At 35.2% G+C, this 72,089-nt stretch overlaps 1 long non-coding RNA gene across 1 annotated transcript; it reads right to left on the bottom strand.

Annotated features, from left to right (window-relative positions):
* Nucleotides 1–23,272: 23,272 nt before the first annotated feature.
* On the bottom strand, nt 23,273–44,939 carry LOC131557304 (uncharacterized). The gene is made up of 3 exons (XR_009274727.1): nt 44,876–44,939; nt 24,015–24,046; nt 23,273–23,434 (listed from the first exon to the last, which is right to left on the bottom strand). It is a non-coding gene; the product is annotated as an uncharacterized LOC131557304 (long non-coding RNA).
* Between the last annotated feature and the right edge of the window lie 27,150 nt (nt 44,940–72,089).

The raw sequence follows: 72,089 nt of genomic DNA, 5'->3' as shown, positions 1-72,089 counted from the left end.
AAAACACATCCATGTAAGTAATAAAAAAAGAAAAAAGAAAAAAAAGGAGTCTCCTACTGAGTAGGTTAAAAATTTTTAAAGGATGTTAAAATTCTTGATGTGACTTAAGCCAAAAGAAGGTGGTATCATAAACATGAAATTACGTGAAAATATAAAATGAATTGAACATGCCTAAGCTACAGAAAAATAGGCAGTGGTATATTTGAGAAGTTACTTTCGTAACTACCCCTAATTTTTGAATGAATAATTCCACATATTTCACCAGGTAATTAACACATAAAACTTCTAATGAAAATTTCTAAATTACACCTAATGGATTTACTAGCCTGACTGATCGGAAAATTTAAATCCTTGCTTCCAAGTATTTTTATTTTAAATAATGTGTTTTTACTGCATTATTCACTTATAAAACAAGGGAAGATTTTAGTAGATGACAGTATCATGTTGTAGCTAAATGTTAGCTAAAGAGAAATCATTCACAGATATTAACATCATGTTCTTTTTACACCTATTTCTTGAAATAGCTAGTACTTCCCTTTCCAAATAGCTAATATTGCCCTTTCCATGTGCTCTGTAAGAAACTGGTAAACGTATGAACCACAGGAAGAAAAATATCTTCCTGGAACTCAGCTAAAATTCTGCTCCAAAATCTACAAGGAAGAAAAAGATACAAAACAATGAAAAAAATCTTTATTTTAATCTTTTGCATAAAGTTTTTTCCTGTTTTCAGGCCATTTTTTGGACATCCTCACAGATAGAAGGATCACACAACAAACACAATTTCTTATGCTTTTTTACAGATTTTGTCTATATTTTTCCTTTTTACTACCTATAAAATCCCAATCATAAGACTTTTCTGAAAAGCCTGGACAGTGTGGTCACATGATGGGATGACAGTTGCAGATTCTGAGGGGTTTCTTTAACTACACATATCTAAGGATTTCGTTTATTTGCTGAAAACAAAAGCAAAGAACAAACAAACCAAAAAGCTGCATGCTGGTATGTTTAATTATTGGTATTATTTGTCTCTAACATCTAACTCTTCCAAATAATTTGAATTTTTTCTTCTATTACTAGCATTTAATTTTAAAAATAATTTTATTGTATAAGTGACAAAAAAAAACCCCAACCCCAAAAAAACCCCTTTTGATTATATTCCAGACTTTTATAAGTTACATGACATAAATAAAATGGTTTTGGGGACATAGACCTGGTCAGAAAATTTTGCTCACAAAATTTTCAAAGGCCTTTTCAAGACAACCTAGTTACAAAATGATAGCAAAAAAAATTTAAACCTTAGCATCAAAAATTTCTGAATTCCAATTCCTGAAAAAGTAAAAATAAAAATGTTTGACAATATTTCTTTGAGACTCCAGGTTACCAAGGTAAAAAACCAAAAAGACATGTTTCAGAGACATCAAAAATTTTAGAAAAATAATCCTTGTCAGTGAAGTTAGGTGCATATTACAAATTCAGGAACAGTAACAGTAAGGTATCATCACATACCACTGGCTTTATTGGAGCTTTAAAACCTGTGACTGTTTAAATGCAAAGGCTATCAGAAGCTACCAGACTGGTACTAATGAGCAAAAGGGTAATAAGGTAAGGTTAAATAAATGAGCTGGAGGATATAAAACATATTTGCACTTTTTTTCCCTTTTTCTCACTTTTCCTTTCAGAAAATTTTATTGGTTATCTTCCTGTTCATAACTTCAGCACTGCTCATGCAAAGGTTTGCACAGGTGGAGAGCTGGGTCTTTATTCTAACAGGACTAATAATTTGCAAAAATATTCTTTTTTCTATCTGTCATTATATCACTGCACTATTTCAAAAACATAGCACTTGAAGGACTTGAAAAAAAGTCATTTCTCTTCAAATTCTGAAAATCTCACTCTTTCTGCTGCTGGATGAAATACTAATGCATGCTCATTACTTAAGGATCTTTTAGAAATTTTAGCTCATTGTGCAAAATTTATTACTTTTAATATTATTAAGAAGTATTCCAGCTAAATTGCAATAACAAACAACATCTAGTTGCAAATTACTATAAGTGATCAGGCATATCTTTATCCAATTAAAAATGCATGTAGATATACAAAACTACTTGTTTGTTTTCCAGATGGACTTGCAGTCCAGGTATCTGGACTTAAATGAGGTTCAAGAGATTAGCTGAATAATTTTAAGCATATCTTCATGTCAATCTTTGAATTTTTCCATTCAGAAAATATTTACCTCCTTAAAAACAAACAAAAAAAAAAGTTAGAAAATTTTCTTCTAACCTGCTAAGTAAAACCTGCAGTATTATTTACAGAATTGAGTGTTTTCACCCAGATGAAATAAACTATTACAGATATCCAGTAGAAGCTGGAATACAAAATTGGACAAATGGATGACAATTTAAAACTATATAAACTGTAGAAACTTTTATCCTGAATGAAAGGCATCCAAACAGAGATTAAAAAAAATGTACATGGTAGTCTGTAAAGATAAAATTGACTAATCAAAGACTTCCTGAGATTTTACAGTATTTTCATAGATGTCCTAAGGAACCTACTGTTTGATGATATCTTAGGAATAGAGAAGATATATAGAACATTGCCATCCACCAACTGACTTGCAGTCTGCCTACAAAAAGAGTCAAAAATCAAACTGCATTCAGTGAGACAATGTATTGGGGATGAAAGTAAAAATTACTGTTACAGCAGATAAGTGAAAAGCTGATTTTCTTTTGTTTCCTTATAAAGTCTCATTCTGTAAGAGAATGTGGGTTTGTCACCATAATTACCATAATGCCAATAAGGAGAGGGGGGCAAAAAATATCAAACCCCCCTCTTCCCCCACTCCAAACCAAGATTATCAGGTCCTCTCAGATTGGTATTTGTTATCTTTGTGAATAATATTGATCCTAACCACAAAATTTAAAGTTTATTCCAATTTCACAATGACTGACTAAAACCTTAAAGTACATATTAAATAACACTTCCAGTTTTTACAGATCTAGAAAAAATGCACTAAGGCTCAAGTCATGTTTCTCCAACATCTGTTCCATCATTTCAATAAAGCAATATACATTGCTTATGACACTTCAATTCTGTCTTAATTAATCTAGTTTCAGTTTCTAGCTTTATTATTTCACAATATTTACTAATTCCAATTATTTATTTCACTTAGTGTCTTGTTTAAAAAGGAAGGCATTTTTATTCATATTTGGGACATAGACACTTTGCTTCACAAGATCTCTGTGTCTTGTGTTCCCAAACATCTGTTAGTGTTCTTTGCAAGAACAATCTACTTCTAGTCCCATTTCATGGTAGAAAACTGGTGTCCATTATTGTCTTAACTACAACTGTCTAGAATTTCACTTACAGCAGTGACAAATAAAAGCTGTATATTTTAAAGAACTTGCAAACTGACAAAAACAAAAAAAGATACCATGTACTGGGACACATAAGATATTCAATTCATGATTTCATGCATTTTGGAAAAAATGAAAAAAGCAAACTTTTAAAATGAGAACTATCATAGGAATGGACCAAAACAGAATTGTGTATACCAGAAAATATTTTTTTCTAAAAATTAATAAATAAACCAAAACAGTCACAAACAGAATTTGAGGCACCCAAACTGGTATTACTAGGATGTGAAGGCAGAAGACAAGTATACAGGCTGATGACTAGATGAAGCTAAACGGTATTTCATTTTGAATGCATTTGCTGCACAATCAAATGAGACACATTAAAAAAGAGTGTTGGGTAGAGAAGTCTGAAGAATGATGAAAAATTAATTATTTACTGTGAAGAAAAATATAGCAGCCTGTTTCTACACAGTAGAAAGGACAAAATTCGTCTGAAATCATGACTGTTAATGAAACTGTTAAAACAATAAAACAAAACATGAAATTTTTTCAAAGTTTTGGACAGGAGTAGAGATGGGAGAAAAAAATATTAAGTGTAGAAGAATTTAGAAAGGTATCTCTGCAGGACAGAGATACCTGGTTCTTTAGCTTCATTAAGGTTGTTCCATATTGCTCTCCACACTACTTAAACAAGACTCCTACACTTAAAAAGAAACTTTGATTCACATGGCATCTATTACTGGGAAAAACAGCTCTCTCAAAACTTCACCTGAACAAGACATTAACATCCTATGAAATGCTGCAGCAACTTATTATTCAGCCAAGCAGATTTTTTTCCAAAAAGGTTTAAAAAACCTTCGTTGTTCCTTTACTAATGCACATTAATCTGAGCAATTAAAATCTGGTCATGCAAAGAACTTCATTGCCTCTAAGTTACTTCAAATCAATTCTCTTTCTTTCTCTGAATAAGAATTCTAGGCTTCAGATGCCAGGTAATCATATATGCATTACAAGACTAGAAGAAGGTAATTTTCAGTGAGGAAAAATGAAAATGAGTGCATAAAAAAATATAAAACATTACACACAAGTTGCTGTCAAGACAAGTTGGAAAAGAGAACAGTTCTAATGACTTCTCAACTTTTAGTCATAGGTGTCTCAGATAACATTTGCACTCAAACCATAACTCTTTTTTGATAGAAATGGCTTCTAAGTATATAGCAAAGACTGAAAGTGCTTTCACAGTTCATTCATTTGTGCAAGTGTGATAATTTAAGAATTACAAGAATTTTGAAAATATGTTCCATTTCGGTTGCCTCCTGAATGATGGGATTTTTTATCCATGTCCACTTAGAGCTGAGGTTGGCTGATACCTGCAAGCCATTTCAAGTTTACAAGTGTATTTATAAAATCTAATGCTTTTAGTTTCCAGTAAGCTGCATGCTACATTCAAAGCAGCAGCATGAACAAATAAAAAGCAATGTAATGTCAATATATTATTTGAGTCAGATCTTTTGAAATCCAATATTAATTAATCATATCTCATGGCCATCCTAATTTAGATTTCCAATGTTCTTTCTCTGATCTTCTATGACAAGTTTCTGATGAATACATAAGTTACTAATTAAAATTAAAATAAGTAAGAAAATTCATATCTCTCAAAGACAATGAGTATATTTATGTTCTCACTCTGAATTTCATACGTTAGAGTGGCCATTTTATTAAAATTGTGCTCATACTTTGAGAGCGCCACTTGGTTTATAAATTTCCTTGAATTGGTCTAATCTATGCATTACCTCTTAGAATTTTCCTAATCCTCCAATGCCTTAATTAAGATTAATATTAAACTATAGTGATTTCCAATAGTGATTTTTCTACAAAAAAGACACTTATGAATTTTTAAAGATTAATGATATTGGGATGAATGCCAAAACAGGATATGCTGAAATGACAAGACACAGATTGTGTAAATCCACTTTACTGCTCTTCAGGAAGACACAAAGAAAGAGTAGCTAAAACAGCCATAAGAGTAGATACAATGCAATACTTCAAAAGCTGTATCAGCAATTACTTTTTATTAAAGAAAAAAAAACACATTAAAAAATATTGGAAGATAACTGATAAAGGCATTGAGACAAGTCACATTACACAGGGCAATGCATCAGAAGTTATTAGATAAAATTTTTGAAATGTGTGTTTTTTCTGAAGCTTATCTGACTAGTCTAATTTCCCTTCTCTAGAAATTCTTTAGTCTATCCTAAGCAGGGGTGATCTTAACTTAGACTGACAAGTACATCTTTACTTCCCCTCTAGCACTTATGGTCTAAGATGAAGCTCATATTTCAATTAGTTTTAAGAACTCACTTTTCATCACAGTAGCACTCAACTATCATTGCCTAGTCATGCTGGAATGCTCCCTCTACCCACAGGAAAATATGAAGGGAAAAAATAAAAATATTTAGAAAGATATAAATCTGCAAGAGGTCACAAATTTAAGACAGCACTACAAGCGTAGGTGTGCATGAACATATTCACGCAGAAAACAAATGCATACAAGAACTGCAGTAGTATTCCCTTTTTCCTGTAACCAATCCCTTTGTAAACTTTCTGGTCATTTTTGAATCCCCTCCTTTCTTTACCCTTCCAATTTATAATTCCATTAATCTTTTCAAAAGATGCTACATTTATTGCTGATTTTCCCTGAAGAAGGACTGGCTAATGACTGACACAATTTTTAGTGCAAAATTTCTCTGAATATTTGTGTAACTCAATTATATTATCATAAAGTAATGCCTTTACTTGATTTATTTAAAACCTCAAATATAAATATATATATAGAAAAAAGAATAGGATTTAGTTTCTTCATTCTTAGGAAAAAAAAATGTTGAGAATTTTGATTCACAGATTTTAGACACCGAAACCACAATACATGATTTTCAAGAGTTTGACTGAAACTACACACAGTATATTTTTCATTTTTTGAATTAAGTCAATAATTAAACTCAAAATTTCAACTGGAGACTCTGAAACAAAACAGTCAAAAGAAGAAATGGTTCAGCTCTTCTGTAAGAAAAACAATTAATTTAGACTATAAGGCTAATTTCTAATTAGAAGCAGGGTATTCCAAAATTCCTAGTTTTCCTGGACAGTATAAATTGCTAGTTGGCATATTTTTCATTACTTAGGCTATACTTCTATGACACTTTTTAAACGATGTTTCCACTCCTTAACTAAGATTTTATGCAGATTTCAAATCAGTATTTCTCCAAATAGCCTGCATATTGCAAGCTATTGGAGAATGTTCACTCACTTCACCAGTTATTAAGCCTAATAAATATGATAGTGAAGTTGACTGTACAAGTGTAGAATTCCCTGCTATTGTAAAACAATGAAAACTAAAATGTAAATTATAAAAAACAGGCTTTGTAATTTACTAAAAAGAGTATTACTTTAATCTTTACCTGTCGTGCAGCAGCATGTTGGATCAATGCTAATCAAAGGTGGAGACAGACCAATTTTAGAAGATAATTTAGAAAACAATCAATGAAAAAAAAGTTATTTGATAATGTCGCTACTAATTAATACTTTCAGAGACCATAGTTTTACAGAAATCAGTCCCAAATGAGCCACTATTTCCATTTCACTGCAGCCAGAATCTCCCATAGGAAATATTTCCCCAAGGAGCCATGCTCAAAAGCTTTCTGTGCTATCATTTCACAAAGTATGGTATTTCACAGTCTACTGGTAACTACCTTAATCTACAGGTAAGTCACAGTACCAAACATCATTAAAATGTATTTTTCCTTCTATCTTATTTGGAGAAAAGGAAAGACCTTAGACCTGGACTACCTCAAATTTGGTTCCTTAGCTCTTTTTCAGCAGTCATGAGCAGACATACTATAGACCTCTGTTGCAACAACCACACTCAGCTCTCCCCTTATGATACACCTAAACATAATTCCCTTCACGTTCCACTGTCTCCTCCAAGATTACAGCTCAATTTTCTTTGCCATCTCCAAACACCAATTGCTGCATAAATCCTATTTAAAATTGGCTTACAATAATTTTATTGTCAATTTACAATTTCAGACTGAAGGAAAAGTAAACACACAGATGACTAAACAACCACAATTTTCACTAGAATACACATAAAAGCAGACTGAAAAACCAAAGATATAATTTTGAAAGAAGACAGAAAAATGAAAAAGAGCATGTAAAAGCCTTTCCTTTTACTTATGCTGCCTTTTTTTAACCCAATCCCAGCACAGAGATACAAAATCTTCACAGAAGAGATTTTGTCTTTTGATAAGTTAAAGCTGATACCATCAGTTTTGGATAGCCATTTCTTCACTTGTACCATGTTAATAGGTTTTAATCTCAAAAAACATGTGTCTCATCATCACACTGTGACTAGGCCAGATATAGATAAATCTAAAATAGCTCTAAGCATTCTCTCTGTGATACCAAATAGCACAAATCAAAACAAACTCTGCATATAATCTAGTTCTGCTTCTTGAGTAAGTCTGTATTTTGAAATACCATAATTAGGCTTCTTTTTGCACAAGCTGCCTAAAGGAAGCCTTATGCACACATTGTAGCAGTGTGCTGTAATACAATCAGCTTTTCTCCTTACTTCCATCTCCAAACACGAACCATAAACTAAGCTCACCTCATGGATCTCTCCTATTTCTGTTTTTTCCACACAGAGATGGGCTGCATGTCTTCAAAATGGGTTATTTTGTAGAGAAAACAGATTTATTTTTTTTTTTGGTGTATCAACATAAAAAGGAAAAATTCCTCCAACTTAAATTCTAATTGAACGAAATCTGCCTTTTATTCAAGTATTATTACATCCATTCACAGTAATGTAAGATAAAGAAAATGCTGTCAGGTGAAAGTGTTTTTAAGCCATCTACCAGTGTATCAGTTAGGAAAAAGATGCCATTATAAAACACTAGATCTGTTAAATTTTATAGGCCACCTCTTCAGACATCAGCCATCAATGTGGTATCACTGAAGTCACAACTGAAGATTCATTTTACTCATTTTAGTGCAGGTAAGGAGCCCTAACCAATTCCATCCACAAGTGAAAGCATGATTATAACTTGATCTTATGTCACAGTCAAGTCTTTTATATTTCAAGAGTTTTCAATATGTATTTTTAGATTACTGCAGAGTCTCAGCCAGGACACAGGTAACCTATTTACTCTCCATTAATAAACAAAATCTATTTTGCATATATTAACAACATTAACTTTTTAGATTCTTTCCTGCCTTATTTATTAGTCTTTTGGGCTCATCAAGATGTGCAACATCATAATAGTATCTGGCAAAACCTGACACCTACCTCCTTAGTGTTCTCAAATAATGAATGCCCCTGATGTGTACACAGGTGTAGATCAGCTTCTCAACACAGACAACAAGAAAGTACTGTGGAGTTTTTACTCCACAGTATAAAAAAAAGTTGAACAAACTAGTGAAAGGATCCAATATTGTATTTAATTCCTTTTTTGTGTCAAATGTACTAGGAAGTACTAGCATTTAATTAATATAGAAAATACTAATCTCACTAGCAATGCAGCTGCAACATTCTCTAAGATAAAGGATAAATTTGATATATGTCTTTGCCTGGCTTGTGGCAACCAGAAAGAGGCACCAAAAAAACCCAAACAAAACAGACAAACAAAACCCCCCAAAACATTTCTTCTGAAAATGTGTTTATATACATTGTGATTAAAAATAAGGCTGTATTCTCCAGTGACAGTCCATCAGAATTGTATAGAACCTGGGTTTGCTAATTTTCCTATTCCTGAAGCAATCTCAAAGGTAAGCCTAAAAATATTGATTGCCTTCCAAGTTTGATGCATATTTGGGCGGTCATTACTGAAGTTCTGCTACATTTCAGAGCCCTTCCTTTTGATTTGTGACTTTCAAAAAAAAAGGTTAAATGCTACTCACATCTGACAGACTTTTTATATCTACAACATACACTTTTTACTAACTGTCTCTGAGTAATCAAATAAACTCTTTTAATGGGTATTTTAATTAGAAGATAATTAAATAGCAAAGCTGGGTACTTCCAAGACACACAAAAAGATTGCTTTATCAATAATAAAAGGATTTTCAGCTCATTGAAGGAACTGGGAATACCAATTTAGGGCAAAAAGAATACTGCTTAATAACAGACTGCATAGCACTGCTCTCAACCCAAGAAATGTGAATTTATGTTATTCACACCTTAAATAATGAGGATGCAAAAAAAAGCCTGCTTTGGATTTACAGGGTAAAATGCACATATCACTAGTGTGCCTCTTTGGAAATGTGATTTATTTTTCATCACTGCTTTTATTTGCTTGTACTCGATAATCAGTTTCTAATTTTTGCATTTAAAGATAATTCATTCCCTATATCCCCAGACATACGTACATGTGTATATATATATATATATATACACATATGTACACACACACATATATTTATATAAAATTACTACTTGTAAATTCAGAGCTTATATGCTAAATACCAGAAATATGCTTCTACAATAACCTGGACCTACAATTAAAATGAAGAAGCAAGAACCTGTATTCCATAGCCCATATTCATTCTGCAAATTTTAACAGGGCATTTTAAAAGGACACATATATAAAGTCTAATGACCACTTAACTTCCATTTATATATTAAAAGAAAAGAAATCTGAATTTCTTTGCGTTAACTGCATCTATTTTTTCCTTGTAGTGTGTATTAAACAGGACCCATAAAAATTTCTATGCAAATGACACACAAAATATTCACTATACAACAGCAATGTCTTCTGAAGTCAAATGTACACTGAAAATGCAGGCACTTGTATGGATAAACCAATATTGTTTAGATGTTTTAGATCATTGTAAATAAGAAATTATCCATTTACAATGTTTAAAGTAATAAATGTAAATCTGGAGAAGCCTAGAAACAACATCTGACAGAAAAGGTAAGGAGTTCTAGAAACATTTATTTTGACCTCACTAAATAATTGAGACACCTGACTTACATCTGGAGCTTGATACCCCATGACTGAATCAGCAGCAATGATGTCTGCTCTTGTGTTAGACTTTGCTGCCCCTGACCATTATAACTGTGTGAGCTCTCATTAATCTATGAACAACTACATAGTCCCAAGACTGAGCACCATTTGGCATTTTTTATGGATCCCTACTCAGTTTAAATTTTATCCTTTGCTTCTTTGCCTTTCAACTTAACATTAGGGAAAATAATGTGGCTTATCAAAATATTTCGGCACAACTTTGGCCTGGGAAAACTGAAATTTGTTTTAAGAATTCCAAGAATTACTTGAACACTGTTATCTCTTCTACCGTCACAGCACTCGGAAAGTTTAGTCCAAAGACAAGGGTAGGCTGAAGTAAATGCAAGACAAACAGGCTGAAATAGTTTCTCTGTTCAAGCATTCAGCACGACTTAAAAGAGAATCTTGGGCAAATGTGCTCCCATATAAGCATTTCTATGTTTTTATTCAGATAGCATATCCACAGTCAATAAACTCACCTTTTGAAAAAACAGGTTCTCTGCTTTTCATTTACCACTTTACTTGACAGTTATTTTGTGGCTATTCTTTTCATTTGGCTTTCTTGCTGCTCTGAATTGATATAGAGTGAAATACATTGCAGTAGGCTTTGATAAAAACCAAATCTATGTTTTTTATATTTTAATCAGAAAAGGTTGAGTCTCAGCTGTTGGTTATATGACATTCAAAATTATCTTCCATCATACTTTGGGCTAAATTTCATCTAAAGGAGGAAACACTCCAGATCTCAACTGTACTTGTAACCGATCACAACAGAGGATGAAATTTGACCTTTAGAGTTTCCTTCCAAGCACATTAATGGCCCACAGTTTCATTACAAACACTAAAAAAAAGGCAATTTGCCATGAAAGCCACTGCAGAAAGAAGTGCTGACAGCTTTCTTAGCATATTCCATTCTCTTTTTGCAGGTGCAGGAAATCTGTTTCATAAATAGAATTCTCTCCAACATATAATAAAAACCCTCAACAAAACCCCAAACAAATGAACCTAAACCAAAGACCTATAAATAAAATCTTCCAATGTCTCTTATAACCATTATGATATCTGATAAATGTTGTGAATGGTTATATATGAACACTACATGCCTCTATTTCACAGATGGGCACTTTACATAGATCAAGGCAGCAAGACAATTGCCTTCATTTTTTTTACATACATCCTATTTTTAGTTGCATATACTCTTCTAAAGGAAATAAGAATTTTTACTACCTTATCTGCCACCCCAGTAGTTTTATGCCATGCCTGTATCCTACTAACAGAATTCACTCTTATAGATAAGAAAGTGGGCTAAACAAGCAGCTGCCCTTCCACCTGCACTGCCAGCAAACTGCAGCAAATCAGTGCTCCTGATGTCTGGATTGTGCTCCTTATGCCTGGAGTAGAGTTAATTTTCTTCATACTCACTGATGTAGGGGCTGCATCTCAGATTTGTGCTGTTGATAACACAGAGATTTTCCATTATTACTGAGCAGCTCTTAGAGTCAAGGCCTTTTCTGCTTGCCTAATGTCAAGTCTGAATTTCCCCTGATACTAATCAGAAAGTTAAGATTCTCTCAGATTATGTCAAAATCCCACTTATTTAATTAAACAAAAATCTCAATTGAGAGACTTTGAAACTGACTATGAGGAAACAAATGTCACAATCTACTTTACAATATAGATCCTAAATAATGAATTTGCTGCTGAAGTCACAGAATCATGGAATGATTTGTTTTAGAAGGGATCTTAAAAATCATCTAGTTCCAATTCCTCTCAAGAGACAAGGCCTCCTTCCATTGAGCAGAATGCCCACAGACCAGGATGCCCAACCCACCTGGTATTGAACACTTCCAGGGATGTGGCATCCCCAGGCTTCTCTGGGCAGCCTGTTCCAGTGACTCACCATCCTCGCAGTAGAACCTTTTCCTACTATCTAATCTGAAAAAACAAGCCTCTTTCAGGTGAAAACCATTCCTCACTGTTCTATTACAACATATCCTTACAAAAAGTTCTTCAAGACTACAAAGCCTTGTCACCTCTAAGCACTGGAAGGCTGCTTCAAGGTCTCCCTGGAACCTTCTCCAGGCTGAACAACCCCAAGTCTTGCATTTTAAACAATGAAGCACTAAAGAAGTCAGAATGGCCATACACATAATAGGTTACTGGAAATTTGCTAACTGGTCAAATTAAAAACATGATGAAACCCAACTGAAAAAAAACCCTCAAAACAAACACCATCAACATAGCTATCTTTTCTTTGTCTACATCACAGATGGAAATCTATGCTGCTGACTTATTTGATCTGAAATTTGAAGTAAATGGCATTACAAATCCTAGATGACTAGAACTTAAAATCATCTTTTCCTTGTATCATATCAGCCCCAAAATGCACTGGGTCCTGGAGAGGCAATCTGGCAGAAAATATCCCGATTTTATGCCTTTATCACCATAAGTCCCCATTTCTAGCTCTCTGAACTCCACCTATTTGCTGTAGAATTGTGAGGACTACCTAAATTCCATTAAGGTATAGAATTAAATTCTGCAAACTATCTTTCTGGTCACTGTAACTTTAGTTTAACAGATAGAAAAAGTTTGTTCTAAAAGTGATCTCAGTCATACTACAGTTCAGGTTAATTATGTCTAAAACAGAGTAATGCTTGGTTCATAATCTTTCACAAAGACTCATGTGACAGACCAATTGTATACCAAGATCAACACATTTTCCATAAAGGATGACATTGCAACTATGTGAAAATGCTGACTGTGTGGGAAAGGAAGTCCTTCAAGGGTTAGCTGCTCCATGGTAATCACTAATACATCCCTAAGAAGCTGTAGATTAGCTAGACTCACTCATTATTGGATACAAGCATTCATGTTACTGCAGGTGTTTTAACTAGTCACTTAGCCATAGTTGAGCTCACACTAGAGAATTGTTTTGAACAAAAAAAAGTAATTTGACAGAGCAACAATCATAGTTGTATTTAGCAGTTCACATTATGGAATAGCATCAATGAAGAACATGGTTTCACCTATTGATATTTTCTTCAACAGAAAAAAGAAAAAGAAAATGCCTCTGATGTTAAAAACTGGCATTGATGATGCTGGGAGCTTTCAGACACATGCCAACACAGACAAAAATCAATCTAAGCTGTAGGAAAGTGCTCTTACTTCAAAATGATGCTCTGTTTCTCTGCAACTGAAAACAACACAAAGAGGAATGACAGTAGAAGCAGAAAATATGAAGAGTATGTCTGTCACCCCAAAAGAACATCTACAACTAGTCAAAAATACAAAAAGTTGGAAAAGCACAAAAGTGTCAATTGCTTTACTCTTAGATCTCATATCAGTGAAAACAGACCACAGAGAAAACAACATTACAAGTGATAAAACATGACACCCGAACTAGTGGAAGTGCTAACATCTGACAAAGAAAAAAACAACAAACCAACCAACTAACACCAACTCTACACCACCCAAAGAGGAGATGCTCTTAGGACTTCTACTCATACAGGGCATTTATTACATCCAAGAGAAGAGTTGATCTTTTACTACCCTTTCTTTTCTCCCAGAATCCCTGCAATGACACCTGAAATTTCTTCATGCTATCTGCCTCTCTTTGCCTGGTACAGCCCTACAGAACAGACATAGTGGGCCAATAAACTTACCTGCTCTCTTAGGCACAGAGATGTTACTATGGAATGTGCACAGAAATGTGCCATTAGAAGACACATTCAGAGTATTACAAGGTACCACAGATCAGTCCTCCCTATCACTCTTACAGTATGCACCAGAGCACAGCGCAATGGACACAAAAGCCTTTATTTATTAGCAGAACTATTTAAAGAGCACATAGGATGGCTACATCTTATGCTGGTAGGTCTCCAAACACCTGTATTATGGGCAAATGCATGACACTGAAATGCTTTTATTCAGTTTTTAACGACAAAATATACTTTGCTCCTCATAAGAAACATATTATTAACTGATAAAAAAATATTAAAGTGTTGCCCCACCTACCTTAAATATGGTACCTTGATAGCCTGCTGGAAGAGCCCATGTTCTGTCCTGGAACTGTTTTTAAAATCACTCCTCAAGAGTTAAGAACCTTGTCCTGTGATATGCAAAATCAAAACAAGACTGAAATTTTTATTCTAGGAGATCTATGGCTAAAGCCTTCATCCAAGATAGGTGTGGTTCCTTCAATTCTAAAGCAGGATCCAAAACTTCCAAAAAATTTTCCTGTGATCAAACCACAGCTGGCTTTTCTTCTCATTAGGAATTCAGAAATCACACACATGTACAATAATACAGACAAACTCAACAGCTTTAGCAGCAGGAAACACATACACCATTATCAGCTGAATAAAGTGGAGAAGGAAAGGGAATTGCAGAAATCCTGAAAGCGTGTTATCTATTTCTTTTGTTTATGGTTAAGTGTCATCTATAAAATTAGAATGAAGAGCACATTCTTTGACCTGAAAAGTTTGAAGCACATTTTTAAAGATGACAAGACACCTCTTGGCTCTGTGGCTACTCATTTCTAGCAGCACAAGACCCTCAGTAATTTATACAAATGAATGCATGGCAACACATGATTACCAAAAAAATGAGAAGCTTAAAACTAAAAGGAATTCATTTTTATTATTAAACTCAAAAAATTTAAGAATATAGTTTTAACCTTTTTGTTTTGGGGAAAACTACTATCAAACGTGCCAAGGAAACATCTATTTTTCTGCAATGAAAGAGTACTAAAACTAGGTAACTCATTGTTAACATTGTTGTAACTCCTAGCTTTCTTACCTTCAGGTAGTATGAAGCAAAGAAATTGTAGAAAGACAAGTCAGTCTGATAACTGCTGAATATTGCAGCCATTTTTAAAGTACCTGGCTCCTGCTATATTTGACATGTAAAAAAAAATCATTTTGTTCTATTGCTATCCTGATAAAGGACAATTTCCATATTTCTTTTAAAAGCAGTGTAAAGTGAACTTAATTAACTAACACACTTTCCTATTTCATTAGCTGAAAATGCCATTGTCTGTTCAGAGAAAGACTGGCAGACTTCTATAGAATCTGACCATAGCTTTTTAGATGCAATTCCCGTCTTCCTTTTCTCACCTGCACAACTGTACTATAGTTAATAAAATAAGTCTTAAATTTGAATGCACAGCATGAATTACAGTCGTAGTTCTCACCATCGATTCAATCTTTGCTGAAAAGGAGCCCTATTGTAATTTTAGCTGCATTATCAGGCAGTTTAACTCCAAATTTGCCAGTTTGAATTTCCCATGTCTGCAAACAATTTCCTTTAAATAATAGGTGCCAACTTTCCATATCCTAAGTAAATAAAGCATACTCCTGAGTGTGAAACATGGAGCACCCTTCATCGCTTTTCTTTTTTGTTTCTTATAAAGCTTGGTCATATTTTCATCTTTCTTTGGAATATTTTTGAGGAGTTTTTAATCTTTATTTTTATAACAAGAAAGTAGAAACAGAGCTGTGCTCTTAGGAATACTGGCCAGAGACTTCACAAAAAAAAAAATATTTGTTGTTAGAATTGCAGGTCATTGGAACAAAAGGAAACACAAAGATGGTCCTCATAGAATTAATATTTTGTAGGCAGATCCTCTTGCTTTTGGCTAAGTGCAGCTGAGAAAGTCTTGCTACACCTAAAATTCTGAACAGATTTGTACTGTTTTTGAACTTAGTTGCAAGGAGAACTCAAGGAAGAGCCGTGCAGTAAACTACAGATACTTTATAATTCTATTTTTCTTGCAAAGCATTTCTTAGACTCACTCATGTGGCAAGTATATAGAATTAGTAAGAACAATAATTCTAGTAATTTCTTAAAAAAAATTAAAGCAAAAAAGCCCCACACAACTTAAATGCAGTTTTCTTCAACACAGTTGCAACTAAAGACCACATGAAAATAGCTCTCCTTTTAAGTGTGGAAAGTTTGTAAGGCCTTTTAAGTAGTACATTCAAAACTCTCAAGAAAGATATCTTCCACTGCATGAAAAGTCACTACAACTGCTTTCTTTTTTTGGTGGGGGTGTGGGAGAGTGTGGTGAGCAGAAGGTATTAGACAAATATGACTCAAATCCTCCATGTGACAGAAAACTGTTAGACCAATAGGCCTACTAACCTTTCTCTAGCAAAATAATGTTGTGGGGAAAAGTGTTCTCTCAATTTTTACCAGAAAAGTCATATTGATGGGTGTGACTGTTGCAGCAGTAGTAAGTATAACTTTTGTATGTTCCAAGTTCAACATCTTCATTGACAATGAATAAAACTTTGTAGAGTCTCTTCCCGGAAATACCACCAGCATGGCTTTGCTAAACACAGACAGCTTGGACTGGTATATCAGCTCGTTTCCTGAGGGGAAATAGCACACATACAGCTCTAAAACACACTAAAACAACAAACTCATAAGTGGAAAAGTCAAGATTTCAACTAATGATTTTAGAAAGTCTCAGTCACTGATATCTGTTTGGTATTCTTTACAGGCCCTCAGTTGCTTATTACTACTAAAAAGTAATTAAGTAAGTACAACAGAATGCATTCAGCCTATTAAGTTATTTTCATGGGAATTTAGACAAATTAGTTATAATTAGATCTAATGAAATCTCTAAGAGTCCTGGGTTTAAGTTCAGAAATTATTCTATTGTCTGTGACTACTACAGTATCAGAGTACATTCAAAACGTACTTCACATGTGAGCTCTCAAATTAACATAAAGATCTAAAAGAAACTTCAATATTTACTTTCTGTTACCATCCATTGTTTTTATATATTATTAAAATGTGTAAAAAAAGATGAAAACAAAGAAAAAATATTGAGACAAAAGGACTAATTGTTGCAGAAAAAAGAAAGGATTATAGGCTCAAGAAAGTATCATTTAAGTTGAATTCATAGAGAGACTAGAAAATTAAGTCAACAGCTCTTTTTGCAGTAGTTCTAAGTGATTCAGTATAATATTATATACAAGAAATATGGAAATAAATTAAAAGCCTTGCTTGCAATAAGAAAACAATCAGAAGACAACCAGCATTTTTGACAAAGCGTACACGTCCAAAAAGACAGAAGAACAAGGCAAAGAAATGAAGTTTAAGTTTAGAATAAAACTCCATCTGATATCAAAAGCACAAGCCACCAAGAGTCACTTAAAAGAGCCTGGAGCTCCTAGAACAGTAACAGATCTCTTAATGACTGCAGTCACTATTTATTGCAGGAGTAACAAAACAGAAGCACATAAAGTCTTCTTGCACAGTAGAATAAAGGGGAGACAAATATATAAAATTTTATCCTTTTTTATCTTCCTGTTCATTTTCTAGTTTCACAGTTCTTACTCTCCTTACCCTCAAGTCCTTAAAATCCATAATTCTTTTGCCTCTCAGATGTTCCAAAAACAGCACATGTAGTGCTGCCTGAGAGTCTATAGTCTCTTCCTTATGGACAACAGTCCATAAAGTCCAACAGCCATTATTGATGGCTTACTAATCATTCACCCAGAGAGAATTTAAAAGCAGATTTCAGTTTGTGAGAAATTTCACTGTTATTATATCTCTTTTCTGAGGAAGTATCACTCATTTCTCAATCCAACCACTTTCTTACCACTAATCATTATCCCTACTGCTACTCAGGACCATTTGTGTTATACCTCAGCTGAGAATGTCCACTGAGTGATTAGCACAGTCAACACTTGGTAAATTGTTATAAGCCTAAATTCACTTTTTTCCTCCTTGGAAAGACTAGTAGCTTTCTGGTACTCTTTCACACATTACTAAACCTACCTTCCTATTAGCATCCTCGTCAGAAGTCTCTCCCCTAAGAGAGAGCCTCTTGCACTGTAAAGGCTATTTAAATATATCCAACATGTCACTGCTTTGTTACATTAAAAATAGGCAAGTTCCTCAACTTTGTGACAGAAGATTTTATACCACTGAACACATTGAGGAAGATCAACACACCCGTGCTGAGTATCTTGAAAAATATTTTGCTTAGCAGAAATTTCACTTCATTATTTTTTGCAGTCAGAGATTGTCAACAGATTTTATCCACCCCATCATGTTCCTCATATATATGATATTTTAGCCCAAAAAGGACCATTTTAATTTTCCAGAAATATTACATAATTTTTTAGGTGTAAAATATAACACTTAAATATTTCTGGAAAATTGAAGAGGTTTGAAGAGGGTTTTGTTGCTGTGGGGTGCAGTGGCTGCTTATCCCCATGTTTACCACCCACTGGTGGATCACAAATAACAGGCAATTGCAAAGAGATGGGTACCTTTAACACTATAAAGGACCTGGTTTTCATGGACTAGAGGAAAAGCCCAAGCAGACTACATTTAAAAAAGATTGACAGAGACTATAACATTGATAAAGAAGAATTATCTTTTTGTCGTTTCAAGAAAAAGAAAGATATTAATTAAAGGATAGGAGATCAAAGTCAGCAGATGCAAGAAATTTTATTATTGGTTTTTTAATATGCAGTGAAAAAAATTCTACACCGCAGCTGTGTAAGTTTTCTGTAGAATCACCACTGTTTCCTTATCAGAGTCCCTCTTGTATTTACAAAGATTATTTCAGAATTGGTTCAGCAGTCAACATATGATTAAGAAAAGTAGCAGGAGGAAAAAACAATCAAGAAGTGATCACAAGCAAAACAAAACCCACAAAATTCCAAGAGTTCAGAAATATTACGATTATCTTTTCTCTTCACTTATCTTGTTTTATTTTCTTATTTAGTGGTTCCATCTGCCTAAGTGATGCTTGCTCAAAATCCCCACTGGTCCTTTTTTAATGCAGCGTTTTTAAAGAGTATACAAAGTCTAATCCGTAATTATCAACCCTCTCGGGATACCAGTCACTACTAAAAAAATTGCCTAATTAAATTATCCTAAGATGAATTGTGATTTTGATGTAAGTATAGCAGTCAAACAAACATGAAAAAAGCATGCAATGGAAAAGGAGAAATAAACAGCATTTCCCAAACCTCCAGAAGCACTGAGATTTCTTCAGCTGAAGTCTATATTTTGGTTCCTTAATGATTTAATCAGAAAATTAGATTGCTAAATTGTAACACAGTCTTTTCAAAGCAATAGAACAGACTTTAAGTTTGCCTGTGGAAGCCTAAAAGAGCAAATAAAGCCCTTGGGCAAACTGACAAAAAAAGAACGGTAACATGCAAACCTCAGCAATTTGGTCACCCACTATTTATGTTCAGAGATTCCTAAAACCAGCTGATATTTTAACTAACCTGACAGCCCAACAAAATTCCACAATCATCCTTTGACCACCATTTAAAAAACCCTCAAAAAAAAAAAAAAAAAAGGCAAAAAAATGGACAATTAAACCCAAACAGAATCTAAGGGTACTTAGTCTCTGTTAATCAATTACCAATGTACCAATGGATCATCTAATCAATGTAGTTTCAAAGTCTCTCTCAAAAGGAAAGAGAGACAGTCTAAAGGAAAGCTTATCCTCACAGCATTTGCTAGCATCCTTCCTTTAGAAGAAGAAAATTTACAGAAGGAAAAAATCTTCACATTTGTGACCTTACATTGCTCCCCTTTTCCTTGATATTTTTTGCCTCTATAAATTTAAAGGCAGACATTTTATTTTACAATGCCTATGAAAAGGAGTTCCTGCATAACTGCCATTCATCAGCGACAGAAAAGACTATAATATGTCAAACCAGAGAGGCAGCTACTCTAGAGAGCATGGACTAGATACACATTTTTTATTCTGTCTAATGATGCAACACATCTTCAGAGTAACACTATAGTTTAACAGTCTGTAGAAAGCGCTAAGGATTTCATAGTCCCAAAAGGAAATATTTCAAAGCAGCAGTTAAATCATTGCTTTCATACACAGAGATGTGACATTACAGCTGGTAGTTAAAGGAAACATGGTAATTCTTAAGTGCTGAAGTTCCAAGAAGAAAATAATTTCTTTTGTTAATTTTGCAGTTGCGTATTTGGTTTCAACTACAAGAATGAAAAAAGGCACCAACAACTCCCTCTCTGAATATTATGGCAGTTCACACAGAAAGTATGCTGAACATTTTGAACCCAAAATCAGTCTAACCATGTTAGAAAGACTAGTTTAGTTTCAAGCCCTCAAATATAATTAAACTCCTCTTTTTTATTTGCAAAACACCAGTAAAAGCTCTGTGATAATGAAGTTTCCCCAGCTATCAATAAGTTTACATGACCATTAATAAACCCACAACCTTTAAAATGTTCCAGGTAGTTAAAATGAAAAATTGAAAAAATTAACTTAAAAACGGTGCTTGTATCATCCCTGCACAATGAAAACCATCACTGTCCAGTGAAAAAACACTAAGATTGATGCCAAATCTTCCACCTTACACTACGAGGAGTAGCTGAGCTTTGTTTATCAGCTGGGGTTGCTTGGTCTGGAGAAAAGCAGAATCAGGAGGGATTGATCTCTCTCTACAGCTACCTAATAGGAGGTTGGAGTGAGAGGGTTTCAGTCTCTTCTCCCAGGTAACAAGCAGCAGGATGAAAGTAAACAAACTCAAGTTCTTCCAGGGGACATTTAGGTTAGATATTAGGAAAAAGAAAATTGGAAAGGATTTAAAAGCATTGGGCCAGACTGCCCTGAAAAGTGGTCACCATTCCTGGTAGTGCTAAAAGAACGTGGATACAGCACTTGAGGATGAGTTTTAGTGACAAATACGGTGGTGGTGCTAGGGTGGCAGCTGGACTTGATCTTACAGGTCTTTTCAAACCTTAATGCTTCTATAACTATAATACACTAAACATTCCTGTAAAGGAAATACTGTCTAGATAATTATTGTTTGCATGAAAATAATGACCATAGTGTCTCTGAATTATAATATTAATTAAAGCCATTAAATGGTCAGGTTTGAAATTGTATTTGTTGAAATAATTCTAATTCCCTCAGTCATTTGTAGACTAAAAATAGTTTATCTTTGTAGCGTACCCACAAAATTAGGTACTGCAGTCTTGCACAACTGCACTTTGGATAATAGTATCTACAAAGGTGTTCCTAAATGTTTTGAACTTATTATTTTGCACAAATTAAAGGTATAATCCATCTAACAAACAGTACAAAAATATTCTTTGATGTTAGCAGAAAAAAATGTTTAAATGCTTTCAAAACCACCAAATATGAAAATATTTGCTAGGAGTAAGCTTTTCTTAAAACAGAAGACCTAATATATGGCTTGTGTAATGAGTATCTTTATTTAAAACTGAGATTATTTGCAGATATATTTATTAGGATATGAATTTAAAGTGAAAACTGTATTAAAAAAAAAAAAAAAGTTAAAATCTACCAGTTCATGTAAACATTTACACAGCTTCCACAACTAACAGAACGCTTTGCTTTCCAAAATGTTAAAGCTACATATGACTAGTTGGCATTTCAGAAGCATACCTAAGACAAAACTATTCCCTCAGGAACAACACTATGTTTTATTAATTAAAATAACTGCAACATTTCTAAAATTCTTTGTCTTGAAACTGAGGCTTGTGAAAGACATTAAGGAATTCAGACCAGAGTATTAAAATAGGGTAGTTCATCTCATTAACTTCCATAAATTTTACTTAAAAGGTGTTTATTCATATTGGCACTTTTCCAAGCAATCCACTGGGCCTCAGAGCAATGCAATTGGCCTCAGTAATTCTGTAATTAGTGCTAAACAAATACGTTAATCCAAATAATTTCTAAATAAAACACAAAGTTATTTGTGTAATTACAAGAATAAGCAAATACAGACAGAAACAATCTAGAAATACAACAAAATGTTGTATGGTAAATGGAAACCGATTACTGTAGAGAATTATTTTCATTACATGTTTCCTATTATTTACAGAACTGTACCTGTATGAAAATGAATCAAGGAAACTTAAAAATAGTATATTCACAGACTGATAAAAAAGATCCTTAAAATTAATATTCAGAAATAATCCATTATTGCTTAAAAGTTGCAGCTTCAAAGATTTATGTGCACAAAATTAGATATAATTTTACTTAAAATATAATTTCAAAAAAATCATTTGACAGTGTCACACGGCTACAGTTAGTTACTAGACTTCAATGGTTTTGACATGTAGAATATTAGTTGAAAAGTAACAGTCTTGCCTTTGGAGACAGGTAGTGCTTTAAGCTAAACAGACGTCTTGTCAGGCTCCCTCTCCACTAATGTAGGACATCTTTTCCCTGAAGGCATTTTTGCAATTCATTAATCATTCTAACTGGAAAATTTCAAAGTTAAAGCTTTATATTTATGCAAAGCGTATGTAGATCTAGGTACAGATATTGCTTTCAACTACTTAGAAATATATCTGGAGTAGTTCCTAGTGATTTCCAAGACCTAGGGAGCCTGAGCCAAACACAAATGAAACCACTGCAGTTTCTCATTGACCTCATACCCTACAAATAATGGATTAGAAACATTTCTTATTCTGAAAACAACACCTGACTTGAAATGTCACAATCTATAGTACTGACTCTATTTTACATACGTTAAAGTAGACTTAAAGTTTCTTGTCTCTTTTAAACACTGACACAGAACACTGGTGTTTCTTCAGCTTCCAAAGAGTCTCTGGGATAACAATAATAAAAATAATAATTCATCATGGTTAAAATATACTTCAGTACCTGTAATTCCATAAATGAAAGAAAAATGCTTATGGCAGAACTTTTATTTTACCAGCAGGAAAATAACTGGAATATACAGGGGACATAAAGTGGCTAGTATCAACATGTGACACAAACACTCCTGTTTCCATTATGCAAAATCAAATTTAATAATTCCTTTTTAAATTTACAAATCAAACTCATTTATCTATATTCATTTTGTGCCTTCATATCAAAATGGAACTGAAAATCTGAGAAGCAGAATGGAAATAATTAAATTACCTTTTTCCAATAAAATTGTTTCTCAATTTTAAAGACTCTTTTACTGAATATTTCTAATGGTCACTGAGAAGATACAAATTCTTGGCACTTTCTCAATATTAGTTCTGTAGAGAGAACAAATTTTGATATGGGTGGGCAGAACTCAGCCCAAATTCAAGGAAATATCCTAGAATTTACCTCTTTCTGATAGCTCCATAAGAAATCATCAATTTAAGAAAAAAATTATGCCAAAAAAAAAAAACCCCTAAGAATTTTATAATTTTTGCAACTTCAGAACAAGCAGTACTTTCTAGGTTTCATGCAGCTAGTGATCACTGGAATTTCACATAATACAAAATGCAACTAAAAACAGAAAACTATAAACAATCACAAGAAAAAAAAATAATAGAAAGATCTTGAGCTGTGATTACTATCATTAGGCCCAAAAAGTAAGGGGCTTGGTTTTGTTGGCCACTAAAGCAAAAAAAAAAAAAAAAAAAAAAAAAAATAGAAATCAATGTAGCTAGAGAGTCAAAGAAACACTGAATATGAATGGTCAGTAACTGTGAAACCAACTAACAGACTCTGTATCAAATACATTGTTGAGAAAATAGGTATTATATTGAGAAAATAGGCATATTGATATTAGACTTTCAATTACATAAAAACTGCCTAGATGGGATATTAAAGATTTTTTTGCCTGACCTGTATTCATTCCTGTTCCAAATGCATGTTACCTGAAAATACAAAATAATGAGAAAAAATTTGTTAATTATAATATTTAGCTAGGTAGAACCTCTACAGATTTCCTTTAAAAAAACCTAAACATGGCCAGTAAAGGTGGTAGAATAAAAAGGATGAGAACTGCTGAGACTTTGAACTTATTTCTGTCATAGTGAAAAATTTACATTTCAATTAATTCATATCATTGCTGTAACCTATTCACAGCTTTTAAAACCATTGAGACTTTTTCCTTTTACATTTTGTATTGAAATACCTTGATTAACTCCGAATTCCACAATTACTTTACATAAAAGTCTTCACATTAGTACTGCATAAATAAAAGGCTAGCAAAATGAGTATGATAGCATCAATGACAGAATATGTGTTTTTTATTTATACTTCAAAGGAGAGATTTTAATAAATTAAATGCATGTCAGAATTTGTAAAAATCTCTGCATCAACATGACTGTATTTCTCCTTCTCCTTCTTCCTTTCTGCCTCCAAATGCATGCTTCTATCTATTTCCTGATTGACAAATTCTTTTTATTATAATATTAATGCATTACATCAGAGTTGATAGCATATGCATGAAGGAGAAAGATAAGTGATGTATCTTGGTACATTTTCCTGTGAAATTACATTAGCCTCCTGGGATACAGGATAGGATGAAGATGCAGATTCAAAGATCATTACACTGCTTATAACCCTTTGTATTTATCCCCAGCGCTGCTAAAACTTTACAGAAAATCAAATTTCTCTGAAGCGGCATTAATGTCCAGCCACCCCTTTTTATATGCCAGACTTCATTCCACCTGGCAGGTAATGCACAAAAGGATCTAGTATCAATCACAGGGAATTATAAAAAAAGCTAAAGGTTTGGCATATTTGGCAAAGAATTCCACCAGTGCTCTACTTCTAATTTACTATGGCATCTTTGCTCTTCTATTCCATTTGGTTTTTATTAAGCAGAAAGATGAAGTGATGAGCAGTGCAGTCAAAGCTGTACTTCTTTCATCATTTTCTCACCACATGGGAGGTATTTTATGACTAATATAGGTAACTTTTTCACCTCAGAAACAGTCGCTTTACAGAACATGTACAGGGCATGCCTAAAAAAGGAAAAATAAATCCAAGGACCAGCTAATATCCCAGTCAAAACAAAGCAGAAAATAGAACCTCTCACCACTCACACACCACTTTAAAACTGAAACAAAACCCCACAGCAGCTGTGCAGTGAATGAAAACCATCTTCTCATTGATCTATTCCAGAGACTGACTGCTATGTCAATATTAAGCTTAAGATTTCAATTATAAACATAAAAAATGTACATATTTGTACTCTATAAAAGTAACAGACAGTCCATGTCCTTCAGGATGGTTTCCATTTTTTTCACTAACTCAGAAACAACAATAAATGTCATAAGAACTGTACTCTTTATTGCCATATCTTTCTTTTGATGATAGCAAATAAATGCAGATCTTAAGGTTCTCTTCTGAACAGAATAATACTCAAGTGGTGTTTCATACCCTGCGCCAAAAAGAGGGGTTCCAGCTTTCAATCTAAACAAGAGGCTTTTATCATTACCAGGTGTCTTCAACAGAAAGAATACTGCAAAGTACAACAACCAAAAAATTCATAGAATGGTTTGGGCTGGAAGCGACCTTTAATGATCACCTAGTCCACCAGGTCCTGCCACAAACTGGGGTGTTCTTCACTGAACCAGGTTGATCAAAGTCCCATTCACTTTGAACTTTGAAGACTTTCAGAGATTGGACACCCACAATTTCTCTGGACATTCTGTTCCAGTGCCTCAACACCATTCCCGTAAAAAATGTCTTCCTTAAGTTCATTCTAAATCAACCCTCTCGTACTTCAAGACCGTTATCCCTGCTCTTACCACTACAGGGTCTCCGTCTTTCTTATAAGAACCCTTCAGTACCGAGAAATTGAAATTACATCTTTCTGCAGAGTTCTCTTCTCCAGCATGAAGAACTCCAACTCTACTAATCTTTCCTCATAGGAGAGGGGCTCATTCTATCCCTCTGAACTGCTAATTATTTTTGACCTGAATTCTATCCATTTTAAGCTGGCTATCTTTTATCTCTTAGTCACATGATGATAATGATGAACCAATCTTGTTATACAGATATGGTTGTCTCCATAAGGACACTTTCATCAGAGTTTTAGCTTCTCCTATTAATGCTTGATATCTTTTTTCTTTGAGCAAGAGATATCTTTAACCAATGAGACTTGACTTACTGCATGAACATGTATGTGTAAGTTACTCTAAGCTAACCTTACAGTAAAATAAAGGCATTCAAGTTATTTAAAAGGAAGTAGAGTTTATCTACAGTAGGTATGTGAAGCAGTTCATCTGAAGCATGCATATATGGCACTTAGGAACACGATTAATGGTGGACAGCTGGAGCCTAAGACCTTAGGTGTCATTTCTATCCTAAAGGATTCTGTGATTCTAAAACTCCCTGTTTCCCTTGGCTGAATTCAAGCAAATGTTGAGCTCCTGAGCTTTCAGATGTTCACAGAGCTAGGTCAAGGGACTACATATGTAAAATACAAGACAGGAAAATCTGAACAGGTATAAGGAAAAAAAAATGACATGAGAATGGTCAAATCGTAGAGAAATAAGTAATTATTTTTAAGTTCTAATCCTTAAAACATTTGAAATTTGATGTGGGCTAGACCTACAGAGTCAGATCTAACTGGAACTGCTATAAGCAACGGGTTGGATAATAGGACCTTCCTCCCAATCTAAGGCTATGATTCAATTTGCAATGCAAATTACAGGAAAGCTAGTACAAGCATTAGCTGGCAACATTTCTCACAGGCCTGAATATACATCAAAGCAAAACTTCAAAACAAAGATCAAGGAATATTAAGGAGTTCTGTGACTGTTTCTTTCCAAGTGTCAGGTTATTTTCTTTCAAGTCAAATGAGTAATCTCTGACTGATAGGCATATGTCATGTCACCTATATCAAGCACTGAAAAAGCTCAAGTCTCTTCATTAGCCTATTTTTAAAACTGAATTTTGCAAATTAATATGTAAAATATACACACATAAAACCATATACTGAAAACAGATAAATTCAATTTCTTGGAAGAACTGGTTACTTAAGTTACTACAGAGTCAGTTTAAAACCCTTTCTGCACTGCGGCAAGTATTGAATTTTTTGTTTCTATACTTTGTTTACTTCTGCATTTCAGCAGAAGAAACAAACCAAAGTAGTACTCAAATGAATGTACAAGTAAAACTCTTGGAATATCAGACAATAATACTGGTATGTTTCTACAAACAAAACAAGGGCATTTGAGTTATACCAAGGGATTTAATATATAGAAATGCTCAGAGCTTCTACCTGGAACTAAAGCCAAGGTAGCTGTGCTTGAACATACTGAAATTACATACTCATTACTGTTTGTAAGTATTCACTGTTCCATATTTAGGCATATTTATCTTTAGATGGTACTTTAGACTTAAAATCCCACCACTCATAGTTTGTAGTGTATTATGAGAATAAGGATGGAAATGGAAATTTCACCTTTCATGATACCATAAAATAAATTTAGGATTGTGAAACATTTGGGAACCACAAAGATAATTGTTATTAAAGAAAGGTAAGGCAATATAGGAATTCTATATTTAGAGCACAACACAATACTTAAAAATTAATGAGAAATCAGTCACGTACAGAGTAATAAAAATAAAATAGCACTTACTCTCTGAACTTGCATATCCTATAAAGTGAAAATTTAAAAAAAAAAGTTTACCAAGTCCCCATATAAATACTACATACCTACAGAATAACATATTAAGCACAAGGGAGAAAGATGCAACATAAGATGATATACAGCTAGAATTATTTCTGATATTTCCTAATTCAGAAAAACTAAATTATATTATTTTGTTATCAGGGTGATTGAAAGGTTTTATTATACTATTTTAATTCACTAATACCATTTACCTAGAAAAATATCTTCCATAATATGACATTTAATCACCACCTATTTTGCTTAACTTTTAGCACTGATTCTCTACTACCTGGGATTATTTCTACTGTGAGAAACCCAAAACAATTGCTATGCAGGAAGTAGTCAGAACTTATATTAATATTGCTTCTCATCTTATTGCTGACTAATATTATCTGTATGCTTTTCAATCCTTACAGTTGGAATTAATACTAATTAAAAACTAGCACAGACTTTATTCACAAATGTTTAAGATCAAAGCCTTCAATTCTCACAGATGAAAAATTCAGTAATCCTCTGCAATACCTTCTACAAACCTGCAAACAGAGGACAGCATCCTTTACTTTTTCCTATATACTTTTCTTATAACTCATTTGAGGAATAATCTAGAGGTAGGTCAACTGAGCATTTAGATATAGATTTAAATTCTGATGTCTTCAATAGATGACTTCCCTTTCTAAATCAACTTGTTAAAACCTTTAGATTAACCAAAATATATATATATATTTTCTATAATATCACTGTTGATTTTACAAAAATAATTTACTTTGACTCTAATCTCTTTTAAATTCTAAACTATTTTTTAAAAATTATTAACCATAACATGCACTAGAATATAAACTATTTATAAAAAAAATCAATAATGCTTCAAAATATTATGCTTCTAAAATAAATATTTATAATAGTTATAACTTAAAATGAATTCTCTATTATGACCAGTTTCATTCATAAAAATATAATTCTTCTAAAGCAGATTATGACACTGTCATACTTTTTTTTTTAAAAAAAAGCCCCTCTAGAAATGCTAAAATGTTGAGCAATAGAAGGCTGCAAGCCTCAAAATATCTCTGCCATAAGTACAGAAAAGTAATAAAATATACAGGAAACTTCTGCCACATAGGTAAGAAGCAGAAAAGGAAGCAAAGACACTTTTTGAAACTTTTTTAATGTAATCTGCAGAAATACTGCATTATCACAACTGTGACTATGGCGCTAGTGGATAGTGCTAAAAAAATATCAGAATTAAGGTTATTTGACTGTCTTAATTACAACTTCATCTAAATATATTCAAATGTCTCATTTAATCATAAAAATTTTCCTTAATAGTCAGCTTGACACCTCTCCAAAACCTCTTTATCTTATATTACTAATTCTATATCAACTATATCAGCTTTCCTTTTTATACAGTTAACATTTTGACTATATACAAACCCACAAATATTCACTCACAAATGTAAGCTTCAGATTAATGGTACAATTACCCCAACAGCAAAGTTTATTTTATGTAACTCCAGTTATTTTCAGAGGTTTTCTTTTTCAAATTTCAATTAATTTTTTTTCAGTTCTAGCCAAAAGAATTGTTTTTCAAATGTGACAATATACTCAACCACTCAAATCTTGGCTCCAAAAGGCTGGGGTCAAGCATGTAGTAGGAAGGGAGGGGGAAGAAGGTGGGGAAATACGGGAAATAGAGACCTTGACAGGAAAATAGATGGCCTAAACAGGTACTGGCAGTTGCAAACAAGTGGCAGGCAATACCAGTAAAGACTGGGGAAAATTCCCTTGCAGTTCGTACTGAGCATAAATGAATACAGCTTAAAATATCTCTTTATCCAACATAGTAAATAAGAACCAAAGTGCCATGAGAGGCTGGCCGGAAAGGACAGCCTCTGCACTGACATTCCAGAGATTGTCAAGCACAAAACAAAAGTTCATGCGTGATAATTAGTTATGTGTACAATGATACAACAAGCTATCTGAACACTAACACATGTTCCCACTGCAGGAATATTAGACAGGGAGTATATAGGTAAAAGATTTGTCCAAAGAATACATTTAGATGTTGCAAACGTTTTTTGAGAATCAAACATATCTACAAACATTTGCCTTGCCTTCATTATTAAGGTTTCAAAAAGACAGTCTTTTTGCCCAGAGATGCATGAGAAATAAAAATTACAAGGCAAGATAAACATTTTAGAATTTTGCCTTATTGAATTTATAGGTCCTCTCCTTAGTGGTGAGCTTTCCTTTAAAAGATCTAAAGCCTTTACTAAGTTGACTAAATTATTCCTAAAGGATCATTTGTTTTACCAAAAGCACACAGAACTCAATAAAAACAAAAGCAATTAGTTAATTTATAAACCACTGAATGAAATCTGCTATTTATGTGAATCTTGCAGAAAAATATTTAGTATGCATTGCCTGAAGAAAGAGGAGACCACAGAGCTTCAAAATTAAAGGATAATCTTGTAAAAGAAATAATGAAATAGCTGGATTCCAATTTCCACAGATGATAAAGCAGGTACAATTTTCTATTATTGACAACTTATCTTAACATCAAACACAAAATCCTTAAAATAGATTCTACTCTTAAGCAAATATAATAGTTTAGACCATATTCTTACAATTCCTATTTAATAACATAAAAAGACCCATCTTTATCTATTTTATCTACTGAAGCACAGCAATCTTTCTTATAGTCACACATGCGAAACGGGTTCCATTTGGACTTATATAATGGGAAGACATGATTGCAGTTTCTGAGTAAATCAATTTAAAAAAATGGACACAAAAATCCCTGTGATTTTTCTTTTTTTTTCTTTTTGAAAACTGTTTTTACTTAATTTTGAAGATTTCCTGGTAAAGAAATATTTGCGAAATTATATTTTCAAGTCAACCAAACAAAATTGTGATGAAGTAGTTGAGGAAGATAAATCTCAGCAATTTTTTACTGTTTTATTACTATATATATTGAAAAGAAGAAGATGTAGATTCAGTTTATTTTCAGCCCTGCTCAAATCTTCTGACTCCATGTTCATACATGTGATTTACAGAGGAATGCTGAAATAATCCACTGATATCTACCTCTGGAGGCTATTGTTTAGGATTGAAACAAGGTCATAGGCCATGTTCAAACAACAATTTCCATGTTTTGTTAAACTGGAAGTTCCATTTACAAATACAATATTTTGCAAATTATGTCTAGTCTTAATGACTTATCATTCCTTCTATTCAATTACTGTGCACCATTTGAACTGAACTATAATCGAGACTACAAGATTCTGCCCTGTGCAATGAATCCTTTCAGATTTTACCTACTGTCCTAGCAAAGCCCATCGGGAACACCCCAGCACTCCTCAGCAGAAACTCACTGGGAGCAGCTCTCGTGCACTGCAATCAGAGGAGAAGTTACAGCTTTTGACACTGTTGTTTCTGATCTAGCAAAGTGCATGGAAGTCAGAATGCTAGCCTTAAAAGCAATAAATTGCAATTATCTAAATCAATGTGACTGCTTTCACAGAACATCCCTGTGTGATGGTCTCTAACCTGCTCCTCAGAGGAGCTGAAAGCCATAAAATGAACAATAGGGCACTGCAGGTTGTGAAAGAGGTTTGAGTAGAATACTGTGGTGTTTGGATAGACAGGCAGGGTGCCTCTGCCTGATGCAAATCCATGAAACATGCCTTCATAGGAAGCAAGTAGAAGATATTTTTCAAATGCAATTTATAAAAAGAGGTAAGATAACCTCTGAAAAAGAATGTTAATCTAGCCTACTTAGCAGAAAAGTAATTAAAATTACATAATATGCTACCTTATAAATTATGTGTAGTTTTTTTTCTTCCATTCTTATTGAGAGGAATCCCACTACTCATTCGACACAGTGCATTTCTGAGCAAGCAGTTCAGTTCTCAGTTTGAAGAACTTGTGTGGGAGTATTCACAGCTTACTGGTTAGGTTTTACAACAGAAAATCACTAACAGTGCTAAACGTCTACAAATCGTTCTTTGGACAGCCTGGCATTTTAGGGGAGAAAGCAAAAGGGCTCTTTCTCAACTGGTGCTGGTCACAGTGAATAGTTCATCAGGGAGAAGCACTGATTAAACAAAAAAGTAATTTTTAAAGCATAAATTCTGCAAAAAAATCCATCTAAAATTTTCAGCCCTCTGAAGGAGTAGGAGAATACATCTCTCAATTCAACTAAGGATGTACTAAGTCTTTCAAAGTCAGATTTTTAATGAACTTTACTTTCTTAATACTTAAATGACTGTAAATGAGAATACATTACTTTCATAATATTGCTTCTTTAGGTCTTTCCTCCCATGATGCTCTGTCTATATCTTGGCTCCTAAATTCCAGCCAAGCCTAAATTTAATCCCCTCACCTCTATAATAAGCCAGATCCAGGAAGAAAACCAAAAAATGCAAACCAACCAAACAAAAAACCAACAAACTGCAGTCTGGAGGTGAGAGTTCTTACACTGTCCTTCTACATTCATTAAATTCACACTTTGAATAGCCACAGGTTTCCATTACACTGAAACATACACACATCCAGGGATGCTGAACAGAGGTCCCCCTCTTGCTTTTCCACATTACAATCTTTCTATCTGTCTATGAAAGCACAGGAGAGGTATTTAAAAGGGAAAAATACTATGATACAGACACTGACATATACAATGCCATTTAATTCTTTAATACTAGAATGAATTTTTATTTTGTGACCTATTAACAGGCCAAAATATTCAAAAGTAGGAAAACACCCTTCTGAAAAATAATGCTGAGATCATCAGCCACTTCACATGTATAAAATATATAATCTTTTATTGACTAGTGTAAGTCAAGTCACAATCGTTTTGGTACTTTGTTATCATAGACACACTTTTAAACTATTTAAGAAAAAGAGAACTTAAATTTTTGTGACAGGTAGTATTTCAAGTACATCTCTAATCATAGTAGATATGTTTCTTTCAATCTAGAAAAAAACCTTGCACATAGGTACAATACACTGTTTTCTTGTAAGTGCCTACTCAATTCTTTATTTGCTAATGAAAAATTATTCCCCTAACTCCCTCTCCTTTGACACATGAATAGAACACTTTATTCTTAATTGAAAACTGCATTCAGAAAAGAAATCAAACTGACTTGTTTAATAACAAGAGTTTCTCCTAAAGCATCACTATAAACTAAATTGAAGTGTATTTTTCTTAAATATGAAATCTGCTACTGTTATTCTGTGTGAGCTGTTCCTCAAATGGGCTTAAGAAGCAGAAATAAAAGTCAGTTTAAACATATTTTCTGCAGATTGCTGGACATATAAACATCAGATCTAAGGCATACATTTGAGATCTAGTATTGTCACAAGTATTATATCCCTCACTAAATCATGAATACAAACCTGAGAGAAAACAATACTAAAAAGGATTCTTTATTCTCTAGACGTGTATTTTCAGAGGGGAAACTAACAGCAACTATCTTAATAAATTAACTTGTATTGAATTTAATGTTCTTTATACGAGCATCATGCAAAAAAACCCCTTTACTTCCCTACAAAAATAAAAATTATAGTCCATGTTTATTTCACATTTCATAAAACAAGCTGAAACAGAGACATTACAATTTGCCATATTTAGGAAGATAAAATATCTTGGGATGAGCTACATATCTAAAATATTATGCAACAATAATCTGTCACGATACACTATAAGTTTACAGTACTTCCTACCATCATAGCACCTAAATCCAAACCAAAATATTTCAGTATCATATTTCATTACATTAAGTTCCTGACTAAATTCTACATTAACCCAAGAAATTACCCTGAAATAGTATAAACAAAAATCTTTCTCTAAAGATAAATCTCTCTTCTTCCTGTGCAAACATTCTTATGCAAAAAAGTTTGTTATGTAACTGTTTTGATGTTATGTTTGACTTGGTACACCCCAGTAGAAAGCTTCACACGTTTAATAGCACAATCAGTGTTGCTTTATCTTCACTGCCCAGCACTCCATGCATCTCTTGAAGAAACTCTGGACCCGTGAACTCTGGTTATTCAGCTAATTTATTTTAAACTGTGAGACTGACTAAATTTAAGTCTGATATAATTTATAGTAAAATTTAACATTCAATATAAAAGAAATAAATCACTACATCTTGTCATGCAGATGTCATTGTCAGCAAAATCCATGACCTCTTAATATGAAAACACCTGCAAGATTTGGTTTTAGGCTTCATCCAAAAGCCCGAGCAGTGCAATAAGAACTGATCTGGCAATCAATTCACCTTCTTCACTGAAAGGAGACAAAACCAGGAGAATATTACATGGCATTATATAGTAAATAATTAATGAAAAAGTGTGATAGAGGATGGATAGATATCAGAAAGAGTTGCATAGCATTTCAATATCCTTTCTTCTAGACATTAGCAACAATAAAGGGCTCTCCTTTAGAAAAGGAGGGTGAGGGGGGAAAAACACATTATCTTTTATGGTTATTCTTCCAGCTAGATTAGTATCTTCTATGGACCATCTTTCAAACATTTGATCATTTTAAAAACTCTAAACCACACGCAAAAGTTCTATGCAAGATAGACTTCACAAAGTCACAAACGTTATATATCCAGCATACACTGGAAAACATTACAATTCCAATGCAAAATTATCAAAGAAAATACTCTTCAAGAGTTGATAGAGTAAGTTATGAATAATGCTTATTGACTAGAGAAGGCTTGCATTTCATAAATTTTTAAAATAATCTTTATATAAGCAAATAAGACCAGCAAAGATCCTACCATGATTGCTCATTTACACTCCATTGTAGGAGACCTCACTTGTGGATTAAAGATGAAATAAGAAGCTGTTGTTGAAGCCCAAATTGTAGCAATTATAAAAGTGTGTGAAAGACACTGACAATATAGGGGCACTGTGATCTTCTACGGCTCTTTGTAAGCGATCAAGCGTGGTCATAACCTGAAATTTGAGGAGGAGTGACCCAGCAGCCAGAGATCAAAAGGTTTTTATAAGCTCAAGGTTCACACTTGCAATTAGTAACCAAAGAACAACTTTCAAACAATTCATCCTAATGAGGAATTTGTCTGGAAAATCTGTCATCTTTTTCTATAGTATTTTTGCTTTTCTGAATATTTCTACAACATCTGACATACAGGTTCTTAAGGGAATGCTTAGGTTTTCTCTGCTAAAGTACACAATACCAAGAAAATGCCAGCTGGAGCAATGATGAACTGTTCATCCCACAGTCTTATGCCTATACATTACTTTTTAAACATTTCTGATTTTTTCCTTATTTTTTGATTATTGACCATTTTTCTATAATGGTTTGTGTCATTACATCTAATTACAGAATCAGTGTGAATTCAAGTAGCCACTAAATGAGAATATTTAACCACCTGTGATTTATTGAGTTGCAAAGCACGACAGAACTCTAGATGAGAAACAGGCTCAGCTATGCATTTTGTTCAGGAACCTTTCCTGTCTGACCATCCAGGAGCCACTCCAGGAGTCACACTCCCAACATCTGAAACTTTAACTGCTGAGACTGAAGATCCTCCACAGCAGGGCAGCTCCAGGGAAGCAAGGGAGGCTCCACTTGGCTCCCTACATACCCCCTCCACTCAGTCTCAGACATTTTCCTTAACAGCTGGGAGCACAGCTGACAAATGCCTTTTATATTCTGAAAGTAGGAAGTCTGAAAATAAGGCAGTAGTGAAGTAGTAGTGCAATAGTGAAGATGTAGAAAGGAAATGGATTTCTGCAACCCAAGAAAGTCAGGGAGATGTAAAAACCAGGAGACACGAACATCTTTCTCTCTACTATCTGTATAGACTACTGTGAAATAAAATACCTAAACAGATTTAAAATAATACAAAACCAAAACAAATAAACAAAACTAAACAACAACAAACGCCACCAAAACCCAAAGAAAACCCTCTCTAAAATCCTAAATATATTGAATGAGGAACAAGTACCCCCCTCATGCATGAGGCATATTCCATCTTAAGCTTTTTGCTTTTCCATAACATCTTTTCCTCCCCATCCTTCCAAAACCAGCTTCCTGTCATTCTTTCCACCTTGCCATGCTCACAGTTGGAGAATAAAAAAAAAAAAAACAACAAACAAGAAATCCTTTACAAAGATTTTTGTTTTAATAGAAGCATGAATGTAACTTCTGTGCCCTCCCTAGAGCTCTCCTACATAAAGACACAGTAGAGAAGCTGTATTTTTCACCCCTGAAAGTATAATGCTAAGAGCTGAGGAACATTATTCTTTACATATGTTATTCACCATGGGTTTTGAATCTCAAGAGAAATTTGAGTGCAGCAATACCTGAAGACTCAGATATTTCTGAAGAGTGAACTCATTACTTATTTCTGAGCATTACTTCATCATGCTTCATTTCATTATGTACTGCCCTTCTACAAGACAAAAATAAATCCATGGAAGATCAGATTTCTTATACATATTATTGCCCTTGCTTATCATGACATGAGCTTCTCTTTGACTGAAGATTAGCTCAGTCAAGCTCAGATGCAAGCTTGAATGACTAAGTAGCATATGCAGTACCACTGATGGGTTTTTTCCCCACCTTACAAAACAAACCTTTTCTGATAATTAGACTAGCCTACCTGGTTTGAAAAGCTTTCACAACACTGACACAACTTGCTACTTTCCTTGCTAGACTCAAAGTCAATCATATTTTTCTGTTTTCAAACTTCTACCTATATTTAAATGTTCTTCCGCTTACACGGTTTACAACTCCATTCAACCAATTTCCTGGCTCTCAGTTTTGTGAATGTCAAAAATCAGCCATCAAATTGTCATATTTTTCAGTCCTAAATCAAGGCAAATTCATAATATTAATCTTGAGAAAGACAGTAGTTGCTCCTAATGGTTTTGTGTAATCCATCCCTCTCCAGAGGAACCAAAGAGTGACTTTTCCTTATATAGCAGCACATAAGTGTAGTTATATGCACAGTTACCGACACTTCAACAACTCTGAAAGAAAAAAATTAGTGATTTTGAGATATATAATACAGTTTCCCCACATTTAAATTAATACTGAGTAGTTTTGCTTCAATAACATGATACAGTCATTGAATCATAGAATCATTTAGGCTGGAAAAGATACAGTCTTTCAAACTATTCATAACAAGATTATACATTGTCAGCCTGAATTTGAAGAAAGAATTGACATATAAAAATACATGTTCTGGGAATAAAGGAATGGCTCGTATTATAGGGAATATTATAGAGAATCCAGTTTCTTCATTTAAGTACAAATAGATTATACTTAAATTTAGCGACCTTATACCAAATAATTTGTTGCTAATATATTCTGTCCAGTTCAACAAAAAGTTCTTGACAGCATTTTTCTGGTTATTGTTACCATATGTCGGGAGGAAATTATTAAAACTTGAGGACTGGGGAGGCTAAAGACTTGTTTTTAGAATTGTTTTCACTCAAGATGACCTTGCGGCTGGGGGAGTGTTAGGAATATTCAGTCTGGGAAAATTCACTGTCTCTGTCTATCTTGAGAAGTCAGAATGCTGTAAAAGACCCAAAAAGTGTTGTTCACAGGCCTAGTAAGGGGCAAGGGAGACAAGAAGCTTGGAGATGATAAAACACAGCCTTGTGAAGAACTGTGCCTGCGCCAGACATCTCTGATATGTGAGCCAGGGAACAGCCTGAGCACTTTTTGCCCCTGCTAAGATGACATAAGCTCAGCAGTGCATGTGTCCCTGTTTTGCCAGCAAAATAATGGAATAAACCTTTTCTTCACACTTCAGCTGTGGAACATGGCCATCTTGGTGTTACCTGTATGTATACAGTTCACACAATCCATCCCAGTCAAAATCAAAAATGTATGAGCCCAGAATTTAATAAAACATTAAAAGATAAGATTCTGAAAGATAATCACAGTACAATAATACAGTTCTGTCACTTAATACTTCTCATATTATCAACAATGAAGTGCACTCAAATGTGAATTTATTTACCTTTCTAATTCTCTAAACAAAGCTGTGAAAGTAAATCCCCTGATGAAAAGGAACTTCAAATCTTCATAAATCAACCAGGGAAGAAGAAAGATAGTCTGATTCAGAGCATATTTCTTGATTTTATCCAAACTGTACACAAATTACAGGTTTTATACCTCTATCATGATTTATGTTTTGATATAATTTTATTAATTAAATTATACCACACTTAATATCACATCTGATACCATTACTTTTATTTCATTTTTTTAGAATCAAGCTATTGATAACCTACCAAATGAAATTAAACACTCTGCCATTTGCCCTCAACTTGCCACTAAACAGTTTCAGTCTTTTTATGTATAAGTTCATATATAAAAACATTAACATATTCAGAGAGACAAAGATTGAACATTATCTGATCCTGAAATGCGTAGATTTTGGCATTTGTTGAAAACTGATGGCTTTACTTGATGAAATTAAGTAATTTTTTTTTTCCATAATTTCATGAAAGCAATAGCAAAAGGCATTTATAGCTACATGTATTAATGAAATAATTCATAAACATTGAAATACACTTAGAAAAATCAAACCAAACAAACCTAATGCAATAACATACACGTGTTATGCTTATGTGAGTTCTGATTAAGATATTGGCATTATTTTATGCCCTATTTTATTCAATATATGTTAGGACAAAGATTCTGCCTTATGCACAGTGTAAGTTTTTAATTAATAAAAAGGCAGATGTACCTGTCAAACTACAAACTATTAACAGAGCCATGAGATTGATCAAAAAGACTATATATAATTTTAACATGATTTTGAGAAGGTAGTAGAGAAGGGTATGCAGCTATAAAAATAAAAAATACAGATATATTTGTGTGTAAGTATTTCAGCACACACAAATGTGCATGTCACTGGAACCTAGAGATGCGTGCATCAGCAATCAAACACACATACCCAGATTTCTTGGATTTTCACAATAAACATCCAGCTTTGCAAGTTAGTAGAAAACTGATAAAACATGAACAGTTGAGTTGACTCAGTTGTTGTTGACTGATAAAAACAAAGCTTTAAAAGTTTTTGAGGAATATTAGGCATAAATATTTACCTTTCTGGTAGAACTATGAAAAGAGGAAAAATAAAAAAAAACACCCAGATTTTGCTTTCAATCCAGGTGTACATTCATGTGTAACAATATAGCACATAGCCTTGGCAGCAAAGGAAAGTACAAAGCAAAAAATATCAGTCATGAAGGCTCACAAGTCAAGATTAAAGCTTCTTTCAAGAGACAGAGAACATTGCTCCAGATAAAGCTCATTACAAGATGCACAGGTTCTTTAAGATCTGTGACAAAAGATGTCTGGGCAATATGCTGCTAAGTTGCTATTATTTCTTTTGTCTCCATTATTCACAGTTACTCAACTTTTGGATATTTTTCCATTGTGACAATGACAACTTGTAATATTATTAAGTTACTAAAATATTCACTCCAATATTAATAGCCTATAAGAAATACAAAAATCCCTGAAAACTCACGGTGGATATAAATTACAATTTTTTTGTGAACTAAATTCTAATCAAGTATATAAATACATCAATTATGTAAATACATACATTCATTCATGCATAAATACATAATATAAAATTTTGTAGCATAGAGAAAATTAAAGCTAAAGCAGAGACTACAGTCTAGTGTTATGAGATCCTAAATTTAAGAGCTGAATGTACAAAACAGGTTGTGGGGCTGTAATTCTCCAACATATTTTTTTTCTGGACTCCCTTTCATTTTTTTTAAATCATCAATAATTTTTTGCAATTCCTTAGTAATATCATCAGCTAGGGATTAATAAGTCCTTGGCAAAAGCTATTGCAAGTAACTCAAGGTGATGAGGGATACTGCATTTCATAAATTAAACACTGTGCATTATGTCTTAGTAAGGAAAGGATATGCTCCAGTGAACAAGTCCTCAGTCTTAGATGTAAAATATTTAAAGAGTGATTACAGTCTTTCAAAACATACATGTGTAACATAAGGTTTATAGCATGAGAAACATTATTAACAGAAATAGTAGTACAAAAGATATAACGGTGATATGGCCTTCAGCTGGCTAATTAGCTAAAAAAATGTTGCTATCATGTTTTGAATTACATGACACTTTTATCTTGTTACTATTACTAACTGCTAAATCTGTGACATATCTTCAGTTATTGGCTACACCAGCCCAAAAACTCCTGCAAGCAAAAATCAAAATTCTTAGACTAGAAGAGGTATGGTGAAGATGAATAAAACAAACCCAAGGAATAGATAAAACCAGTGAGGATGGAAAGAGAGAAAAGTGGTAGATAAAAGAAGAAAAGACAGGTATTGTAACTGATTACAGATAAATGTAAAGAAGCCCAAAATTCTTACTTCCACAAGAATTTTTATTTTTTCAAGTATAATAATGACTATGAAACATGCGAGATAAAAAATAAAACTGATTTATTATTACTCTCATTTAAATTATATATTAAATGTCAGCCTTAAGAGCAACATCATTATGCTATTTTCACATTCACAATTACTCTCAATATAATCACACACATTTATGCACTTAAAAACAGTGCCATGCTTAACATGTAATTCATCAATCTATTCTTAAAACCTGCAACTGAGGGTGTTTTGTGGTGTGTTTTTAAAATCTTCTTCTCCTTAATAGTTCTATTTGATATTGGTATATAAGGACTGGATAGTAAAAAAGGTGTCATTTCCAGAATGTCAGCTCTTGAGATAAAAATCCATATTTAAATTTCCTGCACAAAACTTATTCCTGAGGCTTATGCAGAAATGTACATACCCTCCCACTCACTGCAAATTAAAAGTGATATTTAATGTATCTGTTCAATCAAAATCATAGTTTTATGCTGCTTTTTATGTTTCCTGAATCCTGGTGATTAGCAGCCATTTCCACTGCTACATGTAAGTTTGAGCTACTGAGGATAAACACCAGAAGGATAAACACCTGCTTTAACATAAAACTGAGTGAGCTGTCTCCTAACCATACTTGGGGAGACCAAAGGTGTACAAAACACAGAGGGTGTGCCAGCCATGCTATTCCCAAAGCAAGCTAACAATATTCAAAACCAAATGTTAGCAGCTATTCAAAATTTATTTAATCATATAATTTTATTATATCTATGAGAAATAATTTCGAATAATCTTAAGAAGCATAAAAAATCTGGCAAAACACTGCCTTGATACAGCTTGGTTGTTATATATAAACAACAAGAATTCAGCTCCCTGGTGACAGTATTGTTTTGTTTTACAACCTTCATAAATCAATTTCTCACAAAAATCTGAACTGCTAGTTAAAAAACAGCTTGTGGATTTAAGTATTTCTGAATTTATCCATTGCCTCTATAAGAATGTTAAGTAAGAGTACACCAAGGGACTTCAGCTTTTCCTAAATACATACAATGCTTTTTAGACAAAAGAAATTTGATTTTTCTTCTAATGACATTTAATGATTTTTTTTTGTCAATCCATGGCAAATTGGTGTCTGTTTCTGTACATGTTGGGCATTGCCTGACTACAGACATGCTGAGTACAGATTCTCGTGGCACAGCAGAGGAGCACCTTGCAGCACAAATCAATGCTTTCCCCACTGCTCAACTCCCAGAGCACTCAGAGCATTCGGGTTTCAGGGAGCTTCAGAACTCAAACACTTTCAGAGCTAGGACATTGTGCTGGCAGCAGGGGCAGACAAGCATCATGGCAGGACTTGAAATTTAGTTTTCTACCTAAAAGTGCTCCAAGCCAAACTTGCTGGTTACCAAACCGTGGCATAGTTTGGAATCCTGGCCTAGAGCACACATTTCACTCACAGGGGCTGCAGTGGCACAACCTGGTGCTCTGAGATTAAGGCACCTCTAGCTTCCCATACAGAGTTGCAACGGAATACAGAAATGAAATCTTTAAGATGTAGGGAAATTCAGCTATTAGTGGCCATTCTCATCAGAAATGTAGAAATTTCCTATTAACATACAGCACTGATGATCCTCAAACAACTCAGGACAAACACTGTTGACATCTTATTTCAAAAGTCCCATACCTTCTCAGTGATTTCTCATGGACATCTCCTCACAGCACTGATTCCTTCTTCTTCACAGCACAACCAACAAACTCCAACTCTCTTGTAACACTCATCTTACTGGACACAGCTGTGGCCTATTAAGGGCAGGCCTGTTCCTAATCTTTGGTGATTGGTACAGCTGCAACTTCTCAGGCGTGAGACTATTTTCTTACATTCTATCCCTCTCAGTTTCTTTTTAACATACAGAACTGATGACCCTCAAACACTAGGATCCTCAAACTCAGGACAAACACCAGTTATTAATAAGAGTCATCACGTTGGTTGTAATTCACTACAGGACAGTAGTTCACCAGCAGGATATTTACATATATTGCTCACTCTGGTTTTGAGGTCCAACTTCATTATCCTTGTGATGCTGCAGTGGTAAATCGCAATGAACTGTTCTGAACTAGCAGAAAATTAGCTCTCTAGGATATTTTCTATCAAAATTAGGCAATAATGAATGCAAAGACATGGGCTGTATGTCAGAAATGCAAATGGTCTGGCTAAATCAGTTCTACCAATGGTGTTAAAATGCATAACACAACTTTGTACTCATGACTTCTTGAGAAAACAGGAAAAAAAAGTAAATAATGCAATTTCCATCTGGAAAAGAAAATGTTGTGGTATACTTTGTGGTACAAAAGAGTGAAGTCGGCAATCAATAGAAAAGAAAGCTGTTCTAGATGGGCAGATGGTTGTTCTACACAGCTCCTGGATTGGAGGAATAGTTTTGTCACTGCATTTAAAGTGGGAGAGGAGGAAGACTGAGAGAGAAAATTTATGTTTGCTGGCCAGCTAGGACACAAAGAAATAGGAAGATGAATAATAAAAATCTGAGTCCCATGTGTATGAAAACAAAATGACAAAAATTCATTTCAGTCATAGAAAAATCAACATTTAGACTTTTTCACTAAAAGAATTACACTTCAAAGCAATCTGTATCCTTAAGTATGTCATGCCATAATACCTCCTTCAAATAATCATATTAAAAGAAATTAGGGGCCAGAAACATTTGTAATAATTAGAAGAGTGAGTGGCTTATGAAATCCACAGATCAAAATGTTTAAATGTTAAAACAACCACAGTCTACCTTCTCCTCATACATCAAAATAAACATCACAATCTTGTGGCCAACCAGTAGGTGCTAGCTAATCACTTGCTTTACATTCATTTTCTCTTCCCCAAACACTAAGGAAAAACCCACCTGATGCTGGACCTGGCCACCTCAAGTCCATCTTTCTTCTCCCTAAAGCAGTCTTTACAAATAGACTTTCATCAAACCAAGGACCCATGTCATTCATTTGACTGAAGCCTCCTACTGATGTTCAGCTTAGGCTTTCACTGAAATGAGAAGCTGTGAAGCTTTAGCTAAAAATATTGATGGGTAACGTCACTCTTTACTTCAGTGAATGAAAAAATAACTTTCCTGCTTCTGTCCTGCATCAGGGTTTCTTCCTCCCCACTTTGTTGAAGCTGGGCAAAACCAGCTATGACCACATGTAACAGATACGTTACAGGAGAGTGTCATGGCAATGCAAAATCTAGCTCTCCTCCCACCCTACGGTAAACTGTTCCCTGAAGAACTGTTTTATGAAATTATGGAATCACCTAAATTGAAACCACACACAAAAGTAAATTCCTCTACACTTCTCTATGTCTGCCCTTATAAAATAGTGATAGGAATCCACACTCTCCTTTCCTTGTTGCCATTACTTCTCTTTCAGAATCTGTCTCCATTTTATTCCTATATACCTTACAGAAAGAGCAAACACGTATTTGAAAGCAAAATACCTGTAACTATGGATGCTACCCATGACAGCAAGTAAAATATACCCTTTCTGACTGTAACTTACATTCACCTGCTCCTGTGGTGATGATACCACTCAGTAATGGTGCCATCAAATATTTCCAGTCTCCATCTTTTAAACAAAGCCACTATACTCTCTCAGATTAGTTTAATTGTTTGTTGTCTTTTTTTTTTTTTTTAATAACTGTGGACCTGGACTTAAAAAATGGCTTCACTTAGAATTTTTGAAGCAGCAAGCACAAGCAGCATTCTCAGAAACCTCTTTTTGCGTTGTAAGCTACTCTCCACCAAGTAAGCTAGGAAAATACAGTAACTATACAAATCACTATTCATCAGTAGTGCAGGATATTTTTAGTACTGCAACATCCACAGATGTTTATAGTGACCATATAAAATGTGGAAGTCAATATCCACCATTATTACAAAATTTTCACACAGAAGTTTTACAGAGTTTATTTTTAAAATTATGCAGTGCATTTAAAGTATTGTACTGGCACCTGACATCATAGGAACAGAAATAAAATACAGATTATTTCTGTAAACCTAAAGAAATAAACCATACAAACTCATTTGAGTTAACTAATATTTATCCCCCCCAATCTCTATGAATGTTTTTTTTTCTTTCTTAACTATTCCACACAAGCATAAAAAGGGGTTCAATCACCACTGTGCAGCAACTTGGTAAGGGAACACTACTTGTCTATCAAGGTGGTTCAGTGGGGCAGACCCTAGAACAGCTGCCCCAGGGAGCACTGAACTCTGCAAGAGGCTTCTGTTCTGAAAGGAACAGAAGTCAGGGACATCAGAGCAATGGGACCTTACTTCCTGCAAATTGAATGGAAATTGTGCTGTCTCTCACTGTTATTAAAGTAAATAAAATATAAATACATTTTTAAAAAGCACCTAAATCCTGTCACTTACTGAGCCCTGGTTTCAGCTGCTGCCCAGCTTTCAGGGATGCCTCACCTGCTGCCTGCAGAGGGCTGTGCAGCCTTAGTGCCCCTTTCCACCTATGCAGCAGCAGCTCCACCACTGCCAGCAGGCAGGGCAGGAAGCAGGGCAGCAGAAAAAAGCTGAGGAGCATGAACAAGCCTGGAAAACAGGAGCCTGGTGTGCCCTGGCAGCCACATACACAGCCAGTCACCAGGGCATGCCAACTCACCAGCTGTGGGAAGTACAGCTCCTTCTTCACCTCCTTCTCTGAGCATCCTGCCACAGAAAGTGTCTGTCCTTGGTGGGAGGGAGAGCAGGCACAGCAGCAGGGAGGGTTTTAGAGGGGCTGATGAGGTGGGAGGGTGAGCTGCATTGGCTGCACCTGGGCCATGAGAGACCATAGCTGCCTGTCTTAGCAGAACCTTCAAGAGCCAGAGAGGCAGCAGGTCCCCAGGAGTGGACAGCAGGCTGGCTTGTCCCCCGTGAGAAGAGGCATGGGCAGGCTGGCTCTTTCTGGAAAGGGACTACAGGCCTGTTCTCATGACACAGGAGGGGACTGGAGGAACTTTGTGGTAAGTGACACTGGTGAGTGTCTGAGTTGACTGAGTAGAAACTCACAGCAAAGGACTCGCCCCTACAAGGACACAGGGAGCAAGGGAAAATGGGTTTGCAAACTTGTTTATTTTTATTCCATCTTACCCAGCAGATCTGAGGTTTTCCTATTTTACAGGTCATCTAGGTCTAATAAAAGTCAGATTTAAAAATTATAAAGCATTGGAGTTTTGGAAAGGAGTAGGGCTTGGCTATTGTGTCTGTGAGATGATCACAAGCCCTACTTCCTGTATCAGTTTACTTAGCAAAATGGGCTTGGGCAGAAAATCAATAAAGCAGCAACAACTTTCAAAATTACTCAGTCTGATCTGAAAAAGCATGGACTCTGAGAAGGGACAAGCCCCAAAACAATGTGCAATGTATCGTTCTAGGGAAACGAAACAAGCATAGAAAAAAGAAAATCAATATTCCTTCAGCCATAAGTAATTTTGTAGTATCAAATATGTGCAAATATTTGTGGCAAATGCTACTGTTTTCATAGCAGATTGGTCAGTTCAAAGTCTTTGGAGCTGGTGAACTAGAAAGTTCACTGTTTATTTCTCTATTTAGTTCACTGTCTCACTTTACAGATACTACTCAGCATGAATACAAATGGATTATGATCCTTTTTCTACTGAGTCCTGTGCTGCATAATGCTCCCCAGGTTCTGAGAATGGGTTCCCCCTTTGGAACTGAAATGGGAAGAAATTTAGAGAGACTATATTTCTGACTGTTGAACTCCCTCAACACATCTGCAGCTTTGGAAGACTCAAAGGAAAAATTTTTATGCAGTCACAGGGCTGGTTACAGGAATAGGCAAGATGTGCTATAGGGAGTCTCCTTGCTCACCCCTGTGAATGTACAAAGACAGTAGGACAAGTTTACCACTTTTCCCCATGGTTCCCATTCTGCAAGGCAGCTCTTTGCTGGTGAGAGATTTCATGCATCATGTAACTGCAGCAGTGTAAAGTCAGGCATGTGTCCCAAGGAGACATGCCATAATCCTGCCACACTGCCATCCTTCACACATTTGGATGTTCTGCATCCTTTCATGAAGGTGCAGAGAAATCATTATGATCTGCACTTTAGAACCATGGACTAACCAATGGACTCTCTATGCATAAGCAAGCCCTCAAATTGTCTACAATGGTTAGGGTAAAACTGAGAGGTAATTTAAGTTAACACCAGGCCTCTTCATATCAGTTCCTACTTTAAAAGTAATCAGTAATATAACCTGGAGATTACATGAGAAATTTTAACTACCTTATTTGTTAAACTTTTTGTGGGAAACCGTTTGATTCAACAGCATTAACATTCTCAACAACTGTGTGTCACAAATCTCCTGACTTGTTTAATATAGAAGCAATTTTCTTTTTGTGGAGTGAGATGAAGGCAAAACAAAATGCTCGAAAAAGACACTGCAGGCAAAGGCACCTTGCACGTAATTCACTTTTTAAGGAGAGGATGAAACAAAAAACAAGGAAACCACACCATTAGTCATGCCATCACATACTACAAAGCTTCAGACTGCCCCATGAGTCAGATGCTTGACTAGGTGGGATGCACTGGTGCTGCTTGCAGAAGCCTGACATGCTCTCCTCTAGCAGTCTTAGCTCTTAATAGCTTTCTTCCCAGGGCTACATTAAAGAGCAGGTAAGTTTTTTGGAAGCTTAGATGGTGTCTCTATGCAAATGCCAAATACCCAGAGGAGAGAAGCCTTTGGAGAATGGTCCCAGAGTACTCATTATCATAGAAATCTCAACATTTTGTTCCAGTCCCACTAATTCTGATTGTATCCTTTTATCATGCCTGAAAGGAGAAGGTGATCAGAGAATACTATCAGAGAGGCTAGAAAATATGTTCAGAGGCTATAGATCCATTAACAAAGGCCCATTTTTAAAGGGATTACAGAAAAAGCAATAAAGAAAAAAAAAAGATTATTTAAGTAAAATGATACTTCATGGATAACATTACTTTTATAATTAAAAAGGCAGCAAATCCACTAGATGGAAAAAAAAAGCAAATCAACAGCAGGGAAGCCTCACAAGAGAGCTACAGCCTACGGAATTGCCAGCATCATTTAAGGCTTGGAAGAGTTGAGAGATACATGTCAAAGTAAAATTGTATTTTCCTACAGGGATGGGATACAGAAAGAAAACTCTTCTGAGTGAAAGGAAGACTGCCTTGAACTGGAAGAAAAAATAATTACAAGGGAAAACTTTTTACCTCAATAACTCATTAAAAGTGCTGGGGGCTTGGGCAGCAGAGTAGGTTGATTATTTTTGTGTTCTTTTGGGGGGGGGGGGGGAGGGCTTGTTTGTCTTTAACAAACTTCAGAAGTATTTGGAAGCAATGCTAAAATAAAGGTTTACAGGGGAGATAATTGAACTATTTCAGTACTGACCCATGAAATTTCTAGAACTGTTTTAGAACATGGGAAATAAAATAGGGTGAGAAATAAAAATTGTGATGAAAATTTTGTTTTCAGTCTTGGTTTTTGTCAGAGGAAGGTACTGGAAGCAGGAAGAAGTACACACAAAATTTTATTATTTTCATAGAGGTGCAATAGTTGCTTTCCTGGGTATGTCTCTCAGCTTGTTTAGAAGAAGCAGACAAAAGAAAGATTCAGATTCTTAGTTCAGGAATATTTTATTTTGTAAGCACCCACCTATTCCTCTCTGTTGTTATCTTATTGCACAAGTTCCATACCTTCTCAGTGATTCCTCATAGGCAGCTCCTCACAGCACTGAGTCCATCTCTCTCCTCACCCAGCTACCCCACTCTTTCGTAGCACTCGCCTTTATTGGACACAGCTGTGGCCTGTTAAGGGCAGGCCTGCTCCTAATCTTTGGCGATTGGTACAGCTGCAGCTCCTCAGGGGTGAGACTGCCTTCTGCACTATTCTCTTTACATTCTATCCCTCCTCCTTTCTTACTGATACTCTAAGCTCCTGAGGCTTAGGCTCCTCATATGAATGTTGCTGTGCCCTACAACTTGGTTGTTTTGTTCTATTCTGCAGCAGCTTTTTGTCTTTGCAGGTTCAAACACAGAGAAAGAGCACTAAAATGTGCCATTTCCATTAGAAACGTATACTCTTATCTATATCTAAATGGGTTTGTTGAATTTTGGTTTCTTGCATTTCAGCCATAATAAATTTCAGTAGCTCTCAGAGCTCTTAGCTCCTGCTTACCTTAAAAACTATTGCAAGCAGAGTTATTTAGAGGTGAAAGCCTTAGGTACTAGACAGTATAATTGATCTGAGTGCAAATAATTATATCTTGGTAATCAGTTTCAATGATGATTTCCAAGAGTTCCTATCAAAACTAGAATGTAATTAAACAGTTCTGTGACGAATTGCAACACAGTTTAATCAATTAAACTTTTTTTAGAGTATGTGGGGGTTTTGTTTGGTGGGCTCTAGATAACAGGAACAAATATTAACATGAAATAAGAGCTTGATATTGTTCCTTTCTCCTTACATCCAATTAAAATAAGTCTTAGTGGACTCCAGCCAAGCTTTTGAAAGCACTTTGCTTTGGCACTGACGATTTGTACTGGGTTTGGCAAAAAAGATAGTTTGTTCTCACATTCAATAGACGTATTCAGTTTCCTTTCTCTTCCAAGAAAATGTTGATGCCAGATGCTTAGATGTGGCTAAGTGTTTCCATTTCCAAAAATGCATAGCTGAATTTTGTACAGAATTTCCATTTTATCCTAAAAAATCCACTGAAATATTTTATTTAATGTTAGAATTAATCCTGTGATCTACACTTAATCCTGTTAAGTATAGTGGGCATTCAGGGCATTAGGTTTTCTTCCCAGTTTACTGATTCAGCCAGTGTACTGCTTATATTTCTTTATTTTAGCATTAGTGTATTTCCTTCTCTTTAATAACTTGTAAGTAATCTGTAGTCGGCAGGGAGAAATGGCCTTAGTGTAAAAAAGAGTGTCCTTCTAGCTACCTTTTAGTCAGTATCTTATACTCTTAAGTAGATGTTCTTTTAAAATTTTGGTGAAACAGTGATGAAACTTGGAAAATAGATAACAGTCATGAGTTTGTTTTTTTTCTATTTGATTTATCACCACTGGTTAAGATCCAAATTTCTATACTCCCATAATCAGCATTTTTTGCTGATTATGGGGGAGATACACATGCTCTTAATACTTGAAAAGTATAGTCTTCAATTCTGCAGTAGAGAATACTTTTTTCAACCTAAGACAATCTGTTGAGCAGTGTTAAACTGAAACATCAGAATAGCATGAAGTCAAGGTAAAGTTTGGTTTTCTTAAATATTCAATAGTGTCATTCTATGTTCCCTTGCATCTGTAACTAACATTTAAGCAGAGAACTGGAAATTCAACATCAGTATTTAAAACAATACAGCTATTAAACAATAATTATTAAAAAAAAAAAAACAGTGCTTTTTAAATCCCAGTGTAAAAGTCTTCAAACAGACATGACAGTAGCAGAGTAATGACCATGGAAAGTAGTGCAGCCAGCATTATGATTGTTTTCATAGCTGAATAAACATAGTATTTAACAGCTGATGCCTATGCCATGAAATAGATATAACAAGTTTTAAAAGACTGGTGGAAGGGAATGAAGGAGATCCTTCCTTGGATTCTCATTTCTTTTCTAAACTTCCATTCTTGGTTTTAAGCTCTGTTCAAGTACAATTCAGCTGAATACAAATGCGCTAAGACATCAAATGAGTGTGTAATTTGCAAGCACAATCACTTCCAATCAGAGGTACAACTGATTCACACAAGCACTTGTGTTCCACAAGTGATGCACCACTTTTTACGTATTTTTCATATGTAGCCCATAGTTTGTCACATCACTACTCTTAAGTTATTACTGTTGGAACTAGCTACGAAGAAGATTATCAATATGAAGCATTCTCCAGGGCCATATATACCTATCAGAATAGTAGTAACATCAGTCTCTGTAGCATCCTGTCTCAGACAATATAGGAAACATACAATATATGTTCCGTTTTTTCAAAATTTTTGTTTGGACTGACTAAAAATGAAATTCTGCTTAAACATCCTGTATTAAAGTCCTCATTTCACAGCAACTGATGGACTTACATTTTCATAAAACTCCAATCTCTAAACTGTGAAATCAAATTACTTGAAAATATATCTGATCAATTATTTGTGAATAGCTGGTCTGAATAAAACAAGAATAGAGTTCCCTTCCTTGTCCTAACAGCTGAACTTACAATAGTGTTTTGGTTTAAGAAAAGGAAAACAAAACCCCTCAGAATGCAATTCTCAGGAAGAGATAAAAGTTGCACACCATAAAAAAACTGACTTCACGTTGTCCTTATTATGCTGATTAAAATATTAAAAAACCACTAATTTTTAGCAGATGATATTTCACTATTTTAGCTGTTTTGTTTTTTTTTTTTTTCATAGAAGTCCCACATGGAACATTCATGCATTTTATTTTAATTTGAGACTAGGTTTATATTTTAATCTTATAGCAGTCTTGGGTGTATGTACCCCTGTTGTAGCTAATGAAGAACCATACAGACTGGACACAAAACCATCAGAAGGTTAGTTTAATTTGTCATATCAGCAGGTCAGAGAAAAAAGAAGGGACAACAACCACGCAACCCTCCCCACACTTTTATCTGGTCAGAGTCATGCACAAAACACCAACTATCTCCAGCACAAGCCATCAGAGCCTGAGCCTTGAACAGTTTGGGGCCCATTCACGTCATCATCTGCACCAGCCAGACAGTTTAGTTCTACAGCCAGACCACGATTTCCACTACTCCTGGGCAGAATCTCAACTGCACTGAAGTCAAGCTTGCTGTGCATGTACTGACAGATGGTCACTGAATACATTCTGAAGATTTCTAAAATCTGTAAGGCACTCTGTCTCAGAGAATCTATTCTTGGCACTGGAAAATGGATAGAACCAGTAATATATGACATACACAAGTATTTTGAAGTCCTACAAATGGCCAATTGGGCTATTATTCAACATACAGCATAACAGAAAAGTGTACTTTGAAAAGTACAATTTAATAATGTGAATAAGAAACTCAAACAATGAAAGACAAGTTACTTAAACTGAAGCATAAGAACATAAATAAGTCAGCCACTTTTCCCCCAAAGCACTGTGATCAGATCTCATCTTCCCCTTTCTTTGTTCAGAAATTAAATATGTATATTGGTTCTCTCTAAATGAGACAAGTGGAGTCTATATTCTGTAAACAGGAAGAGTGCAGCAGTAAATTCTGTAGTTACAAAGGATGATACTGAAGATTTCTGCTATCAAAAATATCCCACCAGTAAAAATTAAATTATCTTGGATACCAAGGCTATGCTGAAACAAATATGACAAATACAAGACTAATGGGGTGAATCTGACACATACATGCAGGCTAACTCTCATTTCTTGGCTCAGATCATTGTGGCAACAAACAGTAATTTTAGAATGGGCTGTAAAATCTAAAGTAGTTCTCAGTAGACAGAGCTCTTTCATTAAGATTGCATTAGACTGGTGGAACCTGAGCTAGGTAAAGTCAAGTCTGCAAAAGTACAGCGATGTACCCACATTCTTCAGAATAAAATTACAAAGACATAAAAGTCTCCCTCCATCTCAAGACCAGAATTGGTTCCTCATGCAAACATGCATTGGTAATGTCTTGAGAGCAAATGTATTCCCAAACAAGGATTAAATAGAGATTTCTATTTATCACAATATCTACTTTGTGTAAAATATTTCAAGTTCTTGATTTAGGAGGAGAAATTAGATGGGAAAATGTGTCAGCTTGAGTCACAGTGGAACAAACCTTACCAGGACAAAGTATAATAAATGCAGCTTCAGAAGTTTGAGATTACTCAGTTTTAATAAGAAGTTTTTGAAGACTAAAAGACTGAGGTTACACAGCTTTCTTGGGTGAAGCCAATGTTAATGAAAACCAAAGGGAAGTTATAAGGAGTAGTTCCCAGGCATTTTGTTCTTCTAATATTTAGAATTTGCAAATTCATATTTGTATGAATAATTTTGTAGGTCAGTATTTTCTTTTTACTTCTCTTCTATGAAAGCAACACACCTACGCATCTTTCTAGATACATATAAAGGACTTTCAAATAATAAAGTCTGTTTGGAAAATTCTTTTGTGTCTTTCCTATTTCTGTACTCTTTAAAATTTCTCTTAAATGTCTTTTAAACTTTTGTATGAGCAAGCGGAAGGTATTTGTCACAGGCATAGGTGTATCAAAGTCATATGCTTATATTAGTGAAAAGGGGATTTAAAACATCATTCTAACCAATTAAAATATTTTAAATCAAATATTAACATACATTTTTAGTCTCTTGATAGCCATATAAGCTAAATTCTTCATGCACATTGACCAAAACTTTGAATAGGTATTTTCACAAAATATTTCTCATCTTTGCAACATTACCTTAATGACTGTTTATGATACTTTTTTACAGCATTCTAAGACTTTGTAAGACCCACTGAAATCAACAACCTCATAGCATGTAATAATTACAAAAGTATTCAAAAATCAAACATACTGATAGTTCTTTTAATCCTGTTTTGTCCAATTAATGACTCTGAAATCAGGTTTTTGTCATATATTTCCACATACATCTTCATGCTAAACAAGTTTTAGCTTACATGCGAGTACATTGAAGTTAGTACTGTAGACCTAGTCCAATATACAAGATGATTTCTACAAAGTTATTATTATACCTACAGAAATCTAGTATAAATTATGGATTGATATTGTAGAAAAAGTGAACCTAAACACAAATCAATATTAGCAAGCAAAAATTGATGCAATGCAATGCAGAAATAATAGATTCTTTGCTTGCATTATGTTTTAAAGAAAACCCAAACAGTTATGTATTTTGAGTTAAACTGAACACTTTCTAAATATAAATTCATACCATGCATTTTCATGGACAACTCTTCCAAAACTCTTACATGAAAAGAAATTGAATATTTAAGAATTCAGCTACACTTAGAGTTAGTGTGTGAGAATAGCTTACCACTCTTAAATAAACATAGCATAGGTGCATAATCAAACTGAGCAGACACAGAGTACATGCATATTTAGGGCTACATTTTATTTTATTCTGATTTTCTCTTTTACTGCAGTTATTTGAAAAAAATTCTCTTCCTGGTTGGTGTATTGCTGCACATATGCTGCACATATTCTCTATTTCCTCCAAGAAATACTAGCCAGGAATTACTGATTAAGAACTTGTCTTCACTTTTTCCTGAAGCTTGCTACTGCTTGTGTTTAGAACAAACAAGTATGTTTCTTAGCTTGGTTTCCTAAGAAAGTGATATGCCAAGACCTTTCTCTAGCTGCTCTTTGGCTGTTTTGAAGAAAAAAGAAAATCCTACAGTTTTTAAATTCATTGTCCATATCCAACCAAATTTGACATTGGTAAGAAACTTTAGACTCAATGAATTTTCACTTATTTAATCAGGACAGCAGTAAGACAGATTCAAATCACCCTGGTTTTGCTCCCACTGAAGGAAAATCTAAAGGAGAGAAAACAGTTACTGGACATCACATCATTCTTGCAGAGAAGAACCAATATGTTAGCCATGGTGGGATCTACATTCATTTTTAGATTTGTTTATTCAGAGGGAGCTCTGTTTTCTCCAGAATGTCTGTGCTTCACAGTATTGAGACATGCAGCTTCATCAAGTGAAACAGGTTTAACATATTTAGTGTGTTACTGATGAACTGAACTTGCTTCCTTTACAAAGTACACTGTTTCACTGCTGCTTGACAGCAGAGTGACACACCTGAAAGTAACTCAATGGATTAGGCAGGTCGAGAATTTTGTGAGATATTTAATTAAGACTACTTTTTTTGAACTGTTGTTGGCTGATGATCCAAACAATAGCTCTATGGCTGAGAGAGGCCATAAAATTTCTTAATTTCCTAAATGTATTTTTTGACAGTCTTACTGCCCTCAGATACTCTTGAAGAATAGAGTATTTTCGTGCAGTACAATCACAATGATCTTTAGGATCTAATTACAGTCTGAAGCAAACATGGTACACATTTTTATTCCATCGAGATTATAGTACTGCTTATCCAAAGCACTGTGCTCATTCTTAGTGTTTCAAAGCATCCACATAATTCTTTATTTCTGGAAGAGAAATTAAATAGATTTCAGCTCTATAAAAGCTTAATTTGTTCACATTTAAGAATAAACTACATTACAGTATTCCCCACTGAGCACATCTTTGCTTTTAATTGCAAAAGTGATTAGAGGTATAACTTCAAGAAAATAATTTTCTGTCATAGGGTAAAGTACAAGCAATGCCAGCTGTCACAGAGGCTGGCATTTTATCCCTAACCTGCATTATCAATACTCTGCTCCAGGATTCTTCTGAAGAGAGCTTATGATAAATGATACAGATTATATAGGAAGGCAGTTTGCAGCGTGGTGTCCACAGGGAAGCAACAGCATTCTCTTCTAGATGTCAAACATTAGCACTTCATGAGCACCAAGGTCTTCAAGATGTAAAAGGCTAGTACACTTGCTCTTTCTGACCAGGCAGTGCTGTGGCTGCTTAATATTTACTCAAAGCCACAATCACCTTCTGATCTGAGGAGCAGGTGACTTGGCAACTCTCTTCCATCCTGATTCCTATGCAGAGACAGGCATGAAAAGGCAGAGTATAAAAGATTAAGCAGATTCTAGTAACCCAGACAGTTTACCTTGCCCTTTTGAGAATTGGTCCAATGCATCATCATCTATCATAAATGGATTATAATATGACAGTGCTGGATCTTTAAGGTTATCTCTGCTCCACCAGTGCTAAATAAGAAAGATAAATCTGCAGAAACACTTAGAGTAATTGTAGTCAGTGGTAAAGGACTGGTTTCCTTTCTTAATAGGGATCCAAGCCTCAAAGCCCAACAGCTCAAATTAATCTTGTGCTTCAGAGTAGGAAACATCTGTCCTGAGCTACTAAGAGCAGACCTACAAATAGATATTGTGCAAATGTCTGTTTCAAACATTTAGGCACTACCTTTTGCTGAAATAAAGTTAACAAACAAAAATTCACATTTTGGTCAGGCATCTCAGTGTATGTTTAAAAATTAATACCGTACAATCTTACTTTTGCATATTTCTATTAAAACAACTTCTTTATTTTCCAACATCCAGTATATTTTAACATACAAGACTAAACCAAACTATAAAGTTAGGATGCTTCTAATAGCTTTACATTAAAATAGCAAAGAATGTCAGCTTTGTTTCTGTTCTAAGACATGAGATTAAAAAAATAGATATCATTAAAGAGCAACTACCATACTCTGTTTAGTATCTGCTATAAAAATATTGACAGAAATACTGAATAAATTTAGCTGCTTATACTGCATAAATTTAGCTGTTGGTTGGTTTTTTTTTTCATGAGTCTACATTGTAAGATCATATTCCAGATTGATATAATCAAACTAAAGAATAATTACCTTCCTCTGAGATTTATTAAATACTATTTTCATCAGTACACATTTCTCTTCCTCTAGGGTGGTGAAATATGATCAAAAATACTAAAAGGAAATGCATGGTTGAGATTGCAGAGGCAGCTCAGGACCTTTTCTCAGCTTTTTGAGACCATAATATCTATATTTATTTATATCTATATATATACATAGATGTACCCAGTAATAAAACACTGAATAATAAATTAATCAGATAAAGAGGCTGGCCAAATTAACAGAGTCCTTGATATACATAACAAGGAGGCCAATTTCTCAGGGGTAGTAGCAATTTGAAATGCAGAAATATGTGTAATCACATTAAATGTATAACAGCAATATATCCCTTCATAGCAATTTAAAGTGCTGAAAAATTACCAAGTGTGGAAATAATTATGGTAAGAGTATTTGTGGGGAAAAGATCCCTTGAAATAATAGCTAGCCATCAAAACAAAGTAAGATGCAGAAAAGCTTAAAAAATAAACTAGCAATTCAAATTTTATAATTCTGCTTTTTAAAAACAGGACTTTTTAATGTTTTGTGGTATTTTAACTTTTCCTCAAAACCTAGCTTTTTCAGGTCGAATTATGAAATTTAATTGAATGCAAACCTTTGCTATATTACCCTCAATGTAACAATTCAAACAAGTAAGATTCAGTTTATAATATCACACTGTCTTCACTGAGGCTAGGCAATGGAGATTGGCAGAAATGACATCTATCAAAAAGAAATTCACCACTAATTACTATATTTCTAAATAAAGAATAAGTACTATCTGCACCATCAAAAAATATATAAATCTGAGGGAAGTATTTTAATACCACCATTCCTTTGCTATTGCAATTAGAGAAAATTTTCTCAGGGCAAAATGTTAATTTACTGAGCATTTATTTGTCCAAATACAAGCTGATAATGAATACAGAACTGGACACTAAAAGAATTTACACCATGATCACTTTTGTAGCATATAAATTGCATTTCTGTTGAGTTATACAGTGTTAAAATTTGAATGGCAGTACCATGCCGCTGTTTCCAAAAGTACACTGGTACTGACGCAAATGATATTGAAGTGCATAAAAGTTAGCTGCTGAAGTTAAATAAATTCAAATTTAAACTTTTATTTTTTTCACTGTTATTGAATAGCAAAATACATGCCTCTGAGGGAAGGCATCCCAGTAGGTACATCCTGTACCTGCCATTTGGGAACAACTACTGCTGTTTCTGGAATTCATTCCACCCAGCTTATGCACCTAACTTAAAAGTTAGACACCTATGATAAAACGAATTAATCATCTAACTGTGTCTTAAGTCCATCACAACCAACTTTTGAAGATACAGGGTGAATGAAGAAGTGACTACTCCCTTTTGCTTTGAAACCAGGTGGTTAAATTATTCAGTAACTGGGAGACCAGTGCCTTGCTTTTCAGAAGAAACTCCAGTACACTTTTTCTTCATCTCAAACAACCCTAGTCATGGGGATGAAAGCTGAGTTTAAGAAAAGATTTTGCAGAGTGAATCATAGAGAACAATAAATACTGTAGAGAACCAATTAAATGGGAAATGGCAGAATACTTTTGAAACAAGTAAAGACATAACATGAACAGAGGAACCTTGAATTAGATACTAGACACTGCATTTGGCAAAGCACCCTAAGTTATATTCAAGCTGGCTATATCAGCTAAAAACTTGTCCTTTAGATGAACTTTGCTCATTATAATGTGAAAAACACACCTCTAAATCTTATGCTACCCACCTTCAATTAAAGGTCTCTATTCACTGAACATGCAGATTAAATTTAAGATGCACTGTACCTTTAAGTGAGTGAGTGAGCAAAAGATTGTTCAATAACTATTAAGCAGTCATATATTTAGAAATTAGGTAAGCCTGTACTGATGTACCTTGAAAGTATAAATATGCTGCTTGGCTGTAACTAGGTGCGTTAGCTTTGTGCATTTACCTCCTAACATCCATCTCTGCAGAGACATGAAATAATAAACAAATATCTCAGCACTTTCTGTGACTCTGCTTCTTGGATACTAGAGAGAACCCATTTTTGTGACAATATGCCTGTAGGCTACTTTGAGGGAAAAGAAAAACTATCCTGTCACCAAACAAGAGAGAAATGTGATTGCAATCTAGCTGTTAGCCCACTGTTTTAAAGAGCAGGGGAACCAGGCTCTGGTTTTTCTCCCTGCTCTCTGGAATATCCCTCTCCCTAATCCCCCTCTGACTCTTTGAAAGCTGCAGGTCATGAAAAAGTTAGAAACACTAATTGTTTCATTATTGATAAATCGATGTCATCAGAAAAGGGAAAAGGAGTTAAACAGAGATATGAAAGACCTTCAAATTTCTGTGCTTGGTTGTAGAACATAGTCATGCCATTGTCTGATGTACATTCCATTGTTTGATGTATTTAAGAAAATTGCTGTGGAGAAGAACTTGGTAAAAATGAGCACAATATGACTAAGCTTTCTGAACAGTAATTGGTAGGCTTAGTGTGAAAGCTCTAAGCTTCAGCTGAAGTATGGAACCCGGCCATTCAAACTTCCAAGGTAGTTTTCTTTATTTACTGGCACCAGTTTTCTGTGGAATTTTTAATCAGTTGCTATAGAAATGCCTACATGAATAGCTCTGCAGCCCAGCTGTGGAGACAGTCTCAAAGCAGTATCCCTGTTGCCATATGTTATTGTTTAACTGAATGCCAAGATTTACTTGGTCCTGTAAGTTCAGAAGCCACCTCACGAAATATATTTTGCCTTATAACAGAAAGGTTTCATAGAAGTATTTTTCACATTCTACTATGAGTAATGGACAGAAATTTAATTAAATAATTGGCAAAAACAAGTGTGCCTGTTCATATTCCTAATCTTCTGTCCCCAGTATCTTTCACTGTTTAGAATTTATTTCTCCAAAGGACAGATCAATAATGAAATTATGATTGGATGTATTGAGCAAGAAAGGAAATACTCCACAAGAATGTAATTCAGGGAAAGAGATTAAATGAATCCTGATGGAACAGATCTGGTGCACTACAGCATAGGTAGAATGGTATGAGAGAAAATATTAATATATAGAAGTGGCTTTAGAACAACCTCATACATCAGAACTGCAATAATCTCTCTTAAAGCCAAACCAAATCCAAAACCCCATAACTAAAAGCACCCCTTTTCAATGGAAAGTTGAAGATCACAAAGAAAGCACAAGCTATGCCTACATCAGTTCTAATAGAGTGAACACTCAAGCTCATATTAAGCCATTTAAGATGTTTAACAAGCTCACCACTGCACTGTGGTTTGTTAATGAGCTAAGAATTGCCAAAGTTTTATCCTGAATTTTTACCAATATATGACTATTTTTAAGTAATTCTTTGATGAAAATGTGGCTTTTACCCAACCAAAACAAAATAACAGATGATAATAATAGCACTTGGAAGTTTCATTAGTGCAGGTTCTCTAGACTAAGCTGCTTTTGCATTGAAAAGTTGGAATTCCCACAATTAAGTGGAATAAAACCAAAAAGTACACAAACACAAAGGAAATGTCATATTTTACGTTATCCAGAACAATATCACACGATATTAATATTTTAAAAAGTAATTAAAAAACTCCTTCCTTTACAAGAGTCAATATACAGGCATAACAGAAGTTGAGAATTTGAGAAGTAAATTACGGAAACATCAGCAAGTTTGCCTACTGAGGATAGATAATTTCATACAAGTGGTACCTGATACTTCTGTAGTATCTATATGAATATATGTGTATATTTATAGTACATTTTATATATGATAGATTATGTTTTTGAACAGTAGATTTGGCTAAAAAAAAACACTGTAATTTTATAGGTGCAAAGATGGGATATCCTTTAATGATAATTTTTTTATATATTTAACTTATGAATAAATGTAATATATGAAAAAACTCAAAAAACAAACCTAGATTCTTTCCAGTTTGGATATTCAGATTATTCTGGCTCTCTACATGGCAATTTACAAGGATTTGCTCATTGCATGTCCTTGTTGCAGAAGGGTATAAAACTGATGGCACATGACTTTCGTAACACAAAAATGAAGGACAAGACACTATCATTTCCAAGGCTTGAACAATTTATTACTCCATATTCTTCTGTAGCATATATTTCAGAGTCTGATTCTCTTGAACTGAAGGTATTGAGGAAAACTGAAGAGCTTAATTTCAAAGGTTCTTGAAAATCCATGGCAATTTTTAAGACAGACTGTGCCGAAACTTTTATTTCATAATGCAGTGGTTTTGTTATTAGACTCAAAACTGTGCACATGGAAACAAGCATATAAATGCATGATGATATTCTCCCTCAGCAATTACCCCTTTTTCCTGTTACTGTTGCTCAGTTATTTCTTACCCAATTCTGACCATATCTTTGGCTCCACACTGTTTGGGGTTTTTCCTGTATTTTCATCTGTTTATATCAATGGACCCAAGAAAAATTGTGATTTTTTTTTCCCCCATGGTCATATTTTGTGGCTCCTAAATCTTAAGAAATATTTTTTGTGCTCCAGAAAAAAATTATTCTTACTAGACTTCTGTGAACAGTAGAATATCTGCTAAGAAGTTCATTGTAAAAGACATTTTTACAGCAGTATCTAAAATTACCATTTCCTTTTATTAGTTTGGTTGGAGACACACAAAATTGAAACTAAGTATTTTGTGGAAACTTGTCAATTAATCAGTGCAGATCTTTGCTTTGCTATTTCACCACAGTCTCCTTGGGGAGCTGGAAATGTACAGAAGCACAATGTCTGCGTACTGCACATGCAGGAAAAATAGTATGCTCTGCATCATACAGTCAGAATTAATTAGCTTCCTCAATTCTTAAAATATTTATGTGGCCTCTGGGTTGTCTTTGCTGGCTAGCCCAGTAAGCTCTAAGGGATAGTGTCTGTCAAATGGTAGGATTCCTGGCTACCTCAGCTACTGAGGTCACAGTTTGTAAAACTAGGTGGAAACAAACTAAAGCATTGAGATTTACTGAAATTTTGAAATGAAATAATTTCTGTGAATCTCGTGACAGATGAGATTTCCTATTTATATGTAATGTCAAACAGAGATGCTTTAAACTGAAAGGGATTTTTGGGAAGAAAATACACTGTTCATTTCATGTTTCATGTTTCTCTAGTCTTCCTGTGAACCTGCAGATGAAATGAAGATTTCTCCTTGCTTCCTCCCACATGTAATATAGTAGCAAATATTTCCTCTTATTTCAGAGGTAGAATTAAATATAACACAGTTTGAAAAAAAATGGTGACCGAAAGCATAGGAAGTTTCATATTCTTAAAAGAAGTGATGTGAACAACCTAGACAAATCAAAACATGCTGTGGTAAGCTTCTGGTTGCTCCTTTAGGTGAATAGTACAAAGGAATCAAGAGATCAAATCTGTCTAGGTTTGCTTCAAAGAAATTAAAACCATAAGTAAACAGAGAAGGAAAAGAGGAGAATCAAATGGAAAGAAGTTCCTCTAGGATGTGGCTGTCTAATCTGCAATGCCCATTCTACCTACTTAAAAGAATCTGCATGGCTCTTCACAGACCCAGCAACATCTCACTTATGAAAACTGCTTTTTACTAAAAGAAAATCAAACAAACTTGTCAAAATATACTTTTTTTTCACCTAAAGTACTCTTGCCAAAGCAGAACCCTACAGAAGAAAACACCACATGAGTTGGACACTGTAGGGGGATAGAACATAAGTAAATAAAGGTAGTATAGAAAATAATGTTACCCCCTAAAGAGTTGCATCTGAGCCAGTTCCTAAGGATTAGGAGCAGGCCTGATGTTAACAGGCCACAGCTGCAGCCAATGAGAGGAGTGTTATAAAAGAGTGGATTGGTTGGGTGAGGGGAACTGGAGCCAGCTGGCTGCTGTGAGGGCAAGGCAGAGACAGGGCCTGGAGGAGCTGCCTACGGGGAACATCAGGGAGGTACAAAACTCCAGCAATATGGAACCTATGCAATGTAATGGCAATAGAACTCTTGCACTATAATGACAACAGGACACCAAATGAAAATCAAAATATTCTGTGATTTATTTGAGGATAATGTTTTTTAAGTAGAAAAGCAATGAATAATGCAGTACTTGACTTTCATTTCAAGTTCAAATATTATATTAAAAAAAATAGAACAATTTCAGAGCTCTGGCATTATAATAATACTACCACACTTTCTAAACATTTTCTACATAGAAAATTCTTTATATGTTGAATATCCTGTATGAACACATAGCCAGAAAGATATTATAGAGAGTTAGCAAGACAATATTTTTGCAGCTAGTATGCTGATTAGATTTACAACTCTCTCAACTGTTTCTTCAGAAACACATAAGGTTTTAAAAATTCCTACAATACTTGACAGGACAGAAGTCATGTACTTGAATGAGAAATTCCAAACCTGATTTAATTACTTAAGCCAAGGGAGATTATCTGATGCACACACCTCATGAACTCCCTACCTACTGAACATACAGACACATCATGCGTTTTTCAGTCATGCTAGATGGCTCTCAAACACCATGCTACTTTATATCTATCAATATAAAGAAGAAATCAGTACTTGGAGATATTTAACTAAGCTGAAATGCCAAATCTCTTAGATGTAGGCTATGTGACCACCTGAAGCCAGATGCAGTTTAATTAAGTTTTTCTATTACATGCACCACAGAGATATAGAACAACACTAAAATGTTACAGTGCTGCAGGCAAAGGAAAGCATGTGGCTTTGCCACTCAAGATTAAAGCAAAGGATAAATTAGATTGGTAACACTTCATCTTCATATATTTTATCCCAAACAGGCATGGGTTTACCTTGCATAAGTAATTATCAAATTAAAGAAAAAGTTTGTGCAGAAACACTGATCAGGAGTTTTTCAGTGATTCTGTCTAGATTTGCTCTTGTGTTTCTGTAATCCTTTTCTTTATGCTAAGAGCCCCCAAAATCATTGTTAAGATGGTATGCATAGGTGAACTGGCCATCTGATGCTCATACATCCTTTCCATTAGTAAATTTTCAGTAGATCACATGCATTAGAAGCAGGTTAGATAAATCACATTCTCGGAACAAGAGGAAAAATATTTGAATATACTTAGATTTCATTTAAATAAGTTACTTTTATCTCTTTCATTTTTTTTCTTCCAGGTCTGGTGTTTTTCATACTCTCTTCAATATTACCAAATAAACAATCACATACTTTAGTACATACAGACTTAAAATGGTCCTGTGTAATGATACAATATAAGGATTATTACAGAGCCTTTTTGAATGCATACAAAGTGTCTGTGGGAAGATGACTGCAGGTAAAACTAGAAAATTGGGAATTATACTCCCATTCTAACAGAAGTTATAATAGTATGCAAATGATAGGGTGAACTGCAGCTGCTACTTCCTGAATAGAATCCAGTGGCCAGGCACAAAATCTATTCCGTGATGATTCCCCATATACATTCCCCACAGCCTGCAATCTAAGCACACACTGAGGGATGAAACAGAGGTTGGAGCAGAGCAGAAACACCACAGCCAGGCTCTGCTGTAATCCTTGCAGGGCTGGGACTGTGATGGTTCCATGTGTCTGATAGAGCACACAGCAGCTGTCAGCCCAGGGCATGTCCTGCTGCTGAGCCAGCAACTGTGGGGATGTTGGTCTCTTCAGATGAACTCAGTTCATTATTATCTTATTGGAATACCAACTCACACCTCCATCTCCCCATGGTAAGATCACCTCTCATCAAGTATGCACTCTATATTTTATTGACTCTTTTAAGAGCCAAGCAAGAGAATTATATACCAATCAGCTGCAAAAGTGTATATGGCAAGAGTCATGCAAGCCCCACCTAAAGAAATAGTCTAAAAGTGAGTTAAGAATGGGGAGAAGTTAGGAAAGACTCCACAGTACCTTCTGGGATCAGCTGACTGGCTGAACCTGTCCTCTCTTCTCTAAGGACATCTATTGGGTAAGAACATTCCTCCATGAGCACTAAATTATTTACTCAAGCTGGCTTCCATTGGTGATTAGAGCTTGCCTGTAGATTGCTTCAGATTTGCTTTAGCACTCAGTTACCATAATTAGCAATCTTCAAAACTTAGCCTGTCACAATTTTCTATCATTAGTAAGTTTATTAATAAATTGTGTTATACTGGAACCTCTGTGTGATGAATATGGATTTCGATGATGATTGTTAAATGTGTGATTCACAGAGGTGAAGGAGGGAATTTGGCACTGCAACTGCCTGTGCTACACTGGATGTTCACAGGAAACACCCCCTCAACACATCACTCAACCCGTGCTATATGGAGTAAGTGCCTGACTAGGGAAACCCAATTGCCCAGGAATCCTGGAAGAGATTATGGACTGGCCAAAGGCAGGGATTTGGAGCCTTGCCTGAGAAGGTGACTCATGGCCAAAATGCACCACCATGTAATGAGTTATCAGAAAATGCAAGAGGCTCTGCTGTATTTACTGATAGAACCTGCTGTGGTAGGAAACCATTGGAAAGCTGCAGTGTGGAGTCCCACAGGACAAGTCATTGAGACTGCTGAAGCAGAAGGTGAGTCAAGCCAACTTGCACATCTGAAAGCCAACTACCTAGCCCTAGAGATTGCTGAAGGAGAAAAGTGGCCTGTACTTTATACTGACTCCTGGATGGTAGCTGATTCCCTATAGGGGTGGCTGTGGCAGTGGAAGCAGAGCAATTGGCATCGCAGGGGTAAACTCATCTGGGCTGCTGCATTGTGGCAGAACATCTCTGCAAGGGGAGAAAACATGAACATCTTTATTCACAATGTCTTCTGGAGCAACCACTGTGCATGCTGATGCCCTGCTTCCTGGAAAGTGGCTGAATGTCCTTCACTGATGGGAAGTGAGAATAAACCTATTTTTTTTTCTATTTGCTTGTGGAAATGCAAGCTTTTGCTTTAGTAAACTTTCATTTTCCATATTATTTTCTCTCCCCTGTCTAGCTGAAAAGGGAAGCAATGGAGCAGCTTGGTGGGCACTGGCATTCAGCCAAAGTCAACCCAACACTGCATTTTTGCACCCATTGTGGGCTTACTGTCTGTGACTGCAGGCTATGTTTTTTATTTTGGTTCTGTATCTCTAAGGTGCTGTATTTGTGAAGACTGTAACATCCTGCATAGCTTCATATAAACCAGGGAGCAGTAGAATACTTCGGATAAGTGTGCATCGTCTGTGCATGAGGTAAATATGAAATAAATTTGGGGGTTACTATGTATTTAAAATTTTAGAGAAATAAATATTTGCAAAGGGAAACAAAGATAGGGATATACCAGTTTGTTGAGTTGTTTTTGTATTTTTTAAGAGAAGTTATTTGAAAAGGAATGAAGTTCGCTTTGAGGTAGTGAAAATTTCCTAAATGAATAGAATCAAAGTTATTAGAAGAAAGGAGCCATTCATGCTCATAAAAAGGAGATGTGAGAAACTCACACTGTTCCTCACATACCCATGATTTTGTTTCAAGTCTTCCTCCACTCCTCAAAAAGTTCAGATATACTTCAGTTTCAAAGGGAAATAACTGCAGGAGTTTATTCATTAAAAAAGCATTGACCACTACAGTGAAGTTAATTCCTCTCATCACTTTCATTAGACATTTTTGAAGCACATATTTGATTTGTGAAGGTGCACTCACCCACAGCCTTGGCTTGCTCAGACTGGAGGACCACATGTGCATGTGAATGAATCAATTGGTAGATTTGGAGAAGGATAAAGCAGATATGAGGTACACCAGTGTTATCTAACCTTCCATGCTATTTGTGCATTTATGTATTTATTGTTAATGTGGTTTAGGCTGTAGAAAAAATGCATAGTTTCTTAATTATTTACAGGAAGATTGTGTGCAGGAAGATTAATGATACAGCAGCATTTATAAAGTAATGTAGTCAACAGAAGAGGTAGTGTTGGGAGGGGCATATAAATTTCTTTTTAATTGTTTTCCATCACAAGGGTCTGTCCCAAAATAATTCCATTGCTTTCCAGGATCAATTGATGTCCATTGCTGTTTGTACTAGTATGCTTTTTAACTTTTTCAGAGCAAGACATATATATATATATATATATATGCACACAGATATATACAGAATCACAGAATCACAGAATTTTCAAGACTGGAAGAGACCTATAAGATCATCTAGTCCAGCCGATGTTCTAACTGTTCAGCTAGATCATGGCAGCAAGTGCCACATCCAGTCTTTTTTTAAATTCTTCAAGGGATGATGCCTCTACCACCTCACTGGGTAAATGATTCCAGTTTCTGACCACTCTTTCTGTGAAGTATTTCCTTCTTACTTCTAACTTACATCTCGCTTGACGCAACTTGAGACTGTGTCCTCTTGTTCTATCCGTTGTCGCCCGGAGAAAGAGGCCGACCCCCAGCTCACCACAGCCACCCTTCAGGAAGTTGTAGAGAGCGATGAGGTCGCCCCTGAGTCTCCTTTTCTCCAGGCTGAACAACCCCAGCTCCCTCAGTCGCTCTTCATATGGCTTGTGTTCCAAGCCCCTTATTAGTTTCGTTGCCCTCCTCTGGACACGCTCAAGTAACTCGATGTCCCTCTTAAAGTGAGGGGCCCAGAACTGGATACAGTACTCCAAGTGAGGCCTCACCAGTGCCGAGTACAGGGGAAGAATGACCTCTCTGTTCCTGCTGGCCATACCATTTCTGATACTGGCCAGGATGGCATTGGCCCTCTTGGCTACCTGGGCACATTGCTGGCTCATATTCAATCGACTGTCAACCAGCACCCCCAGGTCCCTTTCCACCTGGGCACTATCCAGCCACTCCATCCCCAGCTTGTATCGGTACAGGGGATTATTATGGCCGAAGTGCAATACTCGGCACTTGGACTTATTGAAGTTCATCCCATTTGATTCTGTCCATTTGTCCAGCCGTTCCAAGTCTCTCTGGAGAGCCCTACACCCCTCTAGTTGATCTACACTCATACCCAATTTGGTATCATCAGCGAAACTACTAATAAAAGACTCTAAGCACTCATCCATATCGTCAATAAAAATATTGAACAAAACTGGTCCCAACACAGAACCCTGAGGGACACCACTTGTGACTGGTCGCCAGCTAGATGTGACACCATTCACCAGCACTCTTTGGGCCCGGCCATCCAGCCAGTTTTGAACCCAGCAAAGGGTATTCCTATCCAGACCACGGCCAGCTAGCTTGTGTAGGAGTATGCTATGGGAAACAGTGTCGAAGGCCTTGCTGAAATCCAGAAAAACAACATCTACAGCCTTCCCTGCATCCACTAGCCGGGTTACCTGATCATAAAAAGTGATCAGGTTAGTCAGACATGATCTACCCCTCCTAAATCCGTGCTGGCTAGGTCTGATACCCTGGCCATCCTGCAAGTCTTGCATGATGGCACGTAATATGAACTGTTCCATTATTTTGCCAGGTATAGATGTCAGACTGACTGGTCTATAATTGCCAGGGTCATCCTTTGCGCCCTTTTTGTGAATAGGTATCACATTGGCCAGCTTCCAGTCATCCGGAATCTCACCAGTAATCCACGACTGTTGGTAAATGATAGAGAGTGGCTTTGCAATCTCACTCGCCAACTCTCTCATCACCCTGGGGTGGATCCCGTCTGGTCCCATAGATTTGTGAATGTCCAGGCATTTCAATAGTTCTATAACTGCCTCTTCCTGGATAATGTGGGGACCATTCTGTTCCCTAAAACCATCTACCAGTCCAGACGGACGGGAGTCTTGAGGGCAAGTTATCTTCTCATTAAAAACCGAGGTAAAATAGGCATTGAACACTTCTGCCTTCTCCTCGTCTGTAAATACTAAATTACCACCTGTGTCCATTAAGGAACAAAGGCTGGTCTTACCTTTTTTCCTACTATTAATATATTTATAAAAACATTTTTTGTTGTCCTTAACAGCAGTCGCTATCCTGAGTTCAAACTGGGCTTTGGCCTCCCTAATTTTTTTCCTGCAAACTCTAGCAGCCCTCTTGAATACATCCTTGGAGACCTGACCCTTTTTCCAACTCTGATACGTCCTCTTTTTATTCCTAAGCTCTTCCAAGATCTCCTTACCCAGCCAGGCTGGACGTTACATATATATATATACACACACACATATATATATATGTATATATATCTCACTAGCTAGCCATAGATAGATAGATAGATATGAAAAAGATGACAAGAGCTAATTGATAGATATAAAAAAACTAACTCAGCTTTACAGAAAATTAAATGCATGACTTCTGACAGTAGATTAAATAGAATAACCTGCCAGTTAAGTTCAGAACAGAATCACTCTGCTGGCCAGTGCAAAGATTATGTCAAACTAAAGGGAAAGTATTGCAAAAGAGGTTATTAGAAAATCTCTCCATCCCACACTCACTCCCTTAAGAAGAAAAATTGTGTAAGCATTCAAAATTTATTGAAACATTTTTGAAACTTGCATATTATGCCTGACAAATAAAAATGAGTAGATTTTGTACAAATTTGGTCTGGGTTTTTTTCCCCGCTTGTTAATATTTAGGTGCATACAGTGAATGTTTTAGTGTATAGCAGTTACATTGCTCTTGTTAGGAGCACAGTAAATCCAAATCATAGGAAATACATTTAACTACCTGTGGCTTCCCTGTAGTAAGCCCTTGTGATAGAACGAACCATTCACACATATATGCAGCTTTGGCTTTTCAAGAAAGAGTCTACAGGACAGATGCAGATCTCCTAGATAATGTGAACAATTGAGTATAACACTGAATGCTCTAAGGAAAAAGGATAGAAATGCATGTTTTTTAGTATGGAATAAGAGTAACTACTTCTGACTAAAGGAGAATCATCTCTTACTAAGTCATATTTTCCCAACCAGTCTTTGTGTATAAAATCATTAGCAATTTCATTTGAACTGTATCGCTTTATTTTCAGTAAGCAGTGCCTCCATAGAAGAGACAGCAGTTCTGATACAAATTTCTGTAATAGAAAAGGTAAGAATTGAATTCCACCTTGGATAATAGCCCTGACATTTCTTTCATTTTTCTGTGCTGTGAGAACTACATAATTTGTTCCAGTCAAAAGGGAAATTTGTTGCATGGAAATGGAAGAAATATCATTGCTCTTAAAAAAGAAGCCTCCACTCAATTTCACTTGAAAGATCTTTGGGGCTGTACCAATGCCCCTCGTAACAATACAGAAGGAAATAAGAGCATTTGATTGTGTTTTGGCATTAGCACAGCTGCCACCCTAGGCAGCCTGCTAAACCTGCTCCAGTCTGACAGCTGCAAAAACCATGGAGAACCCAGGCCCAGGGATGTGGTACTGGCTTGTGTGGCAAGGTTTTTAGATGGGCAGGGGCAGAACAGAGACTACAGGGGTGACTTCTGGGACAAGTTTCCTCTATGTCCAACTGAGTCAATGCCAGCAAGCTGCAAGATGGACTTGACACTGAACAAGGCCAAGCCCATCAGCAATGGTGATAGCACTTCTGGGATAACATACTTAAAAAGGGAAAAAAAAAAAAACAAACTTTCACAGCAGCAGCAAGTGGAGAGAGGAGAAGGACTTCCCCAGAGGAAGAAACAACACAGCAATCCCCATTCCCATCTTTCTCTTGTTCTGTATTGTCTCCATAACCAGCTGAGGAGTGGGGTCTTATAATGGCTTTGGTGGGCACCTGGCATCCAGCCAGGGTCAACTACCACAGTGAGATAATAGAGCATGAGGCTAGTTTCAGAGAGTACTCCTTCAAAGCAGCACTTTCCTCTTTTTCTGATCATTGTTTTGCTAATATATGGATTTTATCAGCACCACAACAGATTATCATGGCAGATCCGAGAGGATACAACAGAAAATGTGATTTTGGAAACAGAAAATGAGAGAGAACAAGTTTATTTCTAGCATTTCCTTTTCATACCATACATTAGTCAGGTCACTTTACTTTCAATTGCTGTGGTAGCAGTGCAATTTTTATTTAAAAATAAGCAAATCAGAAGATAGAAGCAACCAGAATCTTGAAGACTAAAATCATACCAAAGAGCACAATGAAAACCTAGGAGAGGAAGCCACTAGGAAAATTGTATCTTCATGAGGCAAACACCTTGCTTTTCCTACAAATATATGTTTAGAGAACTGCTGCTAAGTCAGACAGATATAGGAAGAGGTATGTTGTCCATTCTGGAGAATGGCAAATGACAACTTTGCTTCTTTGTTAACTTTCAACTGATAAACCAAGTGGTTGTTGCATTTGCTGGATAGCTGTGCAGCAGTTAGCAGTGCACTTACAGAGAGTTAGCAGGGAACAAAATAACCTGGTCAAACACAAGCTCATCTTCTTCACTTGTTTGGGGGTGGGTTTTTAGCAACCACCCACAGATATCAAACTAATGTATTGGCCTTTTCAAACAAGTACAAAGTCAAATTACAAATGCACACAGAATTAGATTTCCAGAGAAGTGTCAAGAATATTATTTCAACCCATATAAGAAGAAAAAGGAACATTAAAGGAACATTCAAGCACTGCAAGATTATAACTACAAACAGAAAAGAGAGAAAAGCCTGTTAGTATAATATCACAGAAAATTCTACAGTATTTTTTCCTTTTCCCCTTCCCACTAAAAGGAACTCTTTCTACCATGATAAGAATGTATTTCCATGAAATTGGTAAATTCCCTCCTAAGGCAAATTCACAAATATTATTTTTGCCAGACCCTGACCAGCATACATAAGTCTGTTAATATAAATTTATCTTGCAAAAAATTAAGGAGGCTGTGCTTGATAGAAAGGTATGAGTTCTGCAGATACATCAGCACATGTTCTGTTATGATATGGTTATTTGCAATAACATTCCCATCAGATTGATTTATGCCAGGAAATTGAAGATATTTTTGTCCCATCTTAAGGCACAACCACAGATGATTTTCAGAATGTCTCTAGGTAACAATCTGAGAAGATCAGTGCTGTAGAAGAAATGCACCATAACATCTTACTGTCAGCTTGCAACTAACTCAGAACTTCTGTGCAAACCTCTTGGTTCAATAAATACATGGAAAATAAGAAATTGATATTTATGAGAAAAAGCAAGAGTCTCATCTTCAATTTTCACTCCATTGCTCTTTTAAACTACAAGCAGAACTAATATATTCAGCTCAGATGCTACCTTGTAGGGCATTAGGAGTCCAGGAGGATGGAACAATCATACATTGAGTGTTCCTTTTGCACCTTGTTCCAGCTCACAGGAATCAAGAACTGACTGGGCTATGAGGACAGGAACTATGGTGAGAGTCCCTGTCTGAACAGCTTGGAATGGAAGGGAAGTCTGACAAGGGATCACACTAGAGTCTTCAAATACAGAGAAACCAAACCTTGTCAATGCAGGACTGTAAAAGAAAGGGATCATGTTTGAACTTAGATTAGGCATTAGGGAAATATTTTTAAAGAAGAGATAAAGAACTAAGAGAATAAATTGCACAGATGGATTGTGGAATCTCTATCTTTGCAGGGTTTGTCTTTGGTTGTTTTTTTGGTGTTCTGTTTCTCTAAATAAAGGGTAGCTATCTCAAATAAATACAAAGCCGGCCCTTATTTGGGCAGGTGTTCAAATACAAAATATTATTAAATTCCTTGTCTGATTTTCAAATGCTCAACTTTCGTCCCTAAAAAAGTACTGTAAAAAAATTTGTCACTGTTTAATGGTATTGATTACTCCTCTGAACACACACAGTATTGTGCACGTCTATGAAATGGTATTAATCTCTTTGGAAAAGGCCCCAGTATGAAGCTCTGTTTCCTTCTTTCTGACAAAGCTGACAACGAACAGAATAACTGCATTCAACTTAATACAGAGATAGAAGATAAATGTAATCCAACTTTGGTTTTGCCCATCCTTAGCAAAGGTAGGGAGGCAAAGGTTACATACTTTGTCTGTAACCAGAGATGATCTCACTTTAAAAGAGATTGTCAGATTTCCCATCACAGAAATATCCAGGAGTGAAGTACATCATCAGAACTGCAGGCAACAGAGGATTCACAGCTCAGGAAAGACTAAGTACTATTTTTAGAAGTGCCAAGAATTTCAGAGCAGAGAACACAATTCAAACAAGAACTGAACCTCATCTGCTAGCAACAGACATTGAATAGGAAAGCTTAAAGATTTTTTCTTGGCAAGCAGTCAGAAAAATTTCTTAAGCAATTTGGTTCTAAATTCACAGCTGTGGTATATGCATTTTTTTCTGGATTTTAAAAATACTTTTTGCAAAGATGCAAAGCAAGCAAACCAAAGTAATTTATGTAGCAATTTTTATGGGCTTCAGAATTATAATAGATGGAGATAACTTTTGTCTAGCTGTCTCTGTCAGCATCTGACAAC

This window comes from Ammospiza caudacuta, chromosome 4 (assembly GCF_027887145.1).
Source record: "Ammospiza caudacuta isolate bAmmCau1 chromosome 4, bAmmCau1.pri, whole genome shotgun sequence".
NCBI classification, from domain to species: domain Eukaryota; kingdom Metazoa; phylum Chordata; class Aves; order Passeriformes; family Passerellidae; genus Ammospiza; species Ammospiza caudacuta.
This window is presented reverse-complemented; position numbering and strand designations above follow the sequence as displayed.